General features: G+C 35.4%; 1 protein-coding gene across 2 annotated transcripts; it reads right to left on the bottom strand.

Annotated features, from left to right (window-relative positions):
* Positions 1 to 42,177: 42,177 nt before the first annotated feature.
* Positions 42,178 to 55,747, bottom strand: LOC111148134 (ETAA1, ATR kinase activator). Of its 2 annotated transcripts, none has more exons than XM_022504556.1 (6): positions 55,432 to 55,747; positions 54,106 to 54,234; positions 53,770 to 53,846; positions 50,359 to 50,471; positions 48,075 to 50,098; positions 42,178 to 43,274 (listed from the first exon to the last, which is right to left on the bottom strand). In XM_022504556.1, the coding sequence occupies exons 1-6, from the start codon at positions 55,652 to 55,654 to the stop codon at positions 43,156 to 43,158; spliced, it is 2,685 nt and encodes an 894-aa protein (XP_022360264.1). In that variant the 5' UTR covers positions 55,655 to 55,747; the 3' UTR covers positions 42,178 to 43,155. The 2 variants fall into 2 exon arrangements, with proteins under 2 accessions (XP_022360264.1, XP_022360266.1); XM_022504558.1 differs by lacking the exon at positions 42,178 to 43,274 and adding an exon at positions 43,918 to 44,780.
* Positions 55,748 to 72,089: the final 16,342 nt, after the last annotated feature.

Genomic DNA, 72,089 nt, shown 5'->3' with positions numbered 1-72,089 from the left:
CTGATGACATTTGGAGGCTTCTCTCCCCTCATTCCCATGCTATTGTAAGTAGAGTACACAGGCCATACAGCCTTTGAAAACGAATCAGTACAGTAAGGTTTGTCAGGTGGCGGCTGACTAGTATTACGTCTTTAAACTCTTTTCTTAGCTGACTTGTACACATTTTTAAGCTAAACCTTATGAAAGGGGTTGGGTAGATGATCCTTACTATACTCACAGGCACACTAGTGTGCCATGGCTCTTTCTTCCATATTTTAACATCAAAAGCTCATAATCTGTGTAAGTTAACCTTCCATAAAACTAAAATTATATGGTCATCATACATAATCTGATGATTGATTACAGCTGTCAAAAAGGTCACAAACTGTAAATGTTTACTACAGTTGCACCATGAAAATTATTACATACTTTTAAAAAATCCATCTAGAGAAAATAGACAGCTTACATTCATAGGTTGCAGAACTGAAGCATATATGTTTTCTTTGTGACTTTTAGCTCTCTTAAAATCAATGTTAAAACCCTTAGGTCTGATTTTTCATTTCAATGTCTTTGTGTAATGTGCCTCAACCATACCTCATCTAATTTAATAAGATGCAAGCTAAGGAAGTACTTAAGTTACTTATCAAGGGTTTCAGATGACACATTATTATTGTATTCAAAAGTCAATATTTGCTAATCATGTTAGTACAGGAACTGTTCCAGGCCTACAATTCTTAAATTGCAGAGATATTTAAGATTAATTAAACCTATCTCCCTTGGTCCTCTCTCTTCACCTCTGTGGAAAGAGTAAATCAATGACATCCTACGCAAGCCCAGGGAGCCAGAGCTTCAAATCTGAAAGCCACTAACATCTTGAAGCCTCTGTTTGCATCAGTGCCCTACAGTTGAGCTTTGCCATTTCTCCACGGTTTAAGGAATATTTGCATGTTTTGAGAGCAAAGTTCACCAGTTCGCTTGACGTAATTAGAGAGGTATACCCATTCCTGAGCATGTAACATGGACTCCAATATTTATTTAAGTCAGGACAATGCTGAAATAATATATTGTCTGACTTATTTTTTCTTTTTATTTGAAAACTTGTGGATAAATTTGCAGCAAATGAAGTTGAAAGGGCACTTGCCCTTTTTCAAGCCTGGCTTAATGAGAACATGTGACTGGGCCCACATCCCTGAAGGGGTTACACTCAAATGACACGGTTCCAGTGAACCCATGACCTCTCGCTTATACCCATGAGCAGAGACAGCCAATTGTTCAAAGGTCAAGGCTCCTTTACTTTTAGGCAGTAAACCCATTTCTAATCTAATGTTACGTACAGAGCCCAGGACCTGGCTGAGATTAAGTGATAAATAAAACTTTGAAGTCTTATTAATATGTATTGACTAGGAGAAAACTGGAAAACGTAGTACTGCAGTGATGACTTACAGTAGCTGCTAGTTCCGTTCCCTTGGGCAGAGACTAGTGCATTAACCCAATATGCCACCCAGCATATATTTACAGGTAGTTAGTGAACACAGTAATGCTATGCAAACTGAATATCTGGAACATGAATCAATAGAGACCAGCTAATTAGGTTATAAATGCATTGATTTTATTTTTAATATGTCCTCAAATAGAGTCTGTGAGTAAGCACTGAAGTGGGGCTCTTAAAATGAGAGAAGCGACAATCAGATTATTCTCTGCCACCCTCCAATCAATCCAGAAGAGGTAGGTAAAATACTCTGATGCATATTCTATATAATCAGAATGACACATCCTATTAATATTCCAATTACTGTTGAACTATTAGCAATGCCTGAGTCTGGTGTCTTAGAACCTCATAGCAGTAATCCGGGAACTTTGTGTCTTTTGTATTCATTCAATTTAAAATGAGACAATTTTCCCTTTAAAGCACTTTTATTAAACATTATTTTATGCTTGGATTTAACATCCTAATTGATTTAGGTGGACTCTCAGAATGAGTTGCTAACTCCTTTTGTTCTTTTCTTCACTGAAAGAGGTCAGCAGCTGTGATCTTATTTATAAATTTAAATGCCAAATTTTAGCACAGTGAGTTACTATTAAAATAATACTTATTCGTGTTCATAAAAAATCTCTCTTCACACTGTAAAAACCAAGAATCCAATAATTTAATAAACTAGTGTAGAGTAAGAATGGACCAGAATTGCCAATCTCATCTTAGAACACATAAAAACCATGAAATCATAGACATGAAAGTGACTTTGGAAAAGACACCGAGATGTTTCCAGTCTTCTAAATACCATCTCCACCTAAAATTCGCTTCTTTTTTTGAAACTCATTTAGGAATCTATTCAGTACCATAGATAAAACATAGTTCTGTAAGCTAACAACCAACTGCTAGTTGAAAAAGTCAAACTTGTCATCATTTCGTTACCATTTTATGACGTTAACTTTATCTTAATTAACTTTGATTAAATAAATTTGTGTGATGATATAGTGTAGATCCACTTCTGCTTTCTTACATATGTAGCTGCTATTGGCCATGAATGTCATGAACGTGGCACTTAGTGCTGGTGCTCTGGCACAGCTTGAGAGGAGTGGAGAGAGAAAAAGATGGATGGATTTGAGAGATATTTGGGGGTAAAGTCTGAAAGATGAATAGTTGACCTGGGGATATAAGTAAAATGGAGGAATCAAGGATACTAGACTTATGGCTTGAGAAACTGAGTGGATATCTATTTCTAAGGATGGAAAATGCCAGGGAGATGAACTTGAGTTTGGGGGCTATTGATGAAATAAAGAATTCTCTTTGGATATGGTAAGTTAGAGATGCCCAATGGAGATTCAAGGGTGCTGATGGATATTTAAATCTGAGGCTCAGAAGTAAGGTTTTTTGTGTTTTTTTTTTTTTTAAGAAGTAAGGTCTTAACTAAACAAGTGAACAAAAGCATTGTCAGCATATAGATGGCATTTAAAGCTATGAGAATGGATAGGCTAGGGGCACCTGGGTGGCTCAATTGGTTAAGCGTCTGACTCTTGATCTTTGCTCAGGTCATGATCTCGGGGTTCTGGGATTGAGCCCTGCATCAGGCTCCATGCTCAAGTGGAGAGTCTGCTGGAGATTCTCACTGTCTCCCTCTACCCACCCCACTCTGGTCATGTGCACTCGCATTCTCTCTCTCTCTCTCTCTCTCTAAAATAAATAAATAAATCTTTTTAAAAAATGGATGGGCTAACTCAAGGAATGAGTACCAAGAGAAAAGAGGGGCTGAACCTTGAAAAATCAACATTTAAAAGAGAGGCAGTAAGTAACCTCTGTGTAGGGGTCAAAGACCATGTTCCAGAAGACTTGATCAAATGATCCAGAATGAGATGTGAAAGGTGTTCCTTTCCTCATACCCTAATGAACTGTACCAAGTTGAGATATTTGCTTATGAAGGATCACTTCATTATTGTTTTTTTTTTAGATTTTATTTATTCATTTGACAGAGAGAGAGATCACAAGTAGGCAGAGAGGCAGGCAGAGAGAGAAGGGGAAGCAGGCTCCCCAATGAGCAGACAGCCCGATGCAGGGCTGGATCCCAGGACCCTGAGATCATGACCTGAGATGAAGGCAGAGGCTTAACCCACTGAGCCACCCAGGTGCCCCTATTCTTGTTTTTTTTTTTTTTTAATTAAAATTTCAATATAAAAAGCTAAGCAACTTATCTGAAAATAAGTATAGTAAGAGGATGGGGGAAAAAAAGAGGCTGAGGGTCATGCTAACTCTATTCCTGAATCAAAACCTTTGCTGTTGCTATTCCTTGTGTTTCTGGGACACTTCACCTTCAGAAATCTATATGCCTCACTCCCTCATGTTTTCCTGGTGTCTATGTAAATGTTATCCATTTGATGAGGACTTCATTGACTTATTTAAAATAGCAATACCCATCCTATCCCTATCACTGTCTATCCCCTTTCCTTTCTCTTATTTTATCCCATAGAACTTCTCACCATCTGGTATATGTATATACTTGTTTATTTGCTTGTTTTCTGTCTCTTCTCACTAGAACATGAGCCCTACAAGGCCAAGAATTTTGTTTTATTGCACTGCTGTGACACAATGCCCCACATCCTAATACTTGACACATCGTAGGTTCTCAAGATCTATATTTTAAATGAATGAATGAAAGAACAAACCAGCCAAAGAGATCAAAGGGAACAGTCAAAGGGGTAGCAGGAAAACCTGGAGGTATCTAAGAAGCTTAAAAAAATAAAAAGTGTTTGGAAATGGAATATGGTCAGATATGTTAAATGCTGCAGAAGGGTCCAGGAAGACGATACAGCAACAAACGCCTCACACTTGGCATCATGAGAGTAACCAATGTTGGAAAGAGCAGTTTCAGTATAGTGGTGGGGTCAGGAGTCAGAATGATGGTTGAGGAGGTATAAGGAGATAAGGAAGTGGAAATAGAATCAGTAGGTAACAAATCTGAGAAGTTTTGCTGTGAAAAAAAGTATTGGTGTAAGTTAATAAAGAGGAATATGAGATGAAAGAAGGGTGCATTATTAATTTTTGCTCTGGATTTTTAGTGGTGTATGGATTAACTCCTGCTACGGTATTGCTGGTTAACAAACAACCATAAAACCTTATTGGCATTGGACAACACACATTTTTTACTTCGCTGGAGTGCTTAGCTAGGTGGCTTTGCTTTATGTCTGGCTTTTGGCTGGTTGTTGTCTGATCTTCAGCTGGGATTACTCAAGTGTGTTCCACATGTCTCTCATCCTTAGAAACCACAGTCTGAAAGCAGATGGTCCTCCTATTGGTTACCAGCCTCGTTTAGATATGTTCTCAAAGTGGCAGCTGAAGTACAACACATACATGGAAATAGGCAAGTCCTCTTGAGCCCTGGATTGAGAACTGGCACACTGTCACTTTGTCTTCATTCTGTTGACCAAAGCAACTCAAGAGGGCAGCTAGATTCAAGGGGGAGATATTCCAATTACTAGAAACAAACTGCCCTAAAATTTAACAGTGTAAAATAACAATTTCATTGTCCTTACAAATTCTCTGGGTCAGGAATTCAGACAAAGCAGAGTGACTTACCTCTGCTCCATGATGTCTGGAGCCTCAGTTGGTAAGATATAAAGACTAGGGACTGGAATCATCTGGAGGCATCTTTACTTACATTTGGTAGTGATGTTGCTTATCAATTGGGACTGCAGCTGGAGCTCTTGGCTGGCACTAGCATGTGGCTTCTCCATGTGGGCTAGGCTTCCTCACAGCTTAACAGAATAATTGATTCTCACATGGCAGCTTAGAGCTCTGAAGGCCGATGTCCCAGTGTACAAGGCATAAAGCATGTCTTCTTTTATTACCTAGTCTCAGAAGTCATACAGTGTCACTTCTGACACATTCTATTGGCCACAAACCAATTCTCAAGCCTTCTCTAGATTCAAGAAGGGGGGACTTATACTCCACTGCTTTTTGGGAAGTGGTAAATTTAGGAGATGGATACAGGCACATTTATGAGTGTGGGAGGGAGAAGAAGAAAGATGCGGTAGTTTACATCCTAATATCAGTTGTACTTCATTTGGTGTTACTTGACCCTGTCTACTCATTCTATCTGAGAGCAGCCAACACAGGCTGGAAGGTTCTTCACCCCATAAGAAAAAAAAAATGTATTTTTAACGTAAGACTGGAGCCTCCGGGATAAAGAATTTGTTCAAATTGACTCCGTCCACGTGATTTTGAGGTTAAGTCCCTGAAGAGTCTTGGGCATAGCTTCTGAGCAAGCTTCTTTACATTTAAAAGCCACAACAAAAAGTATAAATGCAAGTCTCAGCAAGCTTGTACTATAAGGGGTCGGTTCTCAACGTTGGACTGAATGATGCCCAGGTCTTCTCCTGAGACATTTCTAGGGTGGCTTTGGTGTTCAGAAATTTCAGTATAGCAATAGCTTACAGACCATGCTGATTGCAGGTTAAGTTTGCAAAAGCCTGTAAGGTATTTCAGGTCTTTGAGTTATTTGATTATTCAAATTAATTTTAGCCACAGATGTTTATATAGGATTTCTCTTATTATTTTATTTCTTATATTTAGTTATAATATGCTATTATTTCAACAAATCGCATTTTGAATATGCTAAACCTAAGCATTTGGGAAATAAATGAAACTTTTAAAAGTAGATTTTGCTTTTCCTTGTGGGCTTTCAAATCTTTGAAAATAAGCTGACATCTGTTGTAAATTTATGTTATATATTTATGGTCTCTAACACCATATACAACTTTATACAATTGAATAAATACAAAAATGAATTATATAATACTGTTGTTGCCCCCCACCCCCTGCTTATTGTAGGGGATACATTCCAAGACCCCCAGTGGATGCCTGAAACCACAGATTACACAAAACGCCATATATACTCATGATTTTTCCTATACATACACACCTCTGACAATATTGAATTTATAAATTAGGCACAGTAAGAGAGTAACAACAACTAATAATAGAACAATTAGGGTGCCTAGGTGGCTCAGTGGGTTAAGCCTCTGCCTTCGGCTCAGGTCATGATCTCAGGGTCCTGGGATCCAGCCCCTCATCGGGCTCTCTGCTCAACAGGGAGCCTGCTTCCCCCTCTCTCTCTGCCTGCCTCTCTGCCTACTTGTGATCTCTGTCAAATAAATAAATGAAATCTTAAAAAAAATAATAGAACAATTATAATAATATACTGTAAAGAATTTATGTGACTGTGGTGTCTCTCTCACAATGTCTTACTGTACTGCGCTCACCCTCCTTTTGTGATGATGTGAGAAAATAAAATCCTGTGTGATGAGATGAAGTGAGGCACATGACGGGGGCATGGTGATGTAGTGTTAGGCTGCTATTGACCTTCTGACTAGATATCAGGAGGAGACTCCTCGGCTTTTGGACTGTGGTTTCCTGCAAGTAACTGAAACCATGAGAAGCAAAACTATAGATGGGGGTACTACTGTATATATATTATGTAGTGATATACAATATATCTAAAAACAATTTGATTTATAAAAGAGAAAGTTTCAATTCTTTAGTGTTACATATTGGATGTAATGAAAAAATAGATGCTAAATAATTGACATAATATACTATTTGAAGAAGATGAGATTTTTTTTTCCATGAGTAGGGAGAGGAGTGTTTGAATAAATATCATCAAATATTATCAATATTTATAAAGCATTTTGTGGCTTAAAAATTCTTTGAATTATTCTATGGATAGCCTTCTGTTGTATATGAGGCAGGCATTATTGTTTTTTATTCATTTTAGAGATATGGAAACAGGATCAGAATATTTAAATGGCTTTCTCAAAGTAAGAAAATGGCAGAGCTATAATTTGAACCCTGTTTCTGTTACATCTCACTAAATGGATTATGTGTATATATAATGACATACCTAAATTTATACATGTTTATATTCATGTGTCAGTAATATAGGTCAATTTTATGTTATTCATAATCACATATCTAATTTTGTGTATGTCCATAGAAATGAATATATTAGTGGTTATTTCGATTTTAAGCAAAATCACTCATATTTTTAAAGATACAAATGTATACTTACTCCTACATTTTTCCATCTACCCATCAAACTTCTGTTTGATATCTGAAAATATGTTTACATCTGATACACATTGGGATAAGGAGGTATTTAAAAGATTACAGGTAATAAAAATATCTTTAGATTTTTGAAAGCCAAACAAACATAGAACCTTAGTGTTCAAACCTGGCATTTTACTCACTTTGTTTTCAGAGCTAAAGGGATTCAGCAGTTAAAATTCCATGAAAATTTATGAGGAGGAGCCAAGACAGAGAAAATAGTGTTTATATATAAACCACCCTTGACCTGACAAAGCTTTTGCTAAAAGTTCAATGTAGAAGACTCATCCATAGATTCAAGGGCAAAAAATTTAAGAAAAAAAACCAATTGGGCAGACATTTACCAGATGGCATGTGGGCGTTAAGTGGGTGTGGATGAGGCAGAGTGGGTCTCCCGGATTAGCTGCTTTCTAATACGGATCCAGTGGAAGGACAGGGCAAAGAGGAAAGAAAGTCAATGATACTAAACCGTAAGAGCTCAGGCCTAAACTCACAAAAGGCAAAGATACTATTTTTTTTCCTCCAAAAGAACTTTGATATCTGAGGAATAAAGTAAAAAAAGACTTACAGCAATTCCTAATGTCTCAAACCCATGACCAATATACTTTCATCTCACCACACCTCTAGGATTCCAAAGCTATTCATTGTAAGCCAAAGGAACAATTTAGTAAGGTTTTTTTTTTTGGAGGAAAACACCATATTAAATGCACACAATGAATCTAGGACATAGTCTGTTGCAGAAATGTGCAAATAGATGTGTGTTGAGGGGTGGTTGAACATCTTAAAATCAAGGAAATATTTGATTTGAACCACTTAGGTTAAGAAAAAGATGTATTTAGTGAATAGTACTCAAACGATAACAAGATTAACAGAAAGCAGACTTTCAGTGAGGTACAATTAAACAAACAGTTAAATAATCTCATATACAAGTGCTTTAAACAAGCAAACAATCATAGACTGCCTTGATCACCACTCCGTGCACAGAGCATGAGTCAAAAGAAATTATTTCAGCATCATTGAAGGGAAAAGCCATATTGTGCTAAATTCTGGTTGACTTATTGCAAATAAGGATATCAGAGAAAATGAGAGGTTTATGGCAGAAGGTAGATAAAGTTATTCAGTGACTCAAGGAAATTAATTACAGAGGAAAAGCTCAAAAACTAGGTGCCTCTGTGATGACCTCATTGAGGGAAGCAAGGATGACAGGTGTTGCAAGGGTGGATACCCTGAAGGGATCTACAATTATAACAACTAAAAAGGGAAGTATAAAATCCCCAAGAGAGGCAAACATGAGCAGAATTTCATTGATATCTCTCATCCACCCCTTAATATTAGTTAGTATTGAAAAGAAAGAGTTCTGAGAAGTGATTAAGAGGAATACAAACAGGCCAAATATGGACCTGATTAAGAATTCAGAGGGAGGAAAATCAACTCTTATGAAGGTACATCTTTTATAATTTTACTTTTTCTGGAATTTTGCTGACCCCCAGTGAATACTTAAGGAGAAAAAATATACCCCTATCTTGTCTGGAACTGGTATGTGAATTCAAGCTCTAAGTTTTAGTATCAGGCAAGGCTTTTTTCTTTGTTTATTCTTGTGATTAAAATATTACATGAAATGAAACCTAGTAGTGTGTTATAACTACTGTTCAGATGCCACATTTCAGTTATTATATGCCATACTTTATGACTCTCAGAAACCTTTGAGATTAGACCCGTGTGAGATCCTCTGGTGTCTGCTCCATCTCCCACTTAACTTGATTGTATCTGATCACAGTGATTTGAGCTCTCGGTGGGAGAGAACAGAAGGGAAAGAGTGCTCAAACTTTATAAACACAGAATACAGATTAATAGCTAAAGTAAATGTTCGTTTGACATAAAATGTTGATCAGGATGTCTCTTCAGAATATTTCTGCACTAGCTGTGGCATTCAAGACACATATTTGGATTCTATTAAAAAGAACCCTTGAGAAAGCCCAGAATTTACCTAGGAAAAAACGAGCAAAACGTGAAATGCCCTTAAGCTTCACCATTCTATAATTGCAAGTAAGGTCATATTAACAGTAATGGCCAAGATCCTTGTAGTTTGAATGGCTTTTCTTAGAACAATATTACATCCAGAAACCTTAATGAGAAGAATGCATATTCTGTTTCCTAAAAATTTTAAACTTCTGTATAACTGAAGGTGATATTAACTGAGTTGAGAGGAGAAAATTCCAAAATATAGGTTTAAGCTTATATAAATGCTATCTTAATAGAAAAGGCTAATATCTTAATATATAGAAGCTCTTGCAAATCAAAAAAGATTGATAATTGTGGGAGAAAATGGACAAGTAATAGATATAAAACAGATGCTCAACTACTAATCAAAGCAATGTAAAATGAAATTACAAAATGAAAAATAATATGTTTTCCCTCTCATAAAATGAATTGTTATTAATCTGAACTGAGCAGGGTGTGGGGGGAATGACAAACTCTCTTAGATGAGAAATGAGATTTTAAATTGGAACATTTTTAGAGGGTGATTTAATAAGATAAATAAAAAATTTAAATATATAAATTTTGCCTCAGCAATTCTACTCTTAGGAATATATTCCAATGAAATAACTAGACAAGTACACAAAATTTATGTCTATATATGTGGAAATTTTATAATAAGTAAATAATACAGATAGATTGAAAATAACCTTAATGTTTATTGGTCAAGTTTGGTTGAATAAAGAATGGTAGAATTATAAAATGGAATATGGCAAAGCCTTCAAAAGGATAAAGTGACTATTATGTGGAGTTTTCACTGAATGCAAGCATGGTTGGACACTAGCAGATTGAATAATAAAACTTTCATATTAATGTATGAAAAGATCATATATCTATAAATGTTTGTTACAGATTGAATAATGCCCCCGACAAAGGAGATTCAGGCAATGTGAACATGGAGGCAGGGATTAGAAAGACACAGCCAGGATAGGATTGTCTTGTAATTCTACAGAGAAGCAAACTGAGCCTCAGAGAGGCCATGTAAATTTCCCAAGGTCTTGTAGTGTCTAATAACTGACAGAACTTGGATTCCAACCAGGTGATCTGACTTCAGAATGTCCTTGTTCATGGGCGTAGGATAGTATGAGTTCAAGCTTCAACTGACTATCTTCTCTTTATTGAGCATCTATCTATGTATGTGTCATATAACAAGCAAGCCCTGCCCTTGGGAAAGGTAATCATTTCTTGGATGTATTATATATATTAACATATAATATATTAAAAAAAGGAAAGAGCTTTTCTTTTTAATTACTATATAGCTTTTTTTTTTTTTGAAAACTTACTTATGCCAGATGTTATGTTAGATGCTGGAATGTAGCAATGAACAAGAAAGGGAGGTCTCTGTATCTCTGGAGCTTAGAGGAGGAGATAGACAGTGAGTCCCTAAATGACCTCAGCCAAGCAAAGAGATGGAGTAAAAACATTCCAGGAAGTAGGAATAGCATGGGCATTAGGCAGGAAAGGTATGCATTTATCCAGCAAATCCCTGTAGATCACAAGGTTGTCGCCCTGAAGAGGAAATAGAGAAAGCACTGAGTTCCCAAAAGGATTTAAGAAAATCCCACAAGTTCTTACTCATCATATCCCATTTTAATTATTAGCTTCATGAGGTCAATCTCTTAAGATAGAGGACTACAAAATATTCCTTTGTTACAACACTATAGTTTGTCATCATGAGATTATTTTAATTAAAGTACTTGAATAAATCTTAATTGTTAAGTATTTAAAGTATTTGATTCAAATCAAATCGGAGAAATCAGATTTCCCTAATATTCTTACAATACACACACACATTCACATACTCACAGTGATACATTCTCACACCCATACATACGCAGTAACACACCCTTACACACATGCTCACAGGCATTCCCCCATACACACTCACATACTCTCATGCATATTCATATGCAGTAGAGCACACAAAATCATACAATCATACAAACACACACATGCTCACATACTCATCTCTACATAAACCCACACATTCTAAGGGAGGGTGCTCAACTCATTTATTCAATATTTTAACAAATACTTATTGATCATCTGCCAAGTGCCTAGAGATGGAAAAAAAAAAAAAAAAAAAACAGGAAAAAAACCCCAGGATTCACCTCTGCCCTCATGGGGCTGTACCTTTGCTCCTAATGGGAGGTACAGAGACTCAATAAGACAGCAGAAAATGCAGATTATAATTCCAGGTTGTGATGAGCAGCATTGAGAAAATAAGTCAGGTGATGAGAGAAGAGTTGCTAGAAGGTAGATGATTTAGGGCAGATGAAGAAGGCTTCCCTGGAAGAGGACGTTTGAACTGAGGCCTAATGACAAGAATGAGCCAATCATTCAGAGAAAGGGAGAAAGAACAGTGCAGACTGAGAGAAGAGCAAGTGCCTGGAGAAAGGGCTTGGTGTAGACAAGAAACCAGAATGTGGTTGTATAGCTGAACTTCTATGAGCAAAGTGATGGTGAAATAAGAGTTAGGAAGGGAGGGCGCCTGGGTGGCTCAGTGGGTTAAGCCGCTGCCTTTGGCTCAGGTCATGATCTCAGGGTCCTGGGATCGAGTCCCGCATCGGGCTCTCTGCTCAGCAGGGAGCCTGCTTCTCTCTCTCTCTCTCTCTGCCTGCCTCTCTGTCTACTTCTGATCTCTGTCTGTCAAATAAATAAATAAAATCTTAAAAAAAAAAAAAAAAAAAAAGAGTTAGGAAGGGACACAGAAGTTAAATTAAGCCAGCCCCTATAAACCATGGAGCTGAAATGGGATTTATTCTAAGAACAGATAGAAATAACAGATAGTATATATATGTATATGCCCCCACTTGAAAGGATTTGTAGTTTTATAAGTCCTTTCTGGCTACAATTTGAGGAATGGACTAGACAGGACAAGGGTAGAAGCTAGGGACCCATGGGGAAGTGGATGCAGTTGGCCGGGAGGGAGTGATGATAGTGGTATGGGCATGATTGGTCACAGTGGAACTGAGGAGAAGGTCATGGATTTAGGATGTATGTTGGAAGTAAGAAAGACAGGATTTTGTCACAGCTTTGATGAGGTGATGAGATAGGGTAGGGTTAAGGATGCCTTCCAAGTGTTCTGCTTGAGCATCTGAGGACACTGTGGTAGCTGACCTTTTTTTAATCACTGTCTGTGTCATAGTAGTAGCTTCTATTTATCCAGTGCTTACACACAGTAAGTATGTGCTTTATATGTATTATCTCATTTATTCTTTACATCCCTGTAAAGTACATCCCTATTATTATCTCTGCTTAGAAATGAGGAAACTAAGGCTCAATGAGGTTTGCTTCCTCAGTTCCAAGGATTCATATTTAAGTGAACCAGAATTTCAATGCAAAAACTCTGAACCCAGAGTCACCTCAGTGAGACATTGAGTAACCATTATTTCAGAAGCCCATCACTTCACATTTGAATTACCAAGATCTTTATTACTAGTTTCACTTTTGTCCTCAAGTTGACTCAAATGGTGATCAGTTCACTACAATTTCTACCCTCACCGTAGACTTGGAAGAACAAGTGAAGTGCTGACCATTCATTTTTCTATTTGTGCTGTAAAAAGATAGTACCGGTGGATTAGAATTATAAATGGAAATAAAGTTTGAGGGTTATATTTGGATTATATTTTGTCTCTAATATAAGCAAGAGATTTAGTCATATAAAACTGTAACTATATCAAATAAATAATTTCAGAGATGAGTGCTTTGCATATAATTTTTCCCCCATTACTAATTAGGGTTGGGTGTACACTGTTGGCATGAAACAGAACCTATTGTTAAATATGACATTACTGGGGTGCCTGGGTGGCTCAATGGGTTAAGCCGCTGCCTACAGCTCAGGTCATGATCTCAGGGTCCTGGGATCAAGCCCCGCATCAGGTTCCCAGCTCAGCAGGGAGCCTGCTTCTCCCCCTCCCCCACCACCTCTCTGCCTACTTACGATCTCTCTCTCTCTCTGTCAGATAAATAAATAAAATCTTAAAAAAAAAATTTGACATTACTCCTGCTTAATTGGATTGTTCTTTTTCCGGTACTTCAAGGACTCTCTCCTTCCCCATTCAGCAATGTGTATATCCTTGACTCATGATCCTCCTTTCTTCACACTTACTCCTGATATCATCAGCTTTTGTGACTTCAATTCTCACCATCTGGCCATTCCTGACCCTCAGTGCCATTGACCTCTTTCAGAGCTCTGTGTAGCATTTCTTGTCTATTGGCTCCAGGCAGGAGGGAGAGAAAAGGAAGAATGAACTCTAGAAGGCAGAGTGGTGAGAGGTGGTGAAGATGATGATGATAACGACAATAATGATTTCTAGGTGTAAGGGGAGACAAGCTAGATTCAAGGTCCTATTTAAGACATTTAAGGAAAATCTTATTTGTACTATCCATGAGGGCCCTGTGAGTTTGGAGACAAATCTACACTCAGATTCTGAACACTGAACTGTTATTGTTTATAGAGGGCATCCACTGTTCTGTGCTCAAGTGAATATATGTAATTACACAAACATTACATAGGGACAATAATCCCTATATCCCTTACTCTAAATATAAGTCCCATCCCTTGTATATAAGGATAATAAACATAATCCAACCAGGGACAGTCCTGGGAGGCCAGAGAAGTCAGAGAGGTTGCTTGGCTGGATGGTGTATAGGATATATACAGGATGGTATATAGGATATAGGTACTCTTCAGATTTCTAGACAAAGTAAGCTTAGGTGCTAATCTCACCTAGAGGGATAAATGTATTCTTTACACTATGTCTGACCCTCCCAACTCCCACCTCTGTACCAGGATGTCTCACTTAGCGAATAAAAAAGGCAGCAGAAACAGGAGGTGAAAATACAGAGGGAAGTAGAAACAGGAGAGAGAGGAGGTGAAAGACACAGATCAATTAATCCTCCCATTTTTTTAAATCAGAGAAAACCTTGGCATTCAGTGATGATGAATCAATGCTGCTGACAGATACATCATGTTAGGATCTCAACAATCTAATTCTTCCATCAACAGAAAAGGCAGGTAATTACCACATTATCAAAAGGCTTAACAAATACAGGAGGGAATGCCACACAAGGACTAGTGCTGTATTTCCTGACTCATCCTGTTAAAGACTTAGCACCATGTTCTAAACTGATCAGCACTCCTGGAAAGAGGGTAGCAGAGTAGGTTAAAATCTCTTCTTAGGAGAGAAATATCTTTTGATTAGAAAAACAAAAAAATTTGAAGGATCATTTCAATTGTAGAAAGACAGGCCTTAGGACATGGCCAGTTGTGAGATAAGGATAAGTAAAGAAAGGATTACATTGTTCCTCATAATGAAATGGGAAAATTTTTTAATTTTCAGGGACATGAGAGAGGGACAGCTCATCTCTTGGCCATTCCAGAGATGAAAGGAGAAGGAGGAAGATAATGTTCAAGGAAAAGTCACAAAATGACTAATTCTCAATAGCAAAAATAGCCAAAGGACTTTCAAGAACATCAGTGTCTAATATTAATCTTTTATCTGTTGTGCTATAACTCAGGGTAACTACTCACCAGATCAACAATAAAAGTCTACTGCACATAACTATCTTTGGTAACTTCTTTGTTTGGATTGTGTTTTGGAGAATTTAGAAGGGAGTTCTGATCTCTGTTGAGCCAACTAAAGACAGAGAGCTTCCGCAAGAGGTCAGAGATAAATGAGTTAAAAATTCAGCAGAAGCCAAAAACTAGATGTGACTGTAAGAAATATATTTCAGAGGATTCTCAAAGAGACATGTTGTGGTACACACTGAATTTCCCACGATGGGGAGATGGAATTTAACATTTAAAATCATAAAGCTAGGGATGCCTGGGTGGCTCAGTCAGTTAAGCCTCTGACTTTTGATTTCAGCTCAGGTCCTGATCTCAGGACCCTGATTTCAGGTCCCTCGTTGTGCTCAGCACTGCTTGGGATTCTCTCTCTTCCTTTCCCTCAGACTCTCTCCACTCCCTCCCTCCCTCTTTTAAAAAAGCAAAACAAAACAACAAAAACAACAAAAAACTTGTAAGGCTAGAAGACTGAAGCTTACATCTGAGTTAATATTGCAAACATCAAAAATTTGTTTAATCTGTCCCATTGTTTAGACTAGCTTGAAAGGGAAAAAAATTAAATACCCAACAATAGATGATTAGGAAAAAATGATAATGCATCCACTAGATGAAAAATTATGTAGTCAATAAAATAATATTTACAAAGGATTCAAATTAAAATGATAAAAGGTTTTGGTATGTTGTTTAAGATGAAAATAAATGATATTAATTGTGTATGCGGTATGATTGGAACTCTGCATTACCTGAATTCATCCTAGGACTACAGAGATGACTTGATTCTAAGAAACTTATTAATGTACTTTCACCAGTTAATACATCAAAGGAGGAAAATGCATTTATTTCCATAGATACTAAAAATACAACATCCATTATTTTTACAATTCATTAACATAATAATAGATGTTTAACATGATTTTCTACCTAAGGCCAAAGCCAGGATTTTGCTTAAATGTTGGATAACTAGATACATTCCTGTTAAAGTCTAGGAACAATTTAATATTATTCCAACTGTACTAACTAGCCAGTACAATAGGCTAGAAAAATAGCAAATATATATAACCTAGGTATATGTCAGTAAAGAACTAATTAAGTAAATGATAGAACACACAGTAGAATACCAGGGGCCATCAGCAAATAAAAGACTAATATATTGTTAAAATAAAAGTGAAAAGGTATAGAGCTTATAAAACATTGTATGTAGAATGCTTCTATTTGTATAAGGGAAAAAGCAAGTTTGTATATACACAGACTGTATAGGAAAGGAGAAGATTTGAAACAGAATAGTAAGGGGAGGAGTAAGAATCTGGAAGTCTGGGATGGGAAGGAAATTTTCATATAAATCCTTTTTTTCTATTTGGATTTTTGATTTGTAAGTATTACTTCTCTAATTAAAACAAAAAAACTTCATGGGGCACCTGGGTGGCTCAGTCCTTAAGTGTCTGCCTTCTGCTCAGGTCATGATCTCAGGGTCCTGGAATCGAGCTCCACAGTGGGCTCCCTGGCTCAGCAGGAAGGCTGGTTCTCCCTCTCCCACTCCCTCTGCTTGTGTTCCCTTTCTCACTGTGTCTTTCTCTGTCAAATAAATAAGTAAAATCTTTAAAAAAAAAAAAAAAGAAAACTTCATAAATCAAAAAATAACAGGAAATTAAGCATCCAATTATAGAAAATTTTTTAAATAAACTATGGTAAATGTACTTTATGGGGTTTAAGGCAGCCATTAAAAATTGCATTTATAAAATTAAAAGTAAATGAGAAAATATAGTATATTGCTTAATAAATATTTGTTGAATGAATGAAATGATGAATCCCAAATGGGAAGAGATAGCATAAAAATTGTGGATACTGAATATCATAATTATATAATACAACCCACATATATATAGATATATCCAGAGAGAGAGAAAGTAATGTGAGAAGAAAGAAAAATATAATAGTGGTATCTTCTGCTTGGATGGTATTATAATATAAAATGAAAAACAATTCCTTCTATTTTTCTGAGTTTCAGAAATTTATGTAATAAATGTGCATTGTTTTCAAATGAAAAAGTTTGTTTTAATATAGGAAGCAAGATGCTTTATCTGCCTTTCTGAAGAAATGTGAATAATAGCAAATAAATTACTCCCCAAAGGTGGTTCATGCAGACCCTGCAGTGTGGACAAAATTTCCTTAATGTTCAGCTTAAACACTACTGTTGATTTTGAGTTTTACTTGCAAAATAAACAGTGAGCCAAAAGAAAACACTGATACAATTGAACTTGATCTGATTTATTCTAAAAGCAGAGACTTGCCTAAGGCAAAATTCTTTAGGAAAACATTGCAACAGCTAAAAGGTTGTAAGCTTGTACTTAAACCAGGTGAATTTTCATTCATAAAATTACTTCCTGCTCCTATTATGGCATTGTAAAAAAAAAGTTAGAAACTGCTGCCTTTGGACTTTAAATTTAGTATGTATATATTTTGTAGGAAATAAGTGACTGTGTGAAAAATGTCTAAAGCGCTCAGTTGTTCGTTAATGGTGATGTTTTAGTGAAGCTATTTGAAGTCAATTGGAATCATTATTGGAAATCCAGACTTAGTAAAGTAAGGGATTTTGTTGTCTCTCTAGCAGCTATTTAGATGTTTTTAAAGACCAAACTATCGGTCTATGGTATATAAATTTGTCAGTTTCAGTGTTTACTAGTATTGATAAATGTTACCTCACATACCAAATCTCCTATTCTACTCAAACCCTTTGCCCATTTAAACATTCTTTTTTTTTTAAGATTTTATTTATTTATTTGACAGACGGAAATCACAAGTAGGCAGAGAGGCAGATAGAGGTGGGGGGGGGAAGCAGGCTCCCCGCTGAGCAGAGAGCCCAATGCAGGACTCGATCCCAGGACCCTGAGATCATGACCTGAGCCGAAGGCAGAGGCTTTAACCCACTGAGCCACCCAGGCGCCCCCAACTTAAACATTCTTTACAAGAGTGGTACTCATCTCTTTACAAGACAGTGAGCTAATTTTTCTTTTGCTAATTTTCAAAAAACAAAATATTTTCTCCCCTGCTTTTCAATTATTATGTTTTTTAAAAATGTTTCTAAAATTTTGAGAAGAGAAATAAAGCAAAAGCTCAATGGCTTCTTATTCCCTCTCATGTTAACTATTTAGTATATCTTTCAATAACCTCAGTAATAACCCTCAGTGACCTCAATAACCTCAATAATCTATGTCGTCCCCCCCCCCCCAAAAAAATACCTGTTTCCTAAGCAACATACCTGTGTCTCTGGCCAGAATACCACAGCACACCACTTCAGTTCACTTCATGTCTTTGCTCATTACGTTCTTCCCATTGCCTTGTCTTCTGTTCCTGGCCCGAATTGTTCTGGTTCAGGCACTCAAAAAGTGGCAAACTGTCAGCTGCTGCTGCTGTCATCTCAAGACTTGACTGGTATTAAAGAATCTTCTAAGCTCACTCACATGGTCGTTGTCTGTTAGCCAAGGCCTCTGTTTCTCCCTACATGTGCTTCTCCATAAGCTGTCACTACTGGCTTCCTCCAGACTTATTAATGAGAGAGAAGGAAAACAAGATAAAAGCCACAGGATGTGAACCAGGAGTGGGGATTTTGGGAGGCATCTTGGAGTCTGGCTACCCTCAGAACCACCACACTTAGAAACCCAGAAAAAGTCCCAGCTTCTCCTAGAAGCTTTCTTTAATCACTACTCTTCTATGATTTCCTTCTTTCACAAAACACCTTTAGAAGAAGTTCTCTGCCATACTTGGCTCTTATAATGTCATTTTTGAAATTTTTTGTGTTTCATTTTAAGTATTTCTTCTCAGTGCAATGTAAACTCCTGAAGTATAGTAAGTAAGACTCGATGTGTTTGATAATTCCTATTTCAATTTTAGTGATACTGGGCTTAGTAAATATTGGGATGAGTCTGTTTGAGGGCCTGAGGAGCTTTTAAAAAATACTGATGCTTAGGTGATATCCCCAGGTGGACAGTGGTATTCATTTAAATGCTCCTCAGGCGATTCCAATGAGCAGCCAGTAGCTTAGAATATTTCCTGCCTTAGTTGTAAAATTAAGAGGAACCTAATTTGAATTACGTTTTTTGTTGTTGTTCATTATCCTATAATTCCACCAAATGAAATATTTGCCATTTTTTAAACATTTGCTATTTTTGACACAGTTCTCTTACTTAAAAATATTGGGAGAAGATCAAGTAGCCATAACTCCATTAGTGAATCTAGTTTTTTCACATATATAGTTTTTACTTCATACTCTGTCCAAAATAGGAATATACATAATTGCTTTTCCAAAATGTGCAAGTATCATGTCATCTAATAAAAAAATTAAATTATGAAATGTAATAAAAAATTGCCCAAGAGTCATGACAATCAACTGAAATGGTTACAAATGCAGGTCATAAAAGTATTTCCAATAGATAAAATTTATAGTTTGGATATTGTTTTCAATCCAGCCATTAAAAATCTGTCAGGAAAGGAAGTGTCTGTTTTGCTTGAGTCCTTAAATCTTTTCCCTTCTTTTACATTGTCCCTGAGGCTTTTGGATTCTCTACCAGTTCTATTTCTAAAGGTTTCCAACTACCCCCGCCCCACCAATACCACCCCAAATCCCAAACACAATCCACAATCCCATAAAGGGTGGAGGAAGAAAAAAAAAAAGCCTTTCTGATACAAAGGAGTTTTTCAAAGACATGACTTCTGTGACTTGAGATGTCACAAGGAAAAGATTCTTCACAGCCTGGTTAGAAAAATCAACTGTTTTCAATTGCTTATATAATGGTATTAGCCTTAGTTCTTTTGCCACTCTAATTCCCATCCTCTAATTTGAAGAAATAAGTAGTGAACTCATTTACCTCTTAGAATGAGATGCTTCTGTGGTAGCAGAAGCTCTTTTGAAAAGGTTAACTAATTCAAATCCAGAGGCTGAAGTTTAGGACAATGATTCTCAAATGTGGCGCACATCCTTTACATTTTTTTTGTAAAGCACTTATCTGGGACCTATACCAGACCTAATCAGCATCTTACAATATAAAATTTGCACTGATGAGCACTGAAAGAAGCAAAGACAGAGTTAAGCTTTGCTCAACATCTTGGCACACAGGGATATTTCTGAAATCCATCACCCTATCCAGCATGAATAGATAAGACTAACAAAAAGTATATGACTGTTGAAAGTAAAAGAAGGGAAGGTAAGATTGCAACATTTGAAGACAAAATAGAAATTATGATTATTTCTGCTGTTCCCAATTAATAGATGAAACAATGCAGAATTATAGAGGGTTTATAATAGTTTATAACAATAGACCAACACAGAACTGACCCAGAATCTTTTACCCTACCATCACATAAAAAAAAGAAATCAGATCCCCATGCTTAAAAGCCAAATTTTACCCCATAAGTGAAAATGAACAGGATTTAACATATACTTTGTATCCTAACCTTACTGCTGGCCTCATGTCAAGTTGTGTTGGAATTTCCTCTCATTTTAGGCCACATTCTGTTGGTTGAAAGTTATAGAGAGCTTAATTTTTTTTAAAAGAACCTTATATGCTTCCTCTAAAATCACATTTTAGCAATTTCATTCTTTTTCTTCCCACTGAAATTATAAAATAGAATATACAATATGTTATTTACATAATTGTCCAAACATTGTTGCAAAAGTTGGCAATGAAGTCAAAATAAAACTATAACCCAAAAACAGTTCCAGAAAGCAAGTACTTTAATTGCTCGTTCACCTGTTGAATGAAAATCTGAGTTGAGCAGTAGAGTTCTAGGAGTAGTGATATAAAAATATAGAAAAGTACATACTTTAAATCTGTACCCTGCAGATAGTTGAAGTATAACTTGTTTCCATAAAATATAGCTACCATGTTACTTAAATTCATTTATTATGTATTTTAGGTCTAAACATTTGACTGGGTAAGAAAACTTAAAGGAAATAATTGTGACTTAAATAGTTAGAAGTCAGAGATATAACAGAGTTTCTTAAGCAGGCAGACACAAACAACTCAAATGGAGTTGTGTTTGAAAACTGTATTTCCTGAAATATACTTTAATAATCTCTGTAAATTTGAACAAGCCAAGGGAGATAACCTCTATAGTGTTGAATATAATATCTCAAATGAGCTGGCATCAAAGATGAAGATGATGTTATAAAGTCAACATTACCCCCATTTTCTTCCTGGATATCATCCAGGCAGCATAGAGGAAACAAAGTAACACAAACCCCTTTTTTTGCAAAACATGTATTCAACAATAAACTAAAAACTACGTGTAGAGTTTCCCATAAGAATACAGGGATGTATGCATAAAGAACAAAGGGGAAGAATATTGTATCTTCAAATTTAAGAAGGATCCAGCAAAACACACTTCTTAACAATAAGGGGCACTCTCTGAGATGTGAAATCCAATGCCTTGTTTACAACAATGGAAATAGAGATACATAGGCTGGAGGCAGGAACTACTCAGGATACAGCTTACTTTTGGAAATCAAAAGGATGGCAACAAATAAGGTATCATGAAGACTGGCTGAATTTCCAGGAAGTATTTGCAGAAAGGGAGTGCAGAGATTTGGCATTGTGATAAACCTCCATACTCCCTATCCTCATTGATGGAAAAATTAGAGAGACACACTGGCATACACAATTCTAGGTCCTCAAGATAATTCCAGCTAACCTGGAATATAACCATCAACTCTTCCATACACTAGATTCCTGAAAATAACTTATCCTGGATAAACTTATTGGCTTTAAAGATGAGTAACGGGGCACCTGGGTGGCTCAGCTGGTTAAGCAACTGCCTCCAGATCAGGTCATGATCCTGGAGTCCTGGGATTGAGTCCCACATTGGGCTCCCTGCTCTGTAGGGAGTCTGCTTCTCCCACTGACCTCTCTCCTCTCATGCTCTGTCCCTCATTCTCTCTCTCTCAAATAAATAAATAAAATCTTAAAAAAAAAAAAAAAGATGAGTAATGGAAAAAAGGAATTATCACTAGAGCCACACAAATATACTTAAGAAAAAGAAACAAAAAAGAGTTTCTTACAAAGAATATTAGGCAGAAAAATGATCTATTGTAGCAACAGAAATTTTAAAATCTCAATTAAGCAATACCTCCTATGAAGAAAGAACATGAAAAAGCTATTCTAAAGTTCAGTTAAGAGATCATAAGATGATAGGAAGAAAAAAAATTATAATGCAACTACAAAGTGAAAGAAAAAATAACAAAACCATCCCTCAAATAAAGGCAAAATATAAACCAGTACAATGGAGAAAGAAATTACAGAAAACAATAAAATAAATATAAGATAGATGTAAGAAAAGGAAAACGAAGGAGGTAAAATAGAAGAGGCAAATTGACTCAGGATTTGCACAGAGTCCAAAAAGAGAAAAAAATGAAAAAGAACAAATAATTTTCAATATAGTTTAAGTTTATTTCATGGAAGTAAAAGATTTGGATTTACATAATGAAAGAAAGATATATTTAAAAGAATAAACAATAAAACATTTCCTAGCAAATGTATAGGATTTCAATGAAAAAGAAAAAAGTACTTGGGTAAATGGGCAATAAGCTCAAGTTACTTTTAAGGTATGGGGTATGGGTGGGGGATCAAGATGGTCTCAGAACTTTCTGTAGAAAAATTCAAAGCTAAAGATTCCAGAGAAATTATATAACATCCTCAAGAAAAAAGGAGGGGTGGGTAACACTGAGAATTTTATACCTAGCCAAACTATGATTTACAAATTAAAGCGATATGCAAGAACTCAGGAAATACTAAAACTATAAGAACTCAGAAAATATTCTCATGGGTCCAGCTTAAGTAATCTACTGGAATAAGAAAATCTATGGAAAAAACTGTTAATGTTGAGCGTTTATTCCATTAACATTGAAGAGTGAAAAAAATGTAGGATTAGAGTTACAAGAGTAGAAATGTCGCAAGCCCTGGCAGTATAAAAATAATGCAACTAACTGAAGATGGAAAGAGCAGGGACAAGGAAGGTGAGAATTTCCAATTTCTTTATCTTTAATTGCTTCAGATCAAAGGACATCACTAAACGCTCACCAATCATTAATAGAGATATAATTATATATGTAGATGTTAATAACATGAAAATAATATAACCAAGGGAAAGCAAATGATAGAGGAGAAGGAATGGGAAAGAAAAAGGAAATACAGTAACTATTATTGCTTATAGTAACAACTTAGGCATATTTAAAGAAATGGAGAAATAGGAGATTAAGAAATGAGTCCTATGTATTGTAATTTTTCTTAAAGGTTTTATTCATTTGACAGACAGAGATCACAAGTAGGCAGAGAGACAGGCAGAGAGAGAGGAAGGGAAGCAGGCTCCCTGCTAAGCAGAGAGCCCGATGTGGGTCTCGATCCTAGGACCCTGGGATCATGACCTGAGCCCAAGGCAGAGGCTTTAACCCACTAAGCCACCCAGGTGCCCCTGTAATGTAATTTTTTAAAAGATTTTATTTATTTGAGAGAGAGTGAGCAAGCAAGAGAGAGAGAGAGCAGGAACAGGAGGAGAGGGAGAAGCAGACTCCCCACAGAGCAGGGAACCTGACCCACTGCTGTATCCCAGGATGCTGGGATCATGACCTGAGTCAAAGGCAGATAGATGTTTAAGTGACTTAGCAACCAGGCACCCTGTGATGTAATGTTCTTATTAAAAAGGAATTCATTAGGACAAAAGTGTAAATCTCCTGATTATCAGAAAAAAATGAAAAATAGGTGCATGGGAGGGGGAACAGGCTATTTTTGAAAGGTTTTTAAACAAGTATAAAAATAAAAAGCAAGGGCTCCTGGGTGGCTCAGTGGGTTAAGCTGCTGCCTTCGGCTCAGGTCACGATCGGGCTCTCTGCTCATCAGGGAGTCTGCTTCCCTCTCTCTCTGCCTGCCTCTCTGTCAACTGTGATCTCTCTCTGTCAAATAAATAAATAAAATCTTAAAAAAAAAAAGCAAAACATAAAATAATGTGACAGCTGACACCAAATATATTTATCATCATAATAAATATAAATAAATTACCTCAACTATTAAGAGAAAGTGAAACCTAACTCTATGCAAAAGACAGACTTGCAACAAAGTGATTCAGAGGGGAGAAAAGAAGCATGGGCAAAATGTTACCAAGCAAATACAAGTAAACAAAAGGGAAGGGCACAATTTGGGGGTGGGGGTGATAAACTTTTAATACCAGATAAGATTGAATTCAGCCCCCAAATCACTGAGACCAAAAATTTACATTATAAAACAAGAGGGTAAAATTGAAAATTAAAATATACTAGTTATGAATCTGTATTGTATATCAAATATTTAACTTGGATACACTATTTAAGGGACAGAAACTAGGGCACCTGGGTGGCTCAGTCAGTTAAGGGCCTGCCTTCAGCTCAGGTCATAATCCCAGGTCCTGGGATCAGACCCTGCACCAAGCTCCCTGTTCAGTGGGAAGCCTTCTTCTCCCTCTCCCACTCTCCCTGCTCGTTGTCTCTCTCTCTGTCAAATAGAGAAATAAAATCTAAAAACATAAAATAAAGGACAGAAACTATTGAAAAAGAGTTCCACTTTTCTTTAGGGTAGGGGAAGTCAAAAGACAAACCATCCTAAAAATGAGATACAGCTGGATAACCTAAAAACAACAACAATGCTTTTCTTGAAACTTTCAGAGAGCTGAGTTACAAGGCAATCTATTGAACTGAATTTTGAAAAGTCTCAAGTTCTTATAAGGAGAGATAGAACACACAAACTGCTTCACCTTTGGCAGAGAATGAGAGGAAGATGTGGTTTCCATAGAAGCAGGTAAGAGAACAACTTACTAATTGTGCTCTATTTCTGTCATCTGTTCTTTGTTGTTCTTTTTCTTCTTTACCTGCCTTCTTTTGGATTAACTGGATATTTTATCAATGTTCATTTACCTTCACTATTGGCTTCCTAGTTTTGCTTTTCTTTTTTTTTACTTTTAATTGTTCTTTTAGGTTTTGCAATATATATGTTTAACATCACATTTTACCTATTCAACTTTTTGTATCACTTATGTATATTGTAAGAAATTTATAACAGTATACTTAGATTTCTTCCCTTTCATACTATATTTAATTGTTGAATTATATTTTAATTCTACATATTTCATAATCCTTGCAACACCTTATTACTATTTTGCCTGAGACATTCGATTATCTTTTATAAATTTTTCTAAAATTACCTGAGAAGAAAGAAAATCTAAATGACCAAATACCATAAAATAGGTACAATTGTACAGTAGCTATTTCTCCATAGTACCAGACTGTGAGGGCTTCAGAAATTAATTCTAAAAGAAAAAGATAAACCTATATTACTTAAATTATTCTAGAGTATTTAGTAAAAAAGACAATTTGCTAAATGCTTTTTATAAAGTGGCCATGGCATTGATAACAATGTATAAAATAGATTTCACACACACAAAGGAAAACTAGTAGTCAACTAAACTGAAAAAATCTTAAACAAAATATTCACAAAGAGAATCCATTCACACATTTCAAGAATTATACAAGAATATAGCTGGAGTGGGGTTGGATTATTTTAGTACTACAAGAATGATTTAAGATTAGGAAACCTAGTAATTTAATATAAAATTGAAAACAAAAACAAGAGCAAAAACTCACAGGTTCACTTTATTAATTAGGTAACACATTCACTGGCTATAAGAAATACTTCAAATAACAGTGGCTTAAACAAAATGGAAATTTACTTCTCTTTCCAGGAATAGCTTGCACATAAGCAGTTTCAAAATGATATAGTGGCACCCTAGTATTGGGGAGTTTATGGTCTCAACTAACATTAGAGAATTAATAAATGAAAAAAAGGGGGAATAGATGTTGGGCAATATCAAACAGTATCCACCATAGTCATCCCCATTAATAATGATAATAAGACTTTTTTTTAAAGCATCAGTCCTTGATTTTAAATAAATAGGTAAATAATAGGATAAAAAATAATAAAAACTATTAGCAATAAATGTGTCTCATTCTAAAAGCCTGAAATGTAGATATAAAAAATACTAGAAGCGGGGCACCTGGGTGGCTCAGCTGGTTAAGCAACTGCCTTTGGCTCACGTCATGATCCTGGAGTCCCAGGATCGAGTCCCGTATCAGGCTCCCTGCTAGGCGGGGAGTCTGCTTCTCCCTCTGATCTCTTCCCTCTCATGGTCTCTCTCTCTCTCAAATAAATAAATAAAATCTTTAAAAAAAAATACTAGAAACATCCTTATTAAAATAAGGAGTAAGGTAGGATTCCCACAATAACCACAATTATTCAACCATTTTCTTGCAGATATTATTAAAAATAAAAGTACAGGAATGAGAGAAATAAAATTTGTAAAGGATGAAAAGAAATTATCAGTTGTTTTGTTTATCTGTTGATGCATAGAACCCACACCTGAAAATTATGGGCTTAAAATAATAACATTTACTGTCTGTCATGATTATGTGGATTAATTAGGCAGTTCTTTACTCTCTACAGTAATTCAAACTTTATATTTAAATCACTTAATTAGTAAACAATCTAATATAAGAATCTAATATTAGATAATGTTCAAATATTTGGAGAAACATTTTCAATACTGGGTAAATCTTATCTGTAGGTCTTTGAAAGTTTTGGCTCACATGTTCCCTCTGACATGGTTCTCTCTGACTTAAGGAAGAAAAGTAGGACCAAAAAAAAAGTAGGACAATATTTAGTTTGTCCTCTTTTAACTGAATGATGGATATGTTTCAAATCTAAGATTTCTGTGGTTAAGTTTTTAGACGGCCTTTTTCAACTTGGTTCACAAAGTAGTATTACGACTCATGCTTATAGAGTTCCAGATACAGTGCAGAAGCAGAAGCCTGATCAAGAGCCTGGCATCAGAAAAGTGGAAATGATAGAGACGAATAACCAAGATCGATAACCAAATGATATAGATGAATAACCAATGCCATTGACATGGCAAGAGAAATGTAGAAGTTCTATATGTGAACCTTCATTGGGAAGTTTCTGGGCACATTAAAGTATTTTCTGGCTGTCACGTGACACCATTTCAGTTGACTGTTTGTTGTTGTTTTAAACTTAATTCATCAATCTTAGAACCTTTTCCAGACACATAGAACCGTTTCTATGTTTTATCCCATAACTTGCTTAAAGTATTTAGTCCTCTTTGATGTGGACTATATCCAACTTGGAAACTAAACTATGAGTTATGTGAGATTTCAATAATACTTTCCTAAGGTAATCCACATCTTTCGTCAGCAGTCTTCTCTCTTCTCTCAAATATAAAGACTATATCCAACATTTTAAAAAGAGGCAACTGTGTTTGTGACATTATATAGTTGTCTAGTATTATTTCTTGCTGTCTCAGAAAGCAAAGGACAGTAAGTTTAAAAAAATAATAAACATTTTTTGAGGGGTGGAAGGGCCAGCTCACGAAAATAAAAATATGTTACTTTTTTGTCTTTTAAAAAAAGTAACTTTTGGAAACTTCCCCTCTTGTATGTCACATGATTCTGGTATGATTGTCAGTTAAGGGGCCACTTTCCTGCCCTCAAAGTTGCATGTATCCAAGCAGGGATAATCAGAGCTCTTGTTCAGTGATTGAGATGGAAACTGGGGGACGAGAGGTACCTATCTGCTTTTATAGGTTGAGAAAAAGCATGTCAAAGGAATAAAATTCATTTTTCTCACTATCTGGAGAGCTTGGCTAAAGATAAAGTCAACAGAGAGGGACACACAGGGACATAGAGAGGGACACAGAGGCAAATGTAGAGTGACAGATAGACTGACCCCAAGACAACTTTTACCTAAACAATGGATTATAGCAAAGTAATTTAAATAATGGTGTACACTGTTTAATTTCATCAAACTATTTTCAACTATTTTGGAAACAAACTTATTTGCAGGATCCAGCTTTAAACCTAAAATATTAAATACCACACATCAACAGTCTTTATACCCCTTTTTCTATACTAGGCTTATTAAAATGACATGTATACACCTCCTGTTAGCGTTACCATTCTTTTTCTAATAGAAGGAGGGGAGAGTGAAGAAGGAGAGAGAGAGAGAGAGAGAGAATCTTCAGCAGCTCCACACCCAGCATGGAGCCCATCACGGGGCTCTACCTCACAACCCTGAGATCATGACCTGAGCTGAAATCAAGAGTCATGTTTGTTCAGGTATTTGAATATTTTAATATATTTTGCCCATATTTTACAGAATTGAGTGGAAAATTGCATAATGAAAGTGCTAATATTAATAGGTTTAGATAATTTTAAAGTTTGGAAACAAACCTCTTTTTAAGTTGGCTTAAATTTCCAGGACTTCAATTTTTGCCTTTATATAATCCTATAAAACAAAGCTTATAGGTTATGCTACCTCAAATCATGGCAATAAGTTACGTGGTTATTTCTAATATTTCTACCACAAGGCATATATCTGTATTCAGTTTTTTTGTGTGTGCATGAATACACATTTACACAAAAGTTAAATTAGGAAGTGATTATTTTAACAAAAAGGATCTTAACTAAAGAATAATCCATGCAATTCCTATAAATGAAAGTCATCTATTATGTACTATAAATATAATAAAATAGTAATTTATATGTAATCTTTCCAGGAACCATCTATTATATGAAGTTATATAATTAAAAACCTCCTGATTAAATTTTGGTATTAAATTGAAGCATTATGATTTTCCAAAGTATATTAACAAAAATAGCACACAAATGTAAAACCTACTCAAATAAACCTATAGTCTTTAGAAACAAAGAACCTTGAGAAGATCTTAGATATCTAATTTAATCCCTTCATTTTCATATTGAGTACACAGATGTCTAGAGAAATTTAGTTAACAAATAATGACAAAACCAGGAGTAGAACCATGTTTTTCTAGCTAGTTCAGAAGTTAAAATATGGATATCTGTACCTAATTGTTTTGTGTTAGGGGTTCCTGGGTAGCTCAGTCAGTTAAGCATCTGCCTTTGGTTCAGGTCATGATCTCCAGGTCCTGGGATAGAGCCCCACATCAGACTTCCTGCTCAGCAGGGAGTCTGCTTCTCTCTCTCCCTCTCCCTCAGTCCTTCCCCACTGCTTATCCTCTCTCTCTCTCTCTCTCAAATAAATAAATAAAATCTTTTAAAAAAGTAAATTTTTGAAATAAAATTATGGTTTATTATTTTCTATAACTTGAAAATGCAAGTTATTCATATATATATGAACATATAATTAAAATTGCTAGCAAAATATAAAATAAGAGTAAATATCCAGGAACTTCCATCATTTGCCTTTTTATTACTTTGTTTCAACCAAATGTTGAAAACTTTCAACTCATATGGTCAGTTTCTTAAGACTGACAGTACCAAAATATCTAGGTCAAATGAGCAAAATAAAAAATAAAAAATTCCTGGGACACCTATGTTGCTCAGTAGGTTGAGCATCTGTCTTCAGCTCAGGTCATGATCCCAGGTACCTGGGATCAAGTCCCGCATCAGGCTTCTTATTCAGTGAGGAGTCTGCTTTTCCCTCTGCATGCCACTTCCCCTGCTTGTATTCTCTCTCCACAAAATGTAAATGTTTTGTGTTACTTTGGGCCTTGTGAAATGACATATTTATACTTAGATTGGGACCTTCTCCTGAACGAAATCTGTATACTATTGCTTTTCTATTTCAAATATCTAAAATTGACAGCTTTTCCTTCAATTAAAAAAAATAATAATTAAAAAAAAAGCTCCTAACTATCTCCTTTCACCTTATAGATAACAACTAAAAAGTCTAGACAGAAATAAAAGTTTAGCAACCTAGGGGCTCTAAAGAATTGACAAAAGTGGACATATTTTAGAAGAAAACTAAAAGTTGGAAGTAATAATCTTCAGAAGGTGAATTTTCTCTATTTGAGATTTTCTCTGAGGTCAAGCACATTTGTACCACAGTGTAAAGTGGCTAAAATGCTGAGAGAAAATGCCAAAATGCTGCTATCTTTTTGTCCAGAGAAACCAAGGGAAGGAGCTATGACAAGCAGAGTTGTGTGAGAGAGAAAACAAAACAACAACAACAACAAAACAGAAAAAGGGGAGCTAGATAAGGCAAATCCAAATATTTGGGCAGAAGCAAACTCTGCCCAAATCTCTGGTTGACCCTAGAACCACACATATGCTGAGCTGATTGAAGGGAGTATGAATTGAGATCTGAGCTTCTACTCACCATAGGCAAAGCAGAGGTTTCTGTTTGAATATAACCAAACTAACCACTTGCTAAAACAAAAACATGAAGGTTCATCAGAGGAAAATAACCAAATTCAGAATGCATCCATTTCTTCCAGATTGTCAAACTTGCTGGCATACAGTTGCTCATAATATGTTCTTATAATTGTTTCTATTCCTTTGGTATTGGTTGTATCTCTCCTCTTTAATTCATGATTTTATTTTTTTGGGTCCTTTCTCTTTTCTTTTTGATAAGTCTGGCCAGGGGTTTATCAATCTTATTAATTCTTTCAAAGAAACAGCTCCTAGTTTTGTTGATTTGTTCTATTGCTTTTTGGTTTCTATTTCATTGATTTCTGCTCTGATCTTTATTATTAATCTTCTCCTGCTGGGTTTAGGCTTTCCTTGGTGTTCTTTCTCCAGCTCCTTTAGGTGTAGGGTTAGGTTGTGTATTTGAGACTTTTCTTGTTTCTTGAGAAAGGCTTGTAACGCTATATATTTTCCTCTCAGGACTGCCTTTGCTGTGTCCCACAGATTTTGAACAGTTGTGTTTTCATTATCATCTGTTTCCATGAATTTTTTCAATTTTTCTTTAATTTCCTGGTTGACCCATTCATTCTTTAGTAGGATGATCTTTAGCCTCCATGTATTTGAGTTCTTTCCAACTTTCCTCTTGCGATTGAGTTCTAGCTTCAGAGCATTGTGATCTGAAAATATGCAGGGAATGATCCCAATCTTTTGGTACTGGTGGACTCCTGATTTGTGACCCAGGATGTGATCTATTCTGGAGAATGTTCCATGTGTCCTAGAGAAGAATGTGTATTCTGTTGCTTTGGGATGGAATGTTCTAATGTTCTAATGTGATGTCCATCTGGTCCAGTGTGTCCTTTAAGGCCTTTATTTCCTTGTTGATCTTTTGCTTCGATGATCTGTCCATTTCAGTAAGGGAGTGTTAAAGTCCCCTACTATTATTGTATTATTGTTGATTTGTTTCTTTGATTTTGTTATTAATTGGTTTATATAGTTGGCTGCTCCCATGTTAGGGGCATAGATATTTAAAATTGTTAGATCTTCTTGTTGGACAGACCCTTTGAGTATGATATAGTGACCTTCCTCATCTCTTATTATAGTCTTATATAGTCTTATAATAGCTTAAAATCTAATTTCTCTGATATAAGGATTGCCACCCCAGCTTTCTTTTGATGTCCATTAGCATGGTAAATTGTTTTCCACCCCCTCACTTTAAATCTGGAGGTGTCTTTGGGTCTAAAATGAGTTTCTTATAGACACCATATTGATGGGTTTTGTTTTTTTATCCATTCTGATACCCTGTGTCTTTTGATTGGGGCATAGCCCATTTACATTCAGGGTAACTATTGAGAGATATGAATTTAGTGCCATTATATTGCCTGTAAGGTGACTGTTACTGTATATTGTCTCTGTTCCTTTCTGGCCTACTACTTTTAGGCTTTCTCTTTGCTTAGAGGACCCCCTCAATATTTCCTGTAGAGCTGGTTTGGTGTTTACAAATTCTTTTAGTTTTTGTTTGTCCTGGAAGCTTTTTATCTCTCCTTCTATTTTCAATGATAGCCTGCCTGGATATAGTATTTTTGGCTGCATATTTTTCTTGTTTAGTGCTCTGAATATATCATGCCAGTCCTTGCTGGCCTGCCAGGTCTCTGTGGATAAGTCTGCTGCCAATATAATATTTTTACCATTGTATGTCACAAACTTCTTGTCTTGGGCTGCTTTGAGGATTTTCTCTTTGTCACTAAGACTTGTAAGCTTTACTATTAGATGACAGGGTGTTGACCTATTCTTATTGATTTTGAGGAGGGTTCTCTATGCCTCCTGGATTTTGAAGTTCTTTCCCATTGCCATATTAGGGAAATTCTCTATAATAATTCGCTCCAATATACTTCTGCCCCCCTCTCTCTTTCTTCTTCTTCTGGAATCCCAATTATTCTAATATTGTTTCATCTTATGTTATCAGTTATCTCTCGAATTCTCCCCTCATGGTCCAGTAGTTTGTCTCTCTTTTGTTCAGCTTCTTTATTCTCCATCATTTGGTCTTCTATATCACTAATTCTCTCTTCTGCTTCATTTGTCCTAGCAATAAGAACCTCCATTTTTTATTGCACCTCATTAATAGTTTTTTTGATTTCTGCTTGGTTAGATTTTAGTTCTTTTTTTTCTCCAGAAAGGGCTTTTATTTCTCCAGACAGGGTTTCTCTAATATCGTCCATGCCTTTTTCAAGCCCAGCTAGCACCTTGAGAACTGTCATTCTGAACTCTAGATCTGACATGTTACCAATGTACATATTGATTAGGTCCCTAGCCTTCAGTACTGTCTCTTGTTCTTTTTTTTTTTTGTGGTGACTTTTTCCACCTTGTCATTTTATCCAGATAAGAATATATGAAGAAGAGAATAAAATACTAAAAGGGTTGCAAAGACCCCAGAAAAATGTGTGTTAACCAAATCAGAAGAGACCCCAAATCATGGGGGAAAAGAAACGAGATAAAAAAAAAGTTAAAAAAAATTTATTTTTAATTCAAAATATACATATATATTAGACTGGTGAATAGAACAGAGCCACCCACTTGATTTTGGGTGTATTTTGGTTTCTTAGAAGAAATTACCTCCAAAATTTTAAAGAAAGAAAAACTTATATATGTATACAAAAATAAGGGTAAATATAATGAGGGGATGGAATATGACTGTAAAGATGAAAATTCAAAAAAAAAATTCTAAAAAAGGAGTTGATAAGATAAATTGGTTGGAAAAAAAAAAAGAGAGAGAATTTGCTTAGGCTGGAGACTAGAACAAAGCCCTGTGCTAGATTTAGGGTATATTTTGATCTATTAGAAGTAGTTGTATCCCAAAACTTTTTAGAAGAAAAAACCCTGTATGTATACAAAAAATAAAGTTAGATACAATGAAGGATAAACTATGGCTAGAATAATGAAGTTTCAAAAAGATTTTTTATGAAAGGTATTTTTAAGATAAACTAGTTAAAAAACATTAAAAGAGGAAAAAAAAATTTAAAAAAATTAGAATAAGAAAAAAATAAAACTAAAAAATTTAATTAACTTTGCAAGACTAAAGAATCATGGGGAGAAAGCCATGAATTCCATGCTTTGCTTTCCTCTCCTCTGGAATTTCACTGTTCTCCTTGATCAGTGAGCATGGTCTTGGCTAGATGTTCTTGCTGATCTTCTGGGGGAGGGGTCTGTTGTAGTGATTCTCAAATGTCTGTGCCTGAGGCAGAATTGCTCCACCCTTGCCAGGGGCTGGGCTAAATAATCTGCTTGGGTTTGCTCTCAGCAGCTTTTGTTCCCTGAGTGCTTTCTGTAGAGCTCTGGAGGATGGGAATGAAAATGGTGGCCTCCCAATCTCTGTCCCAGAGAAGCTGAGAGCTCGGAGCCCCATTCCTCAGTGCACCCTTAGAGAAAAGTGCTCAATCACTCCAATCTCCCTGGTCTCCGGCTGTGCTCCAAGCTCACCAAGCCTGTGACTGAGCATTTCTGTCTCTGGCACACAGCCCCATTTGGAGTCTCCAAACCCAGAAGATTCCTGCCTCCAGAGAAGGAAGGTGAGTCTCCCCAGATCTGCCACTTGTGGGGTCCCTGGTCAAAGAGCAGTGGTCTGTGCCACGGATCACAGTTTAAGGTAATCCTGAGCTGAGAGCTCACTCCTCAGCTCCATCTCTGTAGCCAGCTTCCCCGCTCTAATACCTGCGAGGTCTGCTACACTCAGACACCCCTAATCCTTCTGGATCAGGTTCCCAATCCTGTGGGAACCTGAGACCATGCTGTCCCCGCAATGGCTCCACCCCCTTAGCCTCTAGAGCAATGTCCCTCAGTAGAGCAGACTTTTAAATTTCTGATTTTCTGCTCTGTTGCTCCAGCACTTGCCAGGAGCCGGCCCCACCCCCGTGGTGTATCTTCCTGTCACTTCGGATTCACTTTTCCACAAGTCCTACCTCTCAGAAAGTGTCGATTTCTGTTTCTAGAATTGCTGCTCTTCTTCTCTTCAATCTCCTGTTGGATCTGTAGGTGTTCGAGATGTTTTGATAACTATGTAACTGAACTCCTGTGACCTGATGTCATCTCAGCCTGCTACTCCTCCATCATCTTCACTCCTTCCAAACTGTAACCAAATTCAGAGTCTCTACAACATATCTGTTACAATGTGCAATATACAACCCAAAACCATTTGATATATGAAGATGCAGAAAATGTGATCCAATCTCTAGGGATAATCAGCAGAGGCCAATTTTAAGATGATTACTATGTTAGAATAATCAGACACGGATTTTAAAGCACCTGTTAAAACTATACTCAATAATACAAATGAAAATATGCTTGTAATGAATAAAATGATAGGAAAATTAGCAGAGAATCTATTTTAAAAAGAGCCAAATGGGAATTGTAGAACTAAAAAAACGCACTGTCTGAAATTTTAGAAATTCATATGGGTAAAAGAGCTACATGAAGTTAACAGTGGAAAAACTCAGTTAGTTTGAAGACAGGTCAATAAAAATTATTCAGTCTGAAGAAAGGAGAAGGAAAAGGGGTAGAAATAAAGTATAAAGAAGAAACTCAGGTACTTGTAGTATAATGGATAATTAGAGTTCCAGAAGGAAAGGAAAGGAAGAGAATGGGGCAGAAAAGAATCTGATATATAATGACCAAATCTGAAATAATGACCAAAAACTGCAAATTTAGTGAAAGACAAAAATTTATAATCCAAGCATCTCAGTGACTCTGAAACAAGTTTGAAAAAAACCAAGCCTAGAGATACCATAGTCAAACTGCTTAAGACTAAACCAAAACACCCCAGAGGTTTTGACCATACAAATTTCTTAATAAATGTTATTGATTTAAAAAAAATAAATAATTCTGAAAGTATAATTGAACAGAAAACTTTTTTTGTCCTGAGATTTCCCCCCTGCCCCATGAGTTTATATTACATATTTATGTACAACCTTAAGTAAGTTTAGGAAGTTTGATTCAATAAATTGTGCCAATCAAATTGTTACAGAAAACTGAGAAAAAGTTTTAGTCATGGGCTTAATTAAAGTAACAATTTATTAAAATATAAAAGAGTATTAAAAGAAACTCATCAAAGTTATTTTTATTTTAGTGTTTTGAAACATAGAATTTATTTTTCAGGCTTTTGAACATAGCCTAATTATTTACATTATTTTATTGCATATTTTAATCTAATTTATTTAGTTATTTAAATATTTTATTTATTTATTTGTCAGAGAGAGAGAGAGAGAACAAGCGGGGGGAATGGCAGGAAGATGTAGAGGCAGGCTCCCTCCTGAGCAAGGAGCCAGATGTGGGATTCAATCACAGGATCCTGGGATCATGACCTGAGCTGAAGGCAAGACATTTAACTGACTGAGCCACCCAGGTGTCCCTCAGTCAAGTATATTTAAAAATAGACCCTTTAGCAGTGAAATTCAACAACCTTATAGATTTATAAGCAATTTTCTATATTTTCTTACTCTAAACAGAAAATAGATTCAGCCCTACAGGCATTATGTAGTGCAAAATTAAGTAGGACAAGGTTGGGAAGATCTGGGTTCTAGTACTGGTTCTAGCCATGAATATATCCTTGACTGAGTCACTTAACCTCATTTGCATTTCAATTTCCTCATATATACAATGTGGATTTCATATTTTTTATGCTAAGCAATAGAGTAATGATTAAGAAGTGAACACTTGTGCCAGACTGGTTTGAATTCTGGCTCTCCCACTTATTAGCTATGTGGTCTTGAACAAGTTAACCACTTAATATTTCCTTATGTTTATATATTTCCTTATCTACAAAATGAAGCAATGTCCTCTTCATAGGAGTATTGAATTAAATGAAATAATGCATATTAAATTCTTATGTCAGTGTCCATTAAGGGTTAGCAATTAGTTGTTTTTTCAAAAGACCCTGAAATGTGAGGTATAAATGAAAGTACTAATTAAGTGAGTAATAAACAAAATTTCTTTTTGCATATTAGAATTTTGAGGCAGGAACATACTAAGGGTATGCCTAAGACAACAGAGTAACTCTGTAACGGAAACAGAAACAGAAACAAATTAGATATTGTTTCATGTATAGATGACAATTCACCAAAATAAATCTTAAGACATTAAAAAAATCAGTTAATATTTTATGTTTATTTTTTCCTTCAAAGAAACTTGGAAGTATTCAAATAACTAGTTGAGGACCTCTACCTGGTAATTTTTTTTCTCTACAAATATTTTGTTATAAATGAAAGTAAGCTATACTTCAGCTCCCTACCCCTCAGAAATATGGGTGTTTTTTTCCCTTTTGAAACACTAATAACACCTTTCAGCATCACAAAACTGCATTGGTAGAACCAAGTAAAAGGTGTAATTTATTAACATAAATCTTTGAGTCTGTAAGTGTACTACCATAGACTATAGAAAAATAGTGTCAGTTGAAGTCTAAAGCAGAGGATTAACAGCTTGATGAATTACTTGAACAAGCTCATTAGTAAAAGCCATATCCACAAGTGCTGGAAATGTCTAGTGAGCCCAGAACTGTGGTTCTTTTTCTAAGTACACCATTAGTAAGTTCTGGAAATGCTATTTCAATAGCTTTGGCAACAATTATAATTGAGTGATATGGGGTTTTAATTCCCAAGAGTAAAGCACTATTGTCCCTATGGTTTAAATTTTCCTTTCTGTGTACTGGGATGTACAGATAATGATTAGCATGTTTCATATCTTAAAGCTAAAGGATGCACATTTAAATGTATATTTTGTCCTCTAAATGTAATACACTTTACTCAAATATTTCACCTATTTTACTAGATACCTTATTTCCTTCCCTTGGCATTTATTTTAAATACCATGTGAAAAAATAATCAAGAACAATTACAATGCTAGGCAGTCAGAAAAGTAATTAGTTGGTGTTTTTAAGACTAAATTTTATTTTGAAGTATTTTTAAGTGTCTTGTGAAAATATCCCTTACTTTAAAGCTCATTTTCATTGTTCCTCCCTTAGCATTTTTTACTTCTTACATGACTTTGGGAGATTGCACAGCTGAAACTGCACTAAACCACAAAGAAATCTAAGGTTACTAGTGTTAAGGAGTTTTCTCCATCTGTTTTACTCTGCCTAGACTAGGAGTACTCCTAGACTAGAAGTTATAAATGGAATAGTAATGGCACCTGGATGGCTCAGTCGGTTGAGTGTCTGCTTTTGGCTCAGGCCATGATCCCAGGATCCTGGGATGAGCTCTGCATCAGGCTCCCCGGAACCTGCTTCTCCAGCTTCCTCTCCCTCTGCAACTCCCCCTGCTTGTGCTCTCAATAAATAAATAAAATCTTAAAAAAAAAAAAAAAACAATGGAACAGGGGCTGTTGGGCACTTAAACAATGTTATCTATATTTGCATTTAAATATACTACTAAATCCTTTATACCAAACAAGGAAATGTTTTCTATTGAACATTTAAAAGTTTTATTTAAGTCCAATTGCATTAAAAACAAAGCAAAGCAAAAAGGAGAAGCCCTGTGTAACACCATAACCGATCACAGCAAAAGAATGGATGAATTGACAAAGAATGCTGAGCTGCCTGCATGGCTCAAACACCTGACTCTTAATCTTGGTTTAGTTCTTAATCTTAGGGTTGTGAGTTCAAGCCCCATGTTGGGTTCCATGAGAATGATGATGAGTATTGAATGTATAACATAGAAAATAATTATTGTGGGAAAGATTGTAAGATATGGATAGAAAAACTGAACCCTTGTCTCTTTAGCTCTGAACTGGGAATAACATCATCTGGGCAGTTGTCACAATTAAATGACATGATTGATCATGCCTCCTAATCCATGTCTGTTATTTATGTAGTGATATGTGGACTGAGTTAGCTATAAAGTTTGTATTTTATCCAAGTATTCACAGCTAATATGCTGTGTTAACAGAAATGTGAACTATGTTGTTAGGAAACTGGTGTTATGTAACTGAAACCCATGCATGCCAAAATGTGCAAGACTACGATTGTCTACTCTTTCATATTTTTTTCCTACTGGCCTTTATGCTATTGTCATTTTTTTATGTTATTTTTGTATGAGTAGTCAATTATCTTGTAAAGGATTTAAATAATTTTTTAAAATCTTATATATTAAATTATGTTTATTTTCAGTGTTCATTATTCCCTCATGTAAACACACATTTTCACTTAATACCATTTTCTGTCTGCTTAAAAGACATCCTTTAATATTTCTTGTAGGGCCAGTGATGAATTCTTTAAATTTTATATATCTGAAGGCAACTTTATTTCATGTTTGCCTTTGAAAGACATTTTGCTGGGTATAGAATTCTACATAGGCAGGGTTTTTTTCCTTTTAGTTCTTTATAGATGTTTCTCCATTGTCTTCTCTGATTGTTTCTGATGAAAATTCTGATATTATATTCATCTTTGTTTTTTTTATTGCTTTTATGGTTTTATACTGGCTATGAGGTGGATTCATAGTTTTAATATCTCTTGTGCTTGGAGTTCATTGAATTTTTGGATTTGTGAGTTAATAGTTTCCATAAAGTCTGAAAATTCTTAGTTCATTATTTATTTCAAATATCCTGTATACTCTCCCCCCACTTCCTCCTTGAGATTCTAACTGTACCTTAGGCTACTTGAGGTGTTCTACAATTCACCGCTCTTTTACTTATTTTTTTTTTCATTTTGATAATTCCTATTGATATGTCAAGTTCACTAATGAGTAATCTTCTGCAATGTGTTAATTGCCATTAATCCTGTATAGTGTATTTTCACCTCACACATTGTAGCTTTCATCTCTAAAAGTTTTAGTTTTGTCTCTTTAATATCCTCCATGTTTCTACTTGAGTTTTGAACACATGTAATAGCTGCAGCTATTTTAATAGCCTCATCTGTTATTTTTAACATTTACATCAGATACAGGTTTGTTTCAATTGATTATTTTAGATTGTGTTTTTGCTTCTTTGCATACCTATTTTTAATTAGAGTGTAGTCATTGTTAATTTTCTCATAGGTGCTGGGCATTTTTGTTTTTCTGTATTTTTATGCTTTGTTCTAGCATGCAGTTATCCGGGAATGGTTTGATCCTTTTTGACCTTCCTTTTATGATTTGTTGGGTGGGCCCAGAGCCATGCAACCTAGGGCAAATCATTCCCTACTACTCAGGTGAGTTACTACCCAGTGACCTTGGTTGAGAACTGGCATTATTACTAGATGCTTGTGAGCACCGGACAATGTTTGCTCCCTCTAATTCCTCTGGATGTCTTTCTCCAGCCTCCACTTCCTCACATAAATGTGCTAATCAGTACTGAATTTAATTATCAAGGTGGATCATCTGCAGATCTCTGGCATTCAGTCTTCTCTTCTCACAGGTACTCTGTCCTGTGTACTCTAGCTACCTTAGTCTCTCTAGACTCTCGGCTCCATTTTCTCACTCATGATGTCTACTGGGCTCTTCCTCAATTCTTTCTTGCATCATGGTCTGGAAACTCCCTCAAGGCGGTAAGCTGGGAAAATCGTAGGGCTCCCTTTGTTACTTCATTCTCAGGTCATCCTGATATCCACTTTTCCATGTAGTTTGTTTATTTGGTTCTTTCAGCAAGAAGGGTATATGCAGTCATTATTCCATCTTGGCTGGAAACAGAAGTTAGTGCTATCTTTTAAGAAACTACCACTTCTTGAGTTTTTTGTAATATCAGAAAAGAACATTTATAATTATCTGAATATTCTATTAAAATACTTTTCCTTTTCCCCACTACGATCTGTGTGAGCTTGGATTTAACAATAACATATTGTAACAAATTAAATGCAGAATACCACTCTTCTATGTAGTATGAATCTAACCAGAAACCTCGATTTTATTACTTGGATCAGAGTTTTACTAGCAGCTTGAGGTATGCCATTTCATCTTAGACTAGGCAATTAAGCTTTCCATAATAGATTTAAAACCAGAACACCCAGAAGTTACTAAACAGTGAAGTAAAATGAAGACATTTTAAATAGCTATACATTTTATGTATTTCTCTATGCTTTTGTTTAGTGGTTGAATGAAAAAGATCTCTGTGTGGACTCATATAATCAGTACACACCCACCTGCTCATGTATCCATACAGTATAGGAGTCATCTGTAACAGCAAGTAGGACTGTAAAAAATTTTTCCTGAGCTAAAGCTATAGAATTCTAGTGGGGTTTTTTGTCACACTTGCCTGAAATGTAGCAATTCTTTCCTGTACTTGTAACTTCCACAGACAAGTGATTTTTATGAATAGTTTCCAGGAATGACAGTATTCTTAACAGTTAAGATCACAGTATTTGAAATTAGACTGCTTGGGTTCCAACTCTAGCTCCAACTACTTTCTAACTGTGTGACCTTGAGAATGTCACTTAATATGCTTATTTCAGTTTTTTTGTAAAGTGGGGGCAAAAGTGTTATTTACATAGTTTGAGAAGCAAATTAGTTATGGTAATTTCTTAGAATCATTCATGGTAAATAAAGCATTTAGCAACTTACATAAGTTTAGCAATTACAGTTTCTTTTCAACCCTGGTGGCTATTAGCTAATGAACTTTAAAAGCACATATATCTGAAATCTATCCCTAGATGTACTCATTTATGAAGTCTGAAGAAGGCACAACAACACAGGTTTGTTGTTTTGTTTTTGAGTCCCACAAGGGATTCTGATCATCTCATTGTGGCAAGAATTGAAGATCATGGTTAGACTTTAGATAAAATTGTCACTTACACTAATCAGTATTAGGCTAAATTTAAATTGTTCCTAGAAACATTTCCTAATCCTGAATAGCTCAGGGAATCAGAGTCAAATGGTTTTAAGTATGGGGAGGCAGAACTCTGCCATCAGAATATATCTAAATTCATAAAATATTTGATAAGTAACAATTGAATATCAGTATTGGGTAGACAGAGATAAGTAAGGTGCCCCTGTTCTCAGGAATGTAAAAGTTAATGATAACAGAGAATGATATAAGCACTGTTTCCCCAGGTGTGATATATGCCTGCATACAACTCGACTGTGTAATAAGCAAACCAAGTTTTCCTGGGACCAGGGTTGCCTGTCTGCAGCAAGAAAGCGTAGTGATAGATGGGCTCTATTATGCAGTGGACTTTCCTGCAACCATGGCATTATTAATGTCAGTATTTCCATGGCCAACCTGAGATGCATAAACAGCAATCGAGCTTGATGTGGAATACAACTGTTAGGCACCAACTGGCTCTTCTCTGGGTAGAAACAGACTTCCTAAAGACCGGAAAAAGCCCCCCTAGAGAAATGATCTACATAGCCCTCTGTGTGTTCACTGAAGGGCCACTAATCTCTTTGGTTCCAATAATACCTTAAGGAAGAAGAATGTGTTACTCTACTGTATATATGAAAATATAATTTTCAGAATGGTATGTCTCTGTATAGCCATAGCTTAAAATGCATTTAATTATTTTGATATTATCATAGTTCTAAGACACCTGAATAGTGGTGGATGCACTAATAGGTGTTTCACATGTATACCTTTCATTAAGTCTCCCAAAGCCATTTAAGACAAATAAAGCATCCTTACTGTCTTCTGACCTCTGCTTTGATTTTTCTGGCTTAGTGAATTCTAAACAGACATAAAGGAAAAAATAAGGTAATAGAGATGAACAAATTAGTAAAGTCAGAAAAATAGTTAAGGGAAAATTAAATAGTTATAGGTAAACTAAAAAGAGAAAGATTCTCATTTTTATATTCTGGAATGAATTCTTTAATACAAGAAACAATAAGCATTATTATTAAACAGTCCTTAATGTACTTTGAGTTAACTATTTTTCTTTTTAAACTATGAAATAACTAATGCTCCTACAAACAAGTTATTTTGTATACTAACTAATACTTGAAAGTATAATGGTATAATTGTCTAGGTGTTCATTAGAATAAAAGAAATCATTCTAATCCCAGCATAGCTTTAATTTGTCTTGTGACTTCCAGAATAACAGTATTCATTTCTCACCCATACAATAAAGAAGTTGGACCCAATGACATCTAAAGGTTCTGACAGTTCTAAATGTTAATAATACTGTATTATTTATATAGCTAGTCTTTTTTTCCCCCCAAACTTCTTAAATCAGCATTTTCCCTGAAAATAGTGGAAGGTTTCCAAAATACATCATGTTTTAGAAAACTAAAATTAAGATCTATTTCAGACTAGGAACTGAAAATACTAATTTCCTTACAAATAAATTAAAGTCCTCTATTTCCCACCAACCATGTTCCTAAGAATATGAAAGTATTTTTAAGATTCAGAAGTATATAAAAAACTTAAAAAGTTACTGAAAGTAAAACTATAAAAAAATACTTATTTACTTAGTGAGTTGAAGCTTTATATTAGGGAGTTATTACAATAAAAAATTAGTAGATTACCTATTTTTGGATGACCCACAATATTTAAAAATATACTACTTTACTCTGTATAATTCTATAACATAATTGCTAACTCTCCTGAATTTTCAAAAACATATATGTAATTATTTCCACATACCTCTCCAAGGAAAGATTTCATTGACTATTGCAAACATTGATTTATTAAATAAAACAGAAGCCCATTAAAAAAAAAAAGTCCATGCTTTATAAGTCAGCATTAAATTTCTCACAGAGAAATCAAGAAAAAATATTTCCTATCATAGATAGCTATTAACTGTCTTTGTCTTCCAACTAATATTTCATAAAAGAAATCAAGTTAAGTGGGAGCTGCCTTTACAGATGAGGCCTGTGCTTTGGCCATTCTTCGAACCAGTGCTTCTTGTCTTTTTCTTTGAATTTCTTCAGGAGAATACTTTTTATTTTTCTCTTCTTCCTCTAAAAATTAAACAAAATATAGATATTACTATTATAGACTATAAAGGCATCCTGAATATGAATTTTAATTTTTACTTTTTTATTATCCAGACTTGCCATATTGGTATAACTATTAAATCATGCTAAACTACTAAATACGATATTCCACATACAGACATAGTACCCTAGGCCAAAGGAAAATCAAGCACCGATCAATCTGTCCTTATTTTATATACCTTTTCACAGTGTGATAAAGTTCATTTGATTATAACTGTACATTTTAACTTCCTAGCACATAATTCTTGTGAATAAGGACATCTAATTTATACAATCAACAAAATGAGTATTTTTAAAAAACTGGGATTTTAAATATTACATAAACTTTAACAGAAAAGTAGTCAAAATATAATGAATTAAATATAAATACCTCAAATAGTCTATTTTTCCCTCTAAGATAAGCTATATTAATATTCACACCAACTTTTTTTCCTCTATAAAGCTCCAATATTTCCATTTTAGCCATTGAGGACAAATGTTTTAGAGTGATCTGGTGAAATCTATCATGACAATAAGCACATAATTCACTGTCAAATATTTTTATTTAGAGAATACATTTTATATAAACATTAGAAATTTCAAAAAGGAGAATATCTGAATAAAATCTCCAATTTGAATGTCTTTTTAAGTATACAGTTTAGTCACTTTGGGCTAAAAGATTATCTACATAATGCTAATAAGAATCAAACTTTAAGATTAGCAAACATATTTTCTCATTTAAAGGATGTTTTAAAATTACGACCATCACCTTGAATCATATTTATATGACCTTATATTGGTAAAACTGTTTATCTTGTAAAATCTGCCTCTCATAGAATAAGAATCTGTAATACTGCTGGCAGAGTATTATTATTATTTACACTACCATCTAGACAAAGGTTCAGACTTTAAAAGACATTTCCCTTGTTAACTAAGGGAGATTATATGTCCAAAATAAATTATCTGTCTCCCCTTCCTTTCTTGGTATAATTGGAAATGGGAGAGCATGTTCAGGGTTGAGATAAATATTGCAGATAAACTCCCCAGATTACTCTGATGCCTTATTTATTTCCTAAACTAATTATCTCACAGATTTGTAGCTATTTTTCCTTATAGAAAGATGCTAGAAGATACTTTATAATTAGCTTGACTAATTGTCTACTATTTTAGTCTCAAAGCTGAGAAACATAAACTCAGAATACACACACACACACACATACAGTTGCACTGTACTGACCATAAGTTTGGAAGGAAAACAGGTTAATAATCCATGACAGCAGAAAAGAACATAGTTCCCTACAACTGGCTTGGTGATATTCTTGGAAAATAATTTCAAATGATGTAGATAAAGTCACATTATGAAATTCTGATTTAGAGACATCCATTTCTCCCATCAGCCTTTCCTTTAACTCAATCTTCAATAAAAATACATGGTGAAGTCTCAAACTATTGCAAGTTACACAGAAAGAGTGGCTTTTCTTAATGTTTATCCTAAAGCAGAGGTCAGCAAAAAAAGAAAAAAAAAAAATCTGTAAATGGCCAGAAAGTAAATATATTAATCTTTGAAGGTCATACAGGCTTTCATTGGAAGTGTTAAGATCTGTCATTGTAGCATGAAAACAGGCAGCAATGGACAATACAAATGACAGGACTGTGTTCAAATAGAACTTTGTTTAGTGATGGTGAAATCTGAATTCCACGAAAGTTTCAAAGGTCATGAAGTATTAGTACTCTTCTCCTGATTTTTTCAACTATTTAAAATGTGAAAACCATTTTAGCATGCTGGCTGTACAAAAACAGGCTATGGGCTGGATTTAGATAGGCCACGGTCTGCCCAACCCTGCCTTATAACAATAAGGTAGTTAAATGGGTTTTGATTCAGAGATAGTCTCTGGAGAGCCTCTTGCAACATAACAAAGTAAAAACAATAGAAAATATCAAGAAGATTAATGTTAATTAGAAGATTAGGTACTATCAGTAAATGTAAACAAACTGATAAAAGAAACTGAAAGAGAGATTATCCACACACAAAAAATGCAGAAGGATAGTGTTTGGGAAAACTCAAATATTCCAGAGATATAGTCTTTAATATAGTTATAACTATATGTAACTAAATTCATGTTGAGTATGGTCCAGTTAATTCCACTTATTTAAATATAAATTCAAATATTTAAAATTATTATAGATTGACCACAATTTTTGAATTGTTTCAAAATACCTAGGTTATAATGTAGGGAAGTATTCGTTGTCAATGTTGATAAAAAATATAAACTGATATAACTTTTTGGGAAGATTTGGTGCTAGCCATCAAATTCAAAACATTCTCTTACATCAATTTTTTAATAATTAACATACAATCATACGAGCATGGAGAAATTTATGTAGAAGTATATTCACTGAAGGACTGTTTGTAATGCCAAAAATGCAACCAAACTGAACTTTCCATCAATAGAGAAACAGTTAAATAAATCATGGTATATCTGTATAAAGACATACTATGTAGTCATTAAAAGGACTGAAGCAAAACTACATGAATGAGAGGGAAAAATAGCTATATTTACTGAAGGCAAAACCAAGCTGCCAAATCGTAGGTACACAGTATATAATTCCATCTGATTAAATAAATGTGTAGGTATACACATGTATTCATACACACAAACATGCATACATGCTTTCATATGCACAGAAAATTCTACATGATGTATTCCAAACTGTTAACTGTGGTTTTTCCCTGAGGAATGGCTGTGAGAAAAGAGAAACAGAGAATTTAATTTTTGACTTCAAATTAATCTATTCTGTTTTCTTTCCTTCTTTTTAAACAACCAACATATTACTGTTACAAGTTTAAAAAAAAAAAAGGTGGGAGTACTTATAGGAAAGTTGTAGCGGTAATGCCAACAAAATCATCATCTAGAATCTAAACAGAAAACAATGATCTAATGTTAAAAGCACCTAAAAACTCCCTCACCTTATTAGCATTGATCTACATAATAGATAAGAATCCTAATGTTAGCCTCAAGTGAGAAAGACTGATTAAGAAAATCAATAATTACAAGCTAGCATAGTAAATGCTGTAACAGAAGTTAACACTGGGTATTGGAGAAACCCAAAGAAAGTGAAACTAAATTATCGGGGTGGATAGAAACATACTGTGTTTTAAAGGACAAGTGGAAAATGGCCAGGCAGATTTGGTATATGCACATGGGGGCACTAAGTTTCTGGTAAAGGAAAGAGCATCTGTAAACACATGAGGCAGTGAAAAAAACTGGGCATTAAGATGTATGAGTAGTTATGCCAGACGCAGTCCCTTTATAAAGCATTACAATATCAGTGAATAACAGATTTTCACATTATGTGGCATGATATTCATTCAAATACTTACTAAACATCTTCTAAGTGGCAGATGCGGTGACAGGCCTAGGTATTCACAGACAGGACAGACAATAATCAATACTTGCTTTCAAATTGTGGTAAAAGAAATGAAGGAAATAAGAGAGATTATAGGTCTTTTGACCTATTTATAGATTGTTCAAGGAACGTCTCTATGAGGAAGTCATATTTAAGTTGAGACCTAAAGATAAAAAAGCACCTATGAATAGACAGGAATGGGGGGTCATATGCTGGGAAGAAGTCGTTTTAGTTGGGACTATCACAGTCAGAGCTCCTGAACTAGGAAAGAAACTATTCTGTACAAGGAACTCAAAGATAGCTTGTGTAGTTGAAGCTTAGTAGGTGAGGTAAAAAAGACAGAGAGGCTAAGGAGTAATAATCCAGAACCTTGTAAATCAACACAGAGTAGGAATTTTGTTTGTTTCTTCTTTTTTTTTTTTAAGATTTTATTTACTTATTTGATAGAGATAGAGAGCACAAGTGCGCAGAACGGCAGGCAGAGGAAGAGAGAGAGAGAAGCCACCCTCCGCGGAGCAGGGAGCCTGATGCAGGACTCAATCCCAGCACTCTGGGATCATGACCTGAGATGAAGGCAGCTGCTTAACTGACTGAGCCACCCAGGCGCCCCTGGAATTTTATTTGAAAAATAACGGGCCATCATTGAACGTTGTGGTTAAGCAGAGGAATGCCAGGTTTGCCTGTTTGTGAAAAGATTATTCTACTGTTTGGAGAGAACTGAAAAGGGACAGATAAAAGAACTACAATCTAGTAAAAAAAAAGTTGATTTGGATAAGGATGGTAGCAGTTAAGAGTGAGAAAAATGGACTATTTTGAGATGTATTATTTTGAGGTAGAAATAATGGAACTTGATAGAACTGTGGGAGAAGAATCAGAAGAATCAAAGATGACAGGTTGTACTAAGCAAATTACAGTTCTAACCATCACAACTAGCAATTTCATATCAGATATTATAGTAAAACTGTCTTTAATTAGAATGCTCTGAATTTTCAAACATCGTTCACCTCAATGCTAAACATAGGAGTAAGATTCAAGTTTTGAAACAATGAGATATTTAGTAAACAATCTCACAGCAATATATCTACCTAAAAGTGTAATTTTCTAAGAAATAATTCAGAAAAAATTCAATGAATATTGAGTACTGACCATATACTAGTTACCATATTAAAAGCTAAGAAAGAATCTAATGCAATCTTCCGAAAATATAAATTACCCACCCTTTGTATATTAGAGTATAATTATTTGTAAGTCACTTTAAGAATTTTAGTTAAACATTGTGATTTTTTAAAATTTTATTACACAAATTCAATATAACAAATAATTAGTTTAGCTACTTTCCCAGGTGACAATTTTCAAAGAAAACTCTTTTATACATACCTTTTGAAGGTTGTTTCAAAGATTCAGAACATTTCACCGAAGATTGCTGTTGAACAATCTTCCCATAAAATGGGCTGACAGCTTTATTTCTCTCTAAACCCTGTGTAATTTTGGTATCAGAAATATTGGTTGGCATACAATTTTGATTAAACTGGGAAAGAACCTGAGAATTTTTCATCTTCGTAAATGTATACTTAGGAAATCTAACTGGTCTGTTAAGGTCACTCTTAGCTCCATCTGTTGTGCTCCTATGGGATAGATGCTGAGTACTTAATTTCTTCTTGTAAGTAGCAGTTTCTGTATTCCTGTGGTCTGAATTCACATTCAGACTTGAATTTCCCATACGAACTGATTCAGTACTACTCACTTGTACTGGAAAATCAGTGTTATTCCAGGAATAATGTAGACTATTGATCTGACAATCTGAGTTCTTAGAGTATATTTTTAAATTAGTCGTAGCACCTAAAAAGCTTGGAGAATTTCCACAAATTTCTTTTTCCATCTTCACTGGTTTATTTAATTGTGAGCTGTTTGTGAAAGATACATGGCCTGAAATGCTGTTCAGATTCAAATGCTTTGATTGCACTGATTGACTTTCTTGTTTAGATGTAGTAAACATGTTTTTGGCTCCATGTCTGGAACTATTATTGATCTCAAGTTTACTTTCTAATATCTTGCTGTCCTTTCTAATGTCTTGTTGCTGAGTTAGTCTTTCAATATCATCACATGCTTGGTATAATAAGTCATCATCTACATCATCTGCTTCCCAGGTATTCTCTAATTGATGACATGCTTTGACAATTTCATTGGCAAATGACGGATCATTCCAGTCATCAAAGAAAGAACCTAACTTTGATGCATTAGTCTGATCTGGATTATAAACACTGGTGTCAATGCCCAAAGTTGCAGAGCCAAAATTATCTATATTAGCAGGTGCTTTAAAAGACTGATTATAAGTGGACTTATTTTTTTGTTCATTACAATGTCCTGTGTTCAAAATTGACTTTTCAGAAGTATTTACATTAGAAGTAAATTTAGTGTGCCTATCTTCTTTTGTCAGGTTAGACGCAACTGCACAGTCTTGAATTTTGTCTTGAACAACAGTTTTACTGAAAGATTTCTCAAATTTCATTTTATTTCCAGTGGGTGGTAATTTGTTTGGTTTATCGTTTGGATTTATTGAAAACCCATATTTTCCAAAATCTATTAATTGCTTGTTTTGTGTCCTTGAAGGGAGATCCTGTAAAATTTTTGAATCCTTTAACCTGGTATCTAGACTTGTATTCATTCTTGACTTATTTTTATCATTTTTATTGTTAAAATTATAAATTCCCTTTTGATCAGCAATCTGGGCTGTTTTAGGAGCAGGGAAAAGTTCACACATTTTGATATTTTGCATAACAAAAGGTTCATTACTTAGTAAGTTTTCCCAATCATCCTCAAAATCACTGGTAGTAAATGTATCAAGGGGTTTATGGAAAGCTTCTTGCTTCTCAGTATAAGAAGTCACACATGATTTTGTGATTCCAGGAGTGTCTATTTGACAAAAAAGTGATCCTGGAGTTTTATCTGGCAGACTTTCATTCGTAATGATTTTCTCCTCTTTTAAAGTGCTTTTCTTTCCAAAGGTGGTATTACTCATGTTCAAAAGAACATCTGACAAATCTTGGCTGAACTGTCCACTACATTTCTGAGTAGAGCCATCAAAAATGGCATTAAAGGCTGCTTCAGCATTTTGGTCAAATGGCTTCTGACTGTTATTCTGATCATTTTCCATAGGTGTTTTGGTATTTTCTTTCATTGGCTTCTTTATTATAGAATTATCTATTTCAGGAACGATATCATGTAATAACTGCATCTGTATATTATCTTTATAATTGCTTAAAGTCTCTGCTTCTGAAATTGCCTGGATAAAATCATGATTTCTTTTGTTTTGCTCTTGAATCACATCTAGCTCTTCCATATTTTTATCAAATTGCTTAGCTAATTTCATAAGTTCTTCCTCTCGATTTTGTGTTTTTAACCTATTAAAAAAATTTTAGAAATTATAACTAAGAAAACATCAAAGAGTCATTATAGATTTTCAACTGTTATTAAGCATATTTTAATATACTAAAACTCAAAATTTTAACACAATTATTGTGAGCCTAAAATTCTACATGTCAAACCTAAAAAATATAATTTATAGCCATTTTGATGTTATTTATTTACAAAACCAAAACAGAATATTATTAAAAATATCTACTCCACTGAATCTCAGGAAAGATGAAAAGTTTGAACTTACTTTGTGCAGCTGATTTTTGCTCTTGATTTTCCTTTTGCTACACTAGGAGTACAAGGAATAGCAGTTGCACCAATCCACATGCCTAGCATGGAGTTTGTTGTTGGTTTTTCATCCTTTAGAAGAAGGGGGAAAAAAAGAGTCATATACCAGAAAGAGAGAAAGAAAGAAAGGAAGGAAGAAAGAAAGAAAGAAAGAAAAAGAAAAGAAAAAGCTTTAGGGGGAAAAAAAGAGTTACATACCAAAAAGAAAGAAAGAAAGAAAGAAAGAAAGAAAGGAAAAGAAAACTTTAGGGGGGAAAAAAGAGTTACATACCAAAAAAAGAAAGAAAGAAAAGAAAACTTTATCTACACTAAATTATTTTCCTAAAGCAATAAATTCTGGTAAGGTGACAGTTTCTAAACAAATTCGAGAAAAATGAGAAGTTGGAGGATGGCAATAAAAAGCTGTAAGAAGTGATCCTTATATGTTTCAGGAAATGAAAACATTCAGAATTAGTAAATTTTTACTTTCTAAAAAGTTAATTTTAAGAATTTAATTAACTAATACATATTCAACAGTAAAAGCAGTCTTTTTTTTTTTTTAACAGAAAACTGACATTAAGAATAGAGAGAAACATGGAATTCTTTCTGTATCACCTGATTCTCCAAATTTTCCCTATCCTATTATAATCTTTATCTAAGGTAGGACAATCTATGTTGACCTGAATAGAAAACACTTAAAATTAAACTCAGGACAGAGTCAAGTGCAAAGTTAGAAATGATGCTAAGAAAGGCAGGGATAAGAACAAAAATAAGTAGAGAAAGCAGGAAAAGAAATTTAATCACTATAAAGGAAAACAAAGGGCCATTTTAATCCTGGATGTTTTTGCTACTCCTTTCAGTCAGTTGATCATGCAAAAAAATTAGAAAATGAGTTTATCATTAGTTACAGACAAACAAATCAAATGGTTTAACCATTTTCTCCTCTTTTTGTACTTAGGATGAACAGAGTACTTAGAATGAACATAAATAACTATCACACAAGCTAAAAGTAATCTTATCAGTAGGTTAGGATACTTGAAAGCATGGACTGATCTTATGATCAGCATCAAGCAAAATGCTAGGCATGAAGAAGCTATCAGTTTATATTTATTTACTAGGTTTAGGTGAAAATATCCCTACAACTTGGTACTTTAAAATTCTTAATCAACAAAGTATTCTTAGATGACCAGTTGAACCTAGATTTTGGCTTCATAAAATAATCCAGTAATCAAAATAATTTTACTTTCAGACTCAATATATATTTTCACTTTTGTTTCAACAACTCTGAATTAGGAAAAAATTCTTAATGATTTAATGATGGACCCTTTGTCCATTTACCAAGTATTTTATTTATTTATTTATTTATTTTTAAAGATTTTTATTTATTTATTTGACAGATCACAAGTAGGCAGAGAGGCAGGCAGAGAGAGAGGAGGAGGAGAAGGCAGGCTCCCTGCCGAGCAGAGAGCCGGATGCGGGGCTCGATCCCAGGACCCGGGATCATGACCTGAGCCGAAGGCAGAGGCTTTAACCACTGAGCCACCCAGGCGCCCCATTTACCAAGTATTTTAAAATGCATTCAATTTTTAGAGAATAAAGGTATGCCAACTTTATATATCCAATTTTATATATACAAGGGCCCTATGTATGTTTTTATACTATTTGTGTTATATTTTAAAAGTCTCTTTAATAATACTTGCATAATTTACTGTTTTCCAACTACAATCCAGGTGCTATATAAGGTATGTAAACAAATTACTTCATTTAATCCTAGAGAATATTCTGAGTAGAGTTGTACAAAAATGATGACTAACAACACTATATGAAAAGTATCCCTCAAAAAAGTGAAATGACTGTCCAGGGAAAATTGAAGTGCATATTTGGAAAAAAAAGAAAAAGCCATCTCTGAAAATACCAAGGTAACTTAAATAACTACTTGAGGGGGTTACTCACCTAAAAATAAAAAACATGAACATGTCATTCTGAGAACATGATAATCTTACACTACCAAAGATCTACATGCTTTAGTTGAAAGGAGTACCATTTAAAAGCAACTAATTTTACTGTATTTTTCCTTATATACAAGTTACCACTTGCATATTGTTGCCATTTCTTTATGTGAGCTATTACTTCCAGCCCACTTAGGTAAAGGGTCCAGTAATTTACTCAACTATCTTTTTATCACTACTTAAGCTGGCCAGTCCAAACACATTTTATTATTGCTGCTTTCATGTGAAACCCACAATTAATGAAGGCCTATTGTTAACTTATGAAGTAAATAGTATTATGTTATAAAAGCTATTAACTAATGAACCATATGTAAAATGAATTTCTATGACATGCCAAACATGGAATGCAGAGCTAGTAGCAACAAAGTTGTTTTGACTGTGCTAATTGTAATTTTGGATATTTTATAGCCACTAAGAAAAACTTTATTTCCTGTCTCCTCCACCTGGATGATGGTAATTCCTTGTAACCACAGTTTGGGACTATGCCATCTATTGTTTATGGTGAACATATAGTCACTATCCAAGGGTATGTCAAGAAAAAATCCCTACAGAGAGGACACTGAGCAAAAACTAGATGTTTTCTGAATTCAAATATTGTTAAATAAGAAAAAGGAGAGAGGACAGTAAAGAGGTTCAGAATAGAGGCTGCCTTAAAATTGTATTTCTATTTCATTCAAGTGGTACAGAAACTGAAAAAAGAAACTTTTGAAGATGGTTCTATGACAGCATATAATTTAACTATCATAATGAACTTTAAAATAACCTTACATTTATAGTGCTCTATGTTTACAAAGAATTATCTACTTTAATCCTCAAAATAGTCCAATGGAGAGAGCAAGATAAGTAATTCTAGTTGATGACTGAATGAACTAAATTTCTGAGAGTTTAGGTTATGGTCACCCAATATAGGAGGCAAGCTGAGAACTAACTTCAAATCCAGTGTTTTCTACTTTTATGAGTGCTTCTCAATGATTGTATTAGTCCACAAATATTAAGAAGAGCAATTTCAATGGGAAAGAAGTGTGCTATAGACAATAAACAAATACCAATCACAAAAAACATTAAAAAGTTTAAATTTTTATTGTCTATTATTTTAATAACTTTAAAAATAATGCCGTATATTGTTAAACATTAAAAACAGTCAAAATTATTACTCTAAAAAAATTAAAATATAGGATATATGCTTAAGGAAATATATATTGCCAATTATACATTATATTCCTTCTTCAAAATATACATTTCAGTAGTGTAAAAGGTAAAAGTAACCTTTGGTGCTCTATTTTCAGAAAACCTAATTGTAAAAGACAAACATTTTTCATATATGGACCTATTGGTATAGTTTTCATAGGTTTAAAATGAAATATAAAACTAGTGATATTTACCTGAGGAGCAATACGATTAACAATATGTGAGATTTCATCACTATCTGTGGTGTAAATCTGTTTTTTTCTTCCTTTACCTAAAGAACAAAGACACTTCTATAAATGGTAAACAAAAAACTTAATTTTAAAAATAGCAGTCATTTCTTAGAAAACAGTTTTAATTTAGCACGGCTTAGATCACTAAGCACTGACATCATATACGTACCATAACAAACACATAAGATTCTCAAAAAACATCTGTTGTATAAAAGTTCTGTTATTACCCTACTGAAATGCTATAATTAAATCCTACTCATTTGCCAAATATTTACCCAGATAAAAAAATTAATAAATTACCTAACTGTTTTGTCATTGGAGAATTCTGATCCCAAAAGATATCATTCTGTCCATCTGGATCATTAGGAGAACTGAAGGCAGATGACAATATATCCATTTTCAGGACTCTCTTTGGTGTTTCATATCTTTCTACATAAAATAAGATTAAAAAAACAATTATTGCATTGTAAAGCATTACTTTACTTCCTAATACCCCAAAGTCACATATCCTTTAGATTAATTTTTATAGTCCAATTATAAAATCTTCTCCCAGAGATATTACTTTAATAACAACTGAAATATTTCACATAATAATCCTTGTAATACTTCACAAATTTGACACTGTAAATAGCAAGTATTTTAATATAACCCAGTAGCTCTATGAATGTATAATACTGTATAATTTATTCACTCCATTCATTACCACTGGCATTTGGAGGCTTTGGGAACCACCTGTAATTTTAAAGATACATTTCAAAAACCAAAAAGCTCCCAGAAGAAACTTAAGTAAAAGTCTGTTTAGCCCCCTTTCACCAACTCTATCCAACTTACACTGATTACTTCAAAAAACTTTAGCTACCCATTTCCTGTGAAGTTTTGTCCAGTATCACTTTTAAATTTCTACGAACATTTGTTTTTGTTCATTCCAGAATTGCTTCATGGGAGTAAAGACAAGATAACAAAAGTCGTATTTTAAGAACACACTTTTACAAAGAGCTTTTGTGTAAACTTCAGTTCCTACCGGGATTTATTAGAAATCTCTGAAAAAATAGAACACCAAAAATTGACCAGAATGAAATACTCAGGGGCGCTTAGTTTCCTACTTGGAGGGACATCATACACAAGAACTTCCGGTTTGTAAATCATGAAGTGAAACATCACCCAAACTCTGAGGATGGTAGAGATAGCCAGAGCTTTTTATATGACCCCTTCACTGGAGCAAGCCAGGGTAAAAAGTCGAGATGGGGCAATTCACATGGAAATAAGCTGAAGGCAGCAAGTCTATCCGATAGTTTTCCTCGCTCTGCCACTTGTGACTGGAGCAGTCTAGAAAGAGCCGCCCTCCTTCCCTCAAACAGGTAAATTACAGGGCCTATTCCTACAGCAGAAGCAGCAAGTAGATGGTCAAACAGAACGTGGCAGAACTCAAATTCGGAGCCTAAAACCATGGGGGTAGTGGCGTCCTGTTCCTCTCGAACTCACGAGAGGCGAGGGGCGAAGCCCAGAGAAAGAAAACACTTCAGACTCCACCCCCACCCGCACCCGCACCCTAGGATTCCCCATTGCAAGCAGGGCTGTGGGGTTGCAGCGCTTAAGCCCGGAGGGGCCGCGCTGCCGACGTCTCACCCTCGGGGTTACTTTTACTGCACGAAGCGGCTGCTGGAGGCTGCTCTTGTTGCGGCACGGGCCGGGGAGACGTCTCTCCGGCCCTGCGGGGCCTCGAGCCGCGGGCCGACCTCAGCCGCCTCTTCCCTGGCTCGACCATCGAGCTGCATTCCTCAGCCGCCGCCGCTTTGCGCGGCGTGTTCTTCAGGCCAGGGCTGTCCCCATGTTTCCTTCGCCGACTCATTGCCTACAGCCCCCTTTTACCAGCCTCTTCGCCTTTCACATTTTGCAACCGGAAGAGTAAGGCAATGAAACTACAAGCCGGACTCGGCGCCAACGGCCGCCGCCATTTTGGCCGATGAGCGCTCGAAAGAGACAGCCGCTGATTGGTTGCGTCTGGGCAAGGGGCGGAGCGGTCGCCGTGCCCGGGAAGCAGCGGTTACAAGCCAGCGGCGCGCGCTTCCGCAGCCTGCCTCCAAGCTCGCTGGGCTCTGCTCAGACTCTTTCGGAGTGAAAGTGATTGAAAGGGGGAGTGAGCTGGTCATAGTAGTTGAGTGAGAGTATGTGAGGTGGAAAGGGACTTGAATCCACTGGCATCTTTTTACTGAATTTACAGCTGGAGTTACACATTGCTTAGATTAAGGTAATTGCCGGGTTTAGTATTTTAAAGAAGAAATAAAAGGTATAGACTAGGAAGGAAAAATTTACCTATTTCTTCATAGATGATGTGTGCATAGAGAAATCCAAAAAGTATAGAAGTTATTAAATCTATAAGCTATTTTAACGGAGTTGCAGATACGAAGTAAATATTCAAAGACCAGTTATGTCTGACTGTATTAGGAACAAACATAGACTTTTAAAGAAATACGATTTCTGGGGCGACTGCCTTTGGCTCAGGACATGATCCAGGAATCCCCAAATCAGGCTCCTTGACCAGAGCGGAGCCTGCTTTTTCATCTCTTCCTCTCTCCTGCTATCTCTGTCGCCATCTCTGTCTCTGTTTCTCTCAAGTAAATAAAATCTCTTAAAAAAATATGATTTATAGTAGCATGCAAGATACCAAATAACTAGAAATAAATTTAACCAAAATTGCAACATTTCTACAGAGAATATGAAATATTTTGAAAGAAATCGAAGACAAATACAGTTGACCCTTGAACATGGCAAGTGTTAGGGGTGCTGATCCATATGCTGTTAAAAATTTACTGTAACTTTTAACTCCCAATGAACTTAACTAGTAATAGCCTATTGCTGTTGACTAGAAGTCTACCAATAACATAAAGTTAATTAACACATATTTTGTGTGTGTATTGTATGCTGTATTCTCACAATAATGTAAGCTACAAAAAATGTTAGTAAGAAAATCATAAGAAAAATACTTTTCTTGTGAAAGAAGGATTAAACCCGTGCACCTGTGTGGCTCAAATGGTTGGGCATCTGCCTTCTGCTAAGATCCTCTAGGTCCTGGGGTCCAGCGGGTTGTTGGGCTCCCAGCTCAGCGGGGAGCCTGCTTCTCCCTCTCCCCTGCCTCTCCCCCTGCTCCTGCTCTCTCTATCTCTCTCTCTGTATCTCTCTGTCTCAAGTGAATAAATAAAATCTTGAAAAAAAAAAAAAAAGGATTACATCATGCACCATGTTCATGGTCGCAAGACTCAATATTTTTACCTTAGTTCTGCCCAAATTGACTCAAAGGAAATCCATTCAAAATTGCAGTAGGTGTATTTGTGTAGATTTCTGTGTGTGTGTGGGGGGGGGTGTAATATGACAAGCTTATTTTAAATGTATATGGAATTGCAAAGTATCAAAAATATCCAAGAAGCTTTCAAAGATCTCTTGAAGAATAATGAAGTTGGATGGGTACCACGTTTAAAATCAAGGAAATTAAGACACTGTGGCAATGGTGAAGGGATAGACAAACATGAAAGAAACAGGTTAGATGGTTCAGAAACAGACCTTTACATAAATGGACACTTGATTTAAGACAAAAATGATACTCCTAAGCAGTGGGAAAAGGACTTTTAGGTAATAAACAGTGCTTGGTCGATCTGATATTCACATGTGGGAAAAAGAAGAAACAACCTCTATTTCAAACCATAACCCAAATCAAATGATGTGCAAGTTGATTGTACACTTAATTGTAAGAAATAAAATAATTAACATTCTAGGAGATTTCTTAATGTCTAGGAGATGTCTTAATGTCTAGGAGATGTCTATAAATTGTTTTAATGACAGGAAAGATTTTTAAATTGAACAAAAATGTCACTATCTATGAAGAAAATAATTACATACTTGAGTACATTAAATTGATCACTGAAGATTAGGTCTATCCAAAGACAACATTAGAGAATGAAAGGCAAGGCACAGATTGGGAGAAGATATTTACCAGATGCCAAGTTACGGCCCATATATAAAGTATATGAAAAACAGATATAAACTACAAAGGTGATTGACCATAAATAAGAAAAATGGGTCAGGTACTTTAGCAGGCTCTCCAAAAGAAAATCTCAATGACCAACAAACTTGTATAAAGGTGCTCAACCTTATTTGTAAGGAGGAAAATGGAAACTAAAGCCATAATACGATACTCCTCAACACCCATCAGAATGGTTAAAATTAAGACGGACAATAGGGGTGTTAAGGGAACCAGAGTTGAAACCACAGCCTCAACCAATACCTTGATTGCAGCCTGTGAAGCACCCAGAGCCTAAGGACCCAACCAGTAGGAATTGTCACATACTGCTGGTGAGAATAACTTGGTACAACAATTCTGGAAAACAGGTTTTGGTCTAGCAATCCCACTCTGAGGAATATAACCAATGGAAATGCAGGATGCATTTGTGCAACAAGATACATTTTATAAAAATGTTTTTAGCAGTAAAGTTCAAAATTACCCCAAACTGGAAGCAAGCCAAACGCCCTTCAAGAGTACAGGGGTTAATAAAAAAATAAAAAGATATTAAAAAAAAAAGTACAGGGGTTAACTATATTGAGCTATATTTGCTCAACAAAATGCTACATAGCAATATAAAAGAAAAATTGCAATTCCATGCAACAATGTGGAAAATCTCATAAAGCTGAGCAAAAGAGGCCAGACTCCCAGCCTCTTCTCTCCCAAGAATACTATATAATTCCATTTACATGTAAACAGGCAAGGTGTTGTATAGGGTTGTAAGTTTAAGTGTTCAAATGATAAAGAATAATCAAGTAATTGATGATCATGAAAGTCAGGATAATGGTTACCTTGTGGGGGAGAAGGGACAATGATTAGAAGGGAATGGGGGGCAGTAATATGGTGTATTGGCCTTGTTCTTTTTCTTGTTCTAGTTGTGATTTGGTGATAGTTCATTGAGCTGAATATGTTGTTTTGTGTACTTTTGTGTGTATACGTTATATTTATCTATAAAAATATTTTTAAAACTTTTGTAAGGCAAAAATATTTGTTGCCACTGAGGAACTAAAATGTATTTCTTCTTTGTAATTTACTCTGCTTTGCTGATAGAAATCGTATAACTAAATATAAAGTTCAGTTCTAACACTTATATAAACCAAAGTGACCAAATATTTCCCTTCTTTTTCCTCAGTCCTTGACTTTCTACTAATATTTCCCTTGCCATGATTGTTTTTAATCTCCTTATTTTAAACCATTATTTAGTTTTATATATTTATAACTGGATATGACTGCTTGGAAGGTGACATCTCAAAAATTCACATCAACTATTTGAAACTCCAATTCTTTAAATTAATAGGAATAGTTATTTCTCTTGGGGATCTCTTCTATCTACCTATCAACTGACCAAGAATCCCAGAAGCAGGGAAAAAAAAAAGTTCATGTTCACAATAACACTTTATTAAATAGATGGTATCATAGCTGTCTAAAAGACTTAATTTACCCTTAGAAAATAGTTGAAGGAGTTTGAAGAATTTAATAATGCCCATAGGAGTAATAACCATGTATCAATCCTTTAAAGCATATTAATACTGCAAATAAAATAACAATGAATAATTTCCCATAACTGTCCAAATTCTATAGTGCCCAAGTAACCCTTGTAAAAAGGAACAATGGAGCCCAAAAGAACAGCCGTGTGTTGTTACTTTAGCATGCCCAGGATGATTGTAATTGTAATCATTATGCGGTAGGAAGCTATCATAAGTTTTAGCTTGGAAGTTACTTAATTCACACAATCTGTTACCGTTCTAAATGTAGTTCAAAATAACTGTACTTCCTAAATGTAGCTCTTGAAATCAGTACAGTTCAATTAACTCCTTCATAATGTTTTTAAAAAAAACAAAAGATAGGTCTCCTAGACATTTGAATGCAGTATGATTCAAAATCCCAAAACTTAGTATTTCTAGGCATTTGGATACAATGTACATACAAGTAAGATTTAATACAACTAAAATGTTTCTAATAAACAAAAGTTAAACTCTTACTTGTTTGCTTGTAGGAATTATCCGTAAACTTGACAATGATTATCAAACAAAAATTAATGGAGAGTCTATTGATAAGGAGATTTTATGTGGACTGATTGTCTTGTCCTTTACATCACAATATACTACCTGCTGGTGGGATGACTAATTGTGAGAAGAATTTGCTTCAAGAAAAAAATAATGAAAATCATGATGGGCTACATAATAGCACATTATGCATATAGAGCTCTGCCCCAGCTCCAGATATTTCATTTGGCAGTTGCATATCCAAATATATCAATTATCAATAGATACAATTGGCAGAAACCGAACAGGCAACAAAATGAGTAGAGAATTTTATTTATAGTCTTGTTGCTATGTGCTTAAGATACCCCAGAATGAGCAGGGGTAGGTATCCGGCCCATTTTTCCTCAGTCCTAACCTATTAACAATTGTAATTAAAATCACCTATATGTCCATCACTCTTCCGTGGGAACTGCTCAATCCAGAGCCTCTGCTTAGGTGGCTTTAGTCCCATCAGGTAGTCCCAGTCAGGTAACACTGATTGAATTAGAGTGGGCCCTTGACTTTGGGATCCAATCCATTGGCTGGCTCTCCATCTCTGACCATCACAAAAGATACACTGAGACAATCATATTTCTTGGAGATTTGAAGTAAGAATTTGCTCGAGGGCATTGTGCAAAACCATGGGGGGCCACAAAGTTTGAGAAAGCTTGTAGGCAGTAGAACAGAAAAAAACTGCAGTGTTAACCCGACAGGGCAGTTGGAACAAGTATTTAGATCTGATACCTGGAAACTGAACAGCCATTCTGCTCCAGCATCTCAAGGCCAGGTTCTATTGTAATTCTAGTCCTTTTGCTTTTCAATCCAAGCCCTTGCAGTAAACTTCCTTTTCTTGAGCTAGCTAATGCCAGTTTGTTTATACTACTTAAACCCACAAAAGCTGAACTAAAACAAAGCTTAGGATCAATAGTTAGAGTCTAATTGTTTCTCAGTTTTTATTAGAAAGCATGAATTGCCACGAGAAATGGCAGCTGCTAAATGCTTTTACTTTAAATGCTGTTTGCAAAGCAGGATACCAAACTCGTTCTCAAGGACAAGATGGTTGCTGCAAACTTTAGCAAAATCACACTTAATTATAAATGATTTAGGCGGTTTTTATAATAACTTACCAAGATATGATTTTGAAAAGTTCAAAATAGAATGTAACAGAATCCCATTCAAAGATAGTTGGGAGCTAAAATATTTTATCTATTCATCTGATTCTGAACAAATTACAGTGGACACTGGCTGTCATCTGAAATCACTTTATTTTTATTTTTTTACATTTCCTGTTTTTTTTTTTTTTTTAGATTTTTTTTTTTTTTTATTTGACAGAGCGAGAGATCACAAGTAGAGAGGCAGACAGAGAGAGAGAGAGAGGGAAGCAGGCTCCCTGCTGAGCAAAGAGCCCAATGCGGGACTCGATCCCAGGACCCTGGGATCATGACCTGAGCTGAAGGCAGTGGCTTAACCCACTGAGCCACCCAGGCACCCTACATTTCCTGTTTTTATAAAGACCACAGATTTAGAAAATATAGACTGTGTTTGTTTGCCTTTCCAGTCCGTATCCAGAATGATGTTTCAACCACGATTTTACGCTTTCCCCAATTCCTTTACCTTCTCAAGCCGCCAGTTGTGCTTTCCTTGCTGGCCTCCAGCCTTGGATCAATCGTGCCACTTGCTTTCTCAGCCCGTGACAGTGAGCTATTGAGTAGATTGGTGAGGTTTCCACCTGTGCCATCATGAAGCTACAGTCACCAGAAGAGCTTTCAGTGGCACGCAACAAAATTATCACTGACCAGCACAACTCACGCTTCCCTTCTCTGAAACAGATTCTAAACTTCTCTATCACTGTCTATATAAGAACAGATCCCGTGAGAAAAATGAAGGGTTTAATTATTAAGACCAAGCTTATTTAAATCTTACATAAAATTTCACAAGGAAATGAAAACAAGATTTGGAATGTCTTAGCAATCATTCTGTGGTATCATATATATATATATATACTTCCTGAAGTCTTCACCACAATCAAAATCATGAATACATCCATCACCCCTGAAGTTTCCTTGGACCCTTTGTTTCCCTTTTGTTTGCAATATGTAAGAGTGTATAATTTACTTTCGATTAATGGCTGTGTTTAACAATTTGCTAGCCTAATTCCTAAAAATTTAACAATCAGCTCTTAAGAGCTAGGATCAGCTGGCTGTAGCACATCACTGATCTTCTTACCTCTCATTCTCCTTTCTCCAGTTTGAGTAACTTCAGTTCCTTCAACTTTTCCTCATCTTACCTATTTGTCAAAGCTTTCATCAGTTTTAAGCCTCTCAATTCAGCGACTGAGCTGAGAACTGGACTGGAAAGCGCTACTCTATATGTTACAGGCTTAAAAATGAACAAGCTGTAAATGTTAAAATAAAAGACAGCCTGGGGCACTTTCCTAGGGCTGAGAAATTAGAAGGTTGCTGGGAAAGGTAGCTCCAAGTGGGAAGGGACCCTTTCTAACTAAGCAGCCCTTGGGAGATCTATCTGTAGATGTGGCTAAGAGGAAGGAGGCAAAGCAGGGTTACCAATTCTGGAGTGGGACATATTTTTCCGCACACTGTGCTTTCTGCAGGCGCCGCTTAACCATACCACTAATTGAATTCAATGCCTCTGATTATTTCAATAGCACCCCCCACTGGGCCTATATCTACCCAGGAATAATGGTTTTGGGTGTCAAAGAGGTAATTTGAGAAGACATTTTCCTCTGCTGCTTTAAGTGAAATCTTGGGCGGGGGGAACCCGAGCTGCCCCAAAATACCTTATTCAGGGTTAAAACTTTCTTTTCCCTGGTTGTCATGGAATCTGGTTGTCCTCTATGAGTTTTTGCTTTTATGAATAGCAGGAAGATGGCCTGATTTTAAAGATTGCCCTTGACTTTTTCAAGCAACAGGATTCAGATCATTCACTCTGTCACCATAATTTTAACTTAAAGCACTGCTAACCCGTACTTGAGACTACTGCAAATTTGTTTATTTTGCAGTAAATAAAACAATAAAATCTTCTTAAAATTTTTACAACTGTTAATAGTGTTTAGGTTAGCTCAGCCAACTGCATGCATGGGGATGCTTAAAGTGTCCTAGAGCAAATGGTTCTTTTGGTCAATGGTTCACTTGTACAGGATACCCTGGCCAGAGCTAAAAATGGCTTTTGATTATCTAGGAGTGATTTTACAGCATTTAAAATATTAAAATTTTGAATAACATTTTAGATCAATTTGAATGTAAAAGGACAGAAAAGAAGTTAGTTAAATTGCAAAATTTCTATTACAGAGTAACTCTGCTCATATCAATCTAGTTCTCAGCATAAGAACATTTTCCTTTCAACAGGGCTTTTCCTGTCTTTCAGACTCGTGGAAAAAATGATTGGTGTATTTCATATGAATATAAAAGACTCTTTTGGCTTTGGTCTAGTATCAATAACCTGGGTAGCGGGGTTGGGGAAAATTGGGCCCTGGGGGTTGTCATCTCATTGGCATGAAACATATGGAAAACACAGGGACATTTATGCTGCTGTTGAACTATTTTCTTAAGCCTGTTACTATGGCTTCTAAGTGCATCAACAGGCAGTCCCCTTTACATGCGGCTCTTCACATTTCCAAATGCTCCCTGTCCTTTTACTCATTGTTATTCAAAATGTGGTGTGTGGAAAAGCAACCTGGCTTTCACCTGGGAGCTAATTAGAAATGCAGAATCTTGAGCCTATTCCAGAGGGCTGAATGGAAATCTGCACAGTTACAAAATCTGCAGGGCTACAGAATGATTTAGGACCACAGGAAAGTTTGAGAGCTGATCATCTGCATGGACTTTCTCTAATAATTTTGACCAAAGTGATTATTGCCTCTTTTCTCTGAACTCCCACCTTACCTTTTGTCCATTCTTTAATTTAGCACTTTATTAGGATTCTATATTTCTCAAGAATTGTTGGATGTATGCAAATATTATGTCCCTGACAATATTGTGAGCTCTTAGACCAGGGTTTGGCACAATTCTCTAAAAAGGGGTTGGCACATGGTAAATATTTTAGGCTTTGCAGGCCAGATACTGTCTCAGTTGCATATTCTTTTTGGACTTGTTTACTCTTTAAAAATTAAAGCATATTAGGTAAAAATGCCATACCAAAATGGGCCCGAGTCTATATTTGGTTTGTGGGCAGTAGTTAGCCCACCCCTGCCCTAGATGGCTACGCCAGAGTTGTGTGCTGGCTTTTGGTACAGGGCTGTTAACATTTGCAATTGATGCTGATTTCTTAGTGGATTGTTAAAAGTCATTTCATATTTCCTCCTGTCTTATGTTCTAAAACATTTTGCAGTAGGGCTTAGAAAAGTTTTTTTGTTTTTTTTTAATTAAAGATTTTATTTATTTATTTGGCACAGAGAGAGGTCACAAGTAGGCAGAGAGGCAGGCAGAGAGGGGGGGGGAAGCAGGCTCCCTGCCAAGCAGAGAGCCCAGCCCGATGTGGGGCTTGGTCCCAGGACCCTGAGATCATGACCTGAGCCGAAGGGAGAGGCTTTAACCCACTGAGCCACCCAGACGCCCCTAGAAAAGGTTTTAAAAATTATACTGTATCAATAAAAGGACGTGTTTACATACTTTAAAAAGAAGCTATTAATAAGAATGGAAGATTCCAAATGAACTCATACATACATGCATACATACGTACGTACATACATACATTTCTTTTCTTATAGGTGCCAAGACAAAAATAAACTATGAATTTCCACTTGGCAAAAAAAAATAATAAACCTTAATTTTTCATTAAGATCATATTGGTAAAGAAATGTTGATATTCATTCCAGCCCAATATGAGTACATCAATAGCAAAAAGAATGAAAGTAATATGCCACAGTGGTCGGTTTAAAATTTTTTATGACAATATATTTTTTGTGACTTGACCATAGTATTATTCTGTAGTCTCTAAGTGCTTGTTAAATTGTAACTTAATATTGTTATGAGCCATCTGTGGTGTGCGGTGTTTAAAGTATTTATATGTCACGATTAAATCCTTGATTTTTTGATTGCATTAATAAAGAACTGAAACAGTGTTAGCAGGAGAGGAATGAAAAAATCTTCTAGGAAAAGCACCAGTATTATGTATATATTACACACATGCACACACACACACACACACACACACACACACAGAGGCACAGACACGCACATGCAAGCAAGCAAGCATGCTGACCTGTTTTATCGCTCTAGGCAATGTTAGGGAGACAAATGGGTTTTCTGTTTAGGCTGCTATTTTGTGGATTTTTTTTTTTTTTGACCCTTATAAGAAAACTAGTAATAAGCTTATTTTGAGACCAGAAAAAAAATGTAGTTTTCCTGATAGGATAGACCAAAAAACATTACTGTTACATATCCTATAGATTCTTTCTTTCATTGGTATCAAAAGAACTGGACTGTGTTTGGAAATCTGAATGTGATGAAAGGCTACACAGAACATATTTAAACTTGTGAAACCATTTGTTATTAACACGAGAAATAATTTTTCTTAAGACACTGTTCATCTAACAGAGAAAGAAATCATAACATTCAAGATGTAAAAGCAGATTATTTGCATTTATATCTTTTTAAGCTTGATATGTTCACAAGAATAAGGCTTTTAACTTTCATGCACTGTAAGAGAATAATTAATAGCTAATCTATAAATACTCACTTAAAATGCCATTATTTTTGTTTGGTTCCCCGCAATATTATTTATACGTTTCCACTGAAGGTGTTCCAAATTTTGTTTATTTCCATGTCTTTCTTCCTGTCTGGAGTTATGTTTAATAATCAAAGAACACCACTAAACTGGATGTAGTTGACCTCACATCCCCAAAACATTACGTAACAATCATTTTGAGGGGCTGCCCCTTTTGCAGGCATCCACTGGGTTTCCTGGGAGTGGAAGGTTGTACTTTTCCAGATTGACATAAAGAAACTTACTCTGACATATGTCCAAGATGGTCAGGATGAGGTCTTCACAGGAAGTCAGATCTAGGGAATCATCCATTCAAGATGATGATGTTTGGGTAGTAGAAACCAGTGAAGGTAATCTCAGAGGTCCAAAGGCATGACCCTATACTTAAATTAGTAGAGTTATGTTTGGAAAATTTCATGTTTCCCTTTTGCACATACATGTGAATGTATAGATTCCCTGGAGATGTGTCTGTGCAGACTCGACGTGGTAAGGGGGAGAAGAACAGAGTAGATGCTGGTTTTGTACTGCTCCTATTTTTGGCCAATTCCCTTAATGGCAGAAACACAGCTTGCCTTAATTCAGAACACATTCTTATATGCAGAACACATTCTTCTACATGAAAAGAGACCATATAGGTTAACACCCAAACTAGAACACTCCTGATAGTGAAAAAGGATGCTATTAACAATTTCAGCTGAAAACAGATACACACCAGGGACGTTTGGCTAGCGGACTAAAGAGGAATGTTGAAGAATGAATGGATACCATCCAAGATTTTATTAATGGGTTCTCAAAGGCCCTGGATCTCCAGACTTGAGGACATGCAAAACATTGGTTTGGGAAGTACACAGCTGATTCCCATCCTAGTTTATCACTTGCTGTCCATGTGACCTTGGGCGTAATTGCTCTTTCAGTTTTCTGGTTTTAAGTGGGAATAATAATCCTTACTACTCGAGGTTATTTTAAGGCTTAAAGAGATGATATATGTGTAGTATTTAGCACAATGCTTGGCACAAAACAGTCACTCAGTAAATAAATACCATACTTTGTTATCCCTATTTGACCAGAATCTAGTCCTATGTATATGACTAATAATATAACCACAGCAAGGCGTAAAAGAGCCTTTTTGACTGCTTGCTTCCGTACATTCTTTGGGCTTCTAAGACAACTCGCATCCTAGGTCCCATGATCAGTCAGCAAGCTCCTAGCACGGGCTCCCCTCATGTCTTGCAAATACTGAGACTGAACCATGAGACCCAGCCTACTGCTTGAATAGGTTAGGATTTATGCAGCCACAATGACCCAAATTTTTAGGACATTTCCCTAATGCTCTGTAATACATGACTTCTTAGAAGAACACAATAATAAGGTGGAAGATGTTCAGTTTACTTACGGATGCATATATTCCACAGTTCTCTTTTCTGGTAACACAGAAGAGCTGGGGCTAGCAATTTGCTCATGAAAAAAAAAAATTCAGGAATTTTGACAGCCATTATTAAAAATTAATTTATGTAAACATTAACTAAATTATATTAAAAACAAGGTTAATGTATCCTCGAAATTCACCAATTGCTAATTATTTTACTACATTTAACTATTATCTATGCTTTTCAGCTTATTTGTGTCCACAGTGTCTGTAAGGTAGAATACTGTATAGTGGTCTGCTACTGTCATTACACATCTGTTCTCAACTCCACACTCAGTGATGCTCCTTTGGCAGCTTGAAATAAGACAAAACGGGTATATTCACATCATGGAAGCAGATGAGCACTACAAATCAAGACTTGATTTAATGTGTGTTGATTGTCAAGACTTCAGAAAGTGATGGAGAAAATGTAGATTAAACCTTTAGGTATGCCTTGGCTGCAACCTGTATAGTGTGAGTAACACACAAAATTGAGGGAATAGTCTCCCAGTATTTAAAAATAATTCTCTGATTGAGCGAAGAAGTCAGTCAGATCATTGAAAAAGCAGTGAATTGTTCTTCATTGTTCTACTTTCTCACTAATATATGTCTTCATTGTTCTACTTTCTCACTAATATAAAGGAATGTATCAACTGACATTCATAACAGAACTACACTTTTGCTCTTTTTTTTTTTTAAGATTTTATTTATTTATTTGACAGAGAGAGATCACAAGTAGGCAGAGAGGCAGGCAGAGAGAGAGAAAGGGGGAGAAGCAGGCTCCCTGTTGAGCAGAGAGCCCGATGTGGGGCTCAATCCCAGGACCCTGGAATCATGACTGGAGCAGAAGGCAGAGGCTTAACCCACTGTGCCACCCAGGCGCCCCACTTTTGCTCATCTTTTGCAGCTATAGTTTGGCTATGAATACAAGAACTTAACAAAAACTACAAAAGGATTCCGGGAGATCCAATTAGCTATATAGAATTCACAGGAAAGAGTATCATATATTCTATTATTGTTTATAAATTGTGTGATGTGAAATATCCTCTATATCAGCAAAAATTTATAATAAATGTGTGTGTACCTAACTATATCAATATTATTATTATTATTATTATTATTATTATTTTAAAGCAGAGGGAGCTGGTTGTTAAACATTTACCAGAACACCACTTGTTGGAACCTACAGAGCTACTCTTATTTGATGTCAGAACAGCCCCTGAGTTCATAAGTGCCCCCAAGGTCAGTATTTAACTCTGGGACCTTCAGGGCTTGGTGCTGTTGCACTGCTAGTCCATGGAAAGGCAAACCAGTAAGGGTTAAAATCAGAGAAGTGAAGCTTGAAGAGTGAGACTAGGTGGTAGAGTGAATGGTGACTTAAACTAGAGGCGCACACTTGAAAAAGAACACAGAAGTCCTCATGGGAAACAAGACAGCCAGAGAGAGAATGAGATGAAGGGTGGAGTTAGTTCCTGAGTCCACTCATTTAAAGGATGCCTTATTTTATGGGGGGGCCATCAGACTATCTACTGTTCTGAGTCTAGAAGCATTGTCCTGTCTCAGACAGTTTAGGGGCCTAGGAGGTTTTATATTGATGAGGTTGAAAGTGAAATTGGCTTTGGGTGAGCTTTCAACTCAAGGAAATTGGGGAGAAATGATAGCCATTTCAGGGAACGTATTTTTTTAGTACAGAAGGATGGTTATTGGAAACTTTGGAAATCTTATTTATTCTAGTCTGCAATTTTATGTAAGAGTTCTTGGAGGTTCATTCTTAGCAATTAGACCCTTCAGTCCTCACATGGCACCTATTTAATATGTATATTAAATCTTGAATCCATCTGAAATTCAGTTTTGTGTATAAAGGAAATATCTGACAACTTTTTTCCTGAAAGTCTGGTGAATTTTCTTAGAATGCTCATCAGTAGAATATATTTTTATTATTTTAAAGATTTTATTTATTTATTTGACACAGAGAGAGAGAGCAAGCACAAGCAGGGGGAGCGGCAGGCAGAGGGAGAGTGAGAGACAGTCTCCTCGGTGAGCAGGGAGCCCAATGCCAGCCTTGATCCAAGGACCCTGGGATTATGACCTGAGCCAAAGGCAGACGCTTAACCAACTGAGCCATGCAGGTGCCCCAGAATATGTTTTTAGTTAAAACCTACTTTTAGTTAAAATGCTTTAGTTAAAGCATTTGGCTTTTAGAGAGACCTGAAAGACAATGGCTTAAACCAGAGATTCTCAGACTTTATTTAAAACAAGTATCAGAATCCCCTGGAAGGCTTGTTAAAACCCAGATTGCTGGGTGTTTTCTCCGGAGTTTTGAGACAGTAGGTCTGGGATAGTGTCCAAGAATTTGGATTCCTAACAAGTTCGCAGGTGATATCGATGCTGCTGCTCTAAGGGCCACACTCAAAATAACTGGTTTTAACAACTAAGGGATTGATGACTTTCAGTGGATCAGGGATGGACGGTCTGTCTAAAGCTAGGCCACCTAGGCCTGGCACCTTGGTTGTAGGATGCCTTGGAAACTTAGGCTCCTTGAATTTTTCTGTTCCTTAATCCTTATATTGGGGCTTTAGGCTTTATGGCCCTGTGATTGCTTCTTGTTCCCTCCAAGAGTAAGAAGAGGCTTCACCTGTACCTCTACCTCCCCATACTCCCCTTTCTTTGCTCCTTCTCCCAAATTGGACCTAGAGATTCCTGTTTACAGCTTTTCAGCTAGAACTGTGTTACATAGCAACCTTTACCTGTAACAGCAATTTAGACACATAGATCTTTTTTTAAGCTAGCTACATTGCTACCCTGAGCAAAACTGGATATGGAAGGCATTTGTGTATTGTGATTTCAGCGGCGATCTTTCTTTCTAGTGTTTCATTATTAAGATGCTATCTTACTTTGCATCCTCACTTGTAAGGTGCTTTCAGGTATACAATCTTTAAATGTGATAATGTGATTTTCTTAATTGATATATTGATGTAGCCGGACTCATTCACAATAGCACATGTCTTAATACTAAGCTGTCATTGCATTTATGCCTGATTATTCTCTAATGGTCTGTTGAATCTGTTTGCATATATTGTATTAAGATTTTTACATTACTTCTCATTAACTAAATCACTATATTGTTGACTTTAGAACCATATTTAACAGATTTTTAATATCAGGATTATTCTAGCTTTAAAAACAAACTTGTGCACTGTGTCCCTGGGAATCTGCTAGGCTGAGGTTTACATGAATTTAAATTTTATAGACGCTTTATAAGGTTCATACCTTAACTATTCCCATTTTACAGATGAAGAAAGTGGGTTTGAGAGCAGTTATCTAAGTTCATCGATCTAGGAGATTCTAAGCCCCTTCTTATTTAGACCAATTCTTACTTTATTAGGTACACTGGGAAGCCTTACATCTTTTGTTACGTTGCAGAATAGCTTATGCTGTTTGAGAATTATTAATTTCTCAAAAGATTAAAATAATTTCTCCATAAAATAAATTCAGATATTCATTTTCTGATTCCATAGTCTTTTGGGAAAGTTATTTCATGATAACTTAAAAATTTTCTTATAGTTAATTTAGATTTTCAATTTCTTCCTTGTCATTTAGATTGTCAAATTTATTAGCATGCAATTGAACACAGTATACACAAATGAAAATTATCTTTGTATTTGTCACAATCTCTTTTTATTAGATTTATTAAAGAATGATAAATTGCTTTATGTTTTCTCAAAGAACTAGACTTGACTTTATCTGTCAGCTTTCTCTTTCTATTTTTGTAATCCACTGTCCTATAAAACATCACTTTCATTACATTCTACCTCTCCTCTCCTTAAAACAGTATTATAATTGCTTCTTTTCCAATATCTTAAAGTAAATGATTAGTGTATTTTGTCTACTTATTTTGTTATTTTAAAAAAATTAACAAAAGCTTTTGATTTATTAATTCATTTTTAAATATAGCTTTAGGTTAAATCTCTTATCTTTTTATACATATCATTTCATTTTGTATTTGATTTTATATTTAACTAAGAGTTATTTAGGAGAAATTATTTTAACTCCAAGGGATTATAAATATATGTCTGGGTTTTTTTACTATTAATTTTTAGTGGTTTTATATTTTTTGTTTCATTTTGTTTTGTTTCATTTTGATCAGAGAGAGTGACCAGTATAATTTCATTTTTTGTAGTTTACTGGGATGTTGATTGATCCTAGAAAATAATCCAATTATATTTTCAAAGACATTTTAAAATAAAATACTATATATGTTTTTCATAGATAAAAATATATGTTATATAATTCATCTTTCTTAATTACTTTGCCCCCAACTAAATCTCTTTTATTTGGTGCTTCATACCAATAGTGGTTTATGAAGAATCCCACTATAAACATATTTCTGTCCATTTCTTCTATTATCATCAATATAAACTTTTATTTTTATAACCTCACACATAATTCTTATGTTTCCTTTTAATCTTATAAATTCACCCTTTTTATCTCATATATGCTTTTCTTTTTCTTTGGTGTTCTCTTGTCTATATAAATATCACTGCCTCTACTTTATGCTTTTTTAACATTTGTTAAAAATATTGTTGACCATCTCACTCTCTTTAATTAAGCTTTTTGTTTAATTTTGTTTTACACATTTTTCTTGTAAGCAACAGTTGGATTTACATAAAACTAAATCTAAATATTTTCCTTTCTTTTTTTTTTTTTATTTTTTTTTTTTTTAATTTTTTTTTTTTGAAGAGGAATTAAAAAGCAGGCAGAGAGGCAGGCAGAGAGGCAGGCAGAGAGGCAGGCAGAGAGAGAGGAGGAAGCAGGCTCCCCTAGAGAGCAGAGAGCCCGACGCGGGGCTCGATCCCAGGACTCTGAGATCATGACCTGAGCCGAAGGCAGCGGCCTAACCCACTGAGCCACCCAGGCGCCCCAATATTTTCCTTTCTTAATAAGGAATTTTAAACCAATATTCATTAAATGATATAATCATGTTTTAATCTACTTTTGGAATTTTATTTTATTTTTCTAAGTTTACACTTCTTGTTTCTTTTCTTATTACCTACCTTTTACTACATACACTGTGTGT

This window comes from Enhydra lutris, unplaced genomic scaffold (genome assembly GCF_002288905.1).
Source record: "Enhydra lutris kenyoni isolate GAN:26980312 unplaced genomic scaffold, ASM228890v2 scaffoldscaffold18, whole genome shotgun sequence".
NCBI classification, from domain to species: Eukaryota; Metazoa; Chordata; class Mammalia; order Carnivora; family Mustelidae; genus Enhydra; species Enhydra lutris.
This window is presented reverse-complemented; position numbering and strand designations above follow the sequence as displayed.

Coding starts and splice junctions, on each gene's coding strand:
- LOC111148134 (XM_022504556.1), bottom strand. CDS start 55,654: ATGAGTCGGCGAAGGAAACATGGGGACAGCCCTGGCCTGAAGAACACG. Junction 54,235..55,431: donor CAGTAAAAGTAACCCCGAGG/GTGAGACGTCGG, acceptor TATTTTATGTAG/AAAGATATGAAACACCAAAG. Junction 50,472..53,769: donor TTAATCGTATTGCTCCTCAG/GTAAATATCACT, acceptor CTTCTTCTAAAG/GATGAAAAACCAACAACAAA.